Source organism: Benincasa hispida, chromosome 12 (genome assembly GCF_009727055.1).
Source record: "Benincasa hispida cultivar B227 chromosome 12, ASM972705v1, whole genome shotgun sequence".
Taxonomy (NCBI): Eukaryota; Viridiplantae; Streptophyta; class Magnoliopsida; order Cucurbitales; family Cucurbitaceae; genus Benincasa; species Benincasa hispida.
In genome coordinates this window covers 19,419,529-19,491,617 of record NC_052360.1, presented here as the reverse complement: position 1 = coordinate 19,491,617, position 72,089 = coordinate 19,419,529, and the positions used below count along the sequence as shown (strand labels likewise).

Genomic DNA, 72,089 nt, shown 5'->3' with positions numbered 1-72,089 from the left:
TCTGAAGTAGGTGTTGTGTTAACCTTGGGGTGCATTCGGCAAGAACGATTTGCACCACGATCATGTTGAATTTGCTTTCAAGGCAGTGGTTTCCATGGCACAACAACTAGCTTTTGGATCTATCCATGACTAACATTTTATAGAAACTTGGCTGAACTGCTCATAAGATACTTGTTCTTAGTCGTAAGTTGATACGATAATTTTTTTCCCTTGGTTTAATTATCCCTTCTTAACCATTTGCATTTGCTTAGATTCTTAAGCGAAATTTCCCCTAGTTTAATAAGTATTTAATAATTATTTCACATTATATATATTTATTATGTAAACATTCTAATATGAGCTCGACCTCTTACTTGGAATCCTGTTAAAGTAAGCATTTCAATTTTGATTAAGTGATAAAATATGTTGGATTAAAACATTTGTTTTCTTATAACATGAGCAAAATAATATAGAGTGTAACATAGTAACACATAGGAGCAAAATAATTACATACGTGGTATAATTTTTTTTTTACACTATCTTCTTTAACTATAATTTTTACACTTAGTACAACTTTATTATATAAATTACATTTACTTTTTCGTCTGCAGTTGATGAGACAAATACCTTATAGATAATTGAAATTAGATGCAGTAAGAGTTGCGTATTGTGACTTTATAGGACATCATTATTATGATGATGCATAAATAGTTTAGCATGTATAGGGTTAGGATTTGTGATACGATGTCAATTTTGTAGGGTTAGGTCTTATATGATCGAATTTCTGGATACTAATTATTTGTAGAAACTTTGTTTTACTGTTTGATTAATGAAAATTACTAAGTTCATTCATTGGATAATAAGTTTATTAAATATATATTACTTGTTTCAATGAGATGGTCTGATGCTATCGATTTAGATATATGCTATTGAAAATTTGAAGTTGTATAATTGGTGACTTGCAAGAGATTTGTGTAGTTGTTGGTGTGAAGGAGTTATGCAGTTGTTGGTAGCTAGTTTTATAATTGTTGTATTAGGAGAAATTATACACTTTGTAATTTGTCTAATTTTGATAACAAAGTCGTGTGTGATTAAAAAGTTAAGTTTATAGTTGGTGGTTTGCAAGAGCTGTGTAAAGTAGTTGGGTTTGCAGGAGTTGGAAGAAGTTGTGTAAAGTTGTTGGTTTATAGTTGTGCAACAAACTTTACGTAAGTGATTTTGTGAATTTTGTTGTTTGTGTATAAAGTACTGATTCTATACCATGAGTTACTTCTTGAAATAAATACAAATTTCATGTTGAAAGCTTATTTGGGGTTGATTGGTTGCACATATGAGATGTTCCAATGACTTGTTTTATTTTTTTATTTTTTCAAATTGTATGGTTGACGGGCAAAAACCGTCCACAAAAGTGTATAGTTGACATTAAAAAACTGTCAATGAAAACGTATAGATAATAAGATGGTTTTCTGGACATGCAAAAAACGTCAATAAAAAGTATTTTCTTGACGTTTTTAAAAAATAGTTGATGGACAAAAAATGTCAATATTACTTTACTTTGACGTTCAAAAAGTATTAAAAAAATGATTTTTCTTGAGGTTTTTTCATATAGATAATGGACAAAAAAAAGTCAAAATATCCTTTCTTGATGGCTAAAAACATCACCAAAAACAACAAGAAAGGGTTTCTCATGATGTTTTTTGACCATCAAGAAAACGAGTTTTTTTATGGTCGGGTACTCTTGACGATTTTTGTTTATCAAAGTAGATATTTTTTGATATTTTTTGTCTATCAATAAAGACTAAATTTATAATAGTACAAACAACTCTTAAAGTGCAACTTGAACCCGACCCACGAGAGAAATTAGAGCATTGACATCTATTTATTTCTTAAAAAAAAATAGAGGGGGAAGATATTAGGTTGGGGGTTGTGATGAGGACATTGACATTATCATGTTCATTATTGGTCTCCTGCCGACGATAATGAAGAAATAGAAAGAAAATGGTATAATTTTCAAAAGAGAAAAGAAAAAGAAAAAGAAAAAGGGTATCATGTAATATTATTCCATTTGCTAATTTTTCACTTATCACTATCAACAACTATGTGTACCTACCAACCCAACATCAAAAGATAAGCTCAATTTCCAATTTATGAAATGACAATCAATCCAAGCTTTCATCAAATCTTCTTCATCCTTTTTTTTTAAAAAAAAAATTATTCGCAACTAATTTAGCATATTTTTTACTAAACAAGTATTCATCCTTTAGTCAATCATCATCAACGGTGACCGACTCGATGAACTAATAAAGTATTAATTCACGTTTCGAAGTCTTCTAATCTTACTTTACACCGTTACAAAATATAGACATATAAACAATCATTTCTGTCAATATTTCCCTTATTATAATAATTAGCAACAACAATCAAATTTATTGTTGGTGATCATCAAATCTAGTCGACACACCGCACATGCTAAGTCTGTCGTTTTTATCAATGATAAATTGTCTTATAAGAATCAATCATCATAACGTGAACTTTATGTAATTGACAATTACTTAAAATGATAATGACACAATAATTAATATTGTCACCTGTTATGTAAATTGACAGATACTACATAGCGTTAAAAAAAAAAAAGTTCCATTTTTTTTTATTTCATGATTAATTGAAATTTTCAATGTTACATCCATGAGAATAGAGAGAAAAAAAACAAATTTATTCAGTAAATATATAATGTTGATACAACAAATACAATCACAATTATAGCCATATATGTATATATGTATTTATATATATGACCATCTCATATTTTGATGTGGCTCATATTATTTTCCAAGAGCATAATCAAAGGAATGAGACTATACACGTGTCATCATCAACCACATCCTAAAAATAAAAAATAAAAAAAAAAAAAGAAAAAAACAAATTTTAATTATTTAAATACACTCATGAAAAAAAAAAATTATGCATTCTAATTAGTTAGCAGATAAGCCAGCTGAAAATGACACTCCAGTGGAGGGCAACCAAGAAGAGCCATAAATAAATTGGCCAACAGTAAATTTAGAGGCTTCCACCGTGGAAGTTATAACTCGATAACCGGACCACTTAACCCGCTGTCCCACGGCAGCGCCGGGCCCAGAATTTGAATACTCGCCATAGTAAAGAGTGTCGAGAGCAAAAGAACCTTGCCACTCCAGCCAGCCTCGTGGGTGAATATGGTCTCCCATGAAAGATACCATGTACACAACTCTAGAGTATAGCTTCCAAGGGCGGCCGAGGAAGGTGGGGAAAGAACCCTTGGAGGCTTGAAGGTCGCTGGTGGCAATTATCTTGCAAGCATGGATGGAGATTCCGGTATTTTGGTTTGGGTCCTTCCTGTCTTGGGCTGTAATGGTGTTTTTTTGTCCCGGCATTGGCTTTCGAGCATAGATGTTGCAGCTTTGGAAAACGACTACAGCGTTCCCAAAGATGAAGTCGACTGTACCATAGATGTCGCACTCTCGGAAGAATTGGCGATTCGAGTGCACGTAGAGAGTGTCTTGATAACCAATGATGTTGCATCGGTATACCACGGCGTGGTCTGCGCTCAAGCGTAATGCCACCGCTTGGTGCTTGCTTGGTCCTGCTGTGTTCTCAAATATCATGTCTCGTAGAATTATTCCTGTTCCGGACCCCGCTGCGCCACATAAGAAAAAAATTAGAACTAGTTTGAGAAGAAAATAATAAACACTATATCAAAGAATAAAAAAAATGATAAATGTAAAATAATAAAAATTATAGCAAATAGTAAATAATATAATAAATGGAGATTTAGAAATAGTATTTAATGTAACAAGAGTTGGTTACTATAATCTTAGGATAGTCATTACTCCAAACATCCATCAGAATGAAAATTTAAAAATTTAGTCTTTGAATTTCAAAGATTAACTTATAATATTTTAACTTAATTTTTCTTTGAAAATATTTTAAAGATTAAGAACTCATAGGGCAGAAATCAATTACTTCTATAAATTTATAGGTGAGGACCATAAATTATGTGATGAAAGATGGAGCACTTTTGAAATAGAATTACAATAATTTCTTAACTTATATCCTTATCTCCATGGAGTAAGCTTTTGGCTTCTTTATTTGGACAACATTAGATTCTCATATTATTATTTTTTTAAAAAAAAAAAAATTCTTACCAAGTTGTGGAAGTAAGCATGATGCAAGAACATAGAATAATACTAGTATGACTTTTCAAAGTCATCATGAATAATTGGGATATTCCATTCCTTTCTTTTTCTCTTTTTTCTTTTTTGTAATTCTCATCTTCTTTGTAAAATATTTTGAATCTTATAATAATTTATTAGAAGGGCCTACTTTACTAACTAATTATTATAGACATTACACACTATGTAATAGAGACATCATCTTTCTTATAAAGAGAACAAAAAGATTTTAAATCTTCTTATAATATGGTATGTGAAAATTTATTACATGTAATGACCAATCGATACAACTTGCGTAATTGTTACTATCTATTATATTTTTTTTTTCTAAAGATGATCAACTTTTTATATTATTGTCACAAGTACGGAAATCTTTATGATATATATTTATAATATGGCATGTGAAAATGTTACATCAAATATTCAATTTGTAAGCTTGACTTTTACTAGTAATTGTACCGATTAAATAACATAGCTTATAATTATAAAAATGAATGTGGGCGCTTTTCCTACAAAAATAATTAATGATGCGTAGAAGAAGAAAAAAGGCTAATTGCCTAACACAGCTGGAATCTACCATTTCTCATATGATTATTTGGATAAATCAAACCAATTATTTTTTATTTTTTGTAGCCCATTAAATGCTACAAAAGTAGCTTAATTTGTCACTATCTTGAAATATAATTTTCTTTAAACAAAAATTTATAGCCTCCATTTTTCTCTACAATAAAAAACATGCATCTAAATTTTTCTTCTTAAAATGTGTAATAATTATTTATTCCAAAAAATATTTAATGCTACTTTGGTCCTAAATTCAACTTAGCTATTATTCTACCACCTAAAATAAATTTTCGACTTAAGCTACTATTCTACCACCTATAATCTTCTCACCAAATATCCATTCAACAATCTTCATTAATATAAATAAAATAGTTTTAAAATTTATGGATTTTTTTTTTTAATTTAGCTGAAAATTCAATTTTTTTTAAAAAAGAATTATTATAGTATACTTTTTAAAAAACTAAAAATAGATCATATGCGATAATTTTGAAAATTCAATAAAAAAAAAAATGATGTTTAAGTGGAAAAAGAAAACAAGAATGAAAGCGTATGGCCACATTTAGTTCCAAGACCGGACGACCATAATTCTAAGTCCTAGATATCCGGTGTCAGAATTAAAAGGCTTGATATTTTATTGCACATAATTTTTTCTAAAAAAAAATCTAAATTTTGTACTTTAATTTTTAAGAAAATTAAAAATACTATTTTAGTTATTGTAAGATTTTAGTAACTGTTGCTTTAAATATTGAATTTTAAGTTTATTATATTTAATAAATTTAAAATTTAGTCCTTATTACTAGTTTATAATTGATGTTTTAAAAAAATTATTATTTATTAACATTTTCATTATAGATTTAGTCATATATTAACCTATTATATTTTATTAAAATTAAATTTGAGAAATCAGACATTTGAAAGTAGGAATATTAACCAACTTTTTATTATTAATCTTTTGACTATAATTTTTAAAAATATATTCACAATAATTATTATCATTTAATCAATTTCAATAAAAAAATATGTTTTGAAGGATTAAAACTCAAAACTTTAAATGACGTTAACCGAATTGGTATTTTAACTTTTTTTTATTTAAATATATCAAGAGAATTTTTTTTTTTTAAAGTTGTGGAATAAAATTAAAAAGGAGAAAAGAGAATGAGAGAATATACCAAAGGTGGCGGTGCGAAAAGTGGTAACTTTGTCAAAAACACTTTTGCCACCTGAAATGACGGTTATGCCCTTCCCATCTCCCACAAACATCAAGTTTGTTTTCTTCCTTCCCACCTTCAAATTCTCCTCTTCGTACCTACAAAATTACATTAATATCCCTTCTTAGTCCCACGGTATTATTTTCAATTATTATCGTAACCCAAATAAATAAATGATTTGCCCTAAAAATGTCGGTCTTTAAATATATTATGATTCTCGTGATGGATAGTTGGAATGAGTAATCCTTTTCTACTAAATTGTATTTTATTGATTTGATCTCTCACTTTCTAAACTATTTTTATATTCGTTATCGGTCTACATACGAATTAATTTGAATTTATTCATGTTAGTTTTATTGTGTTTAATTTGGTTGTTAAGAGTTATTATTGTGAAAGCAACTAAATTGAAAAGGACTTAAATTAATGTGGGGACATGTAATATTTATTTGATTGTATAATTATTATCACGAAAATTATGGACTTTAGGAATTGGTAAGTAACAGCTTTGCATGATTATGACACTGAAGTCAATAAATTAAACACATATCAGGAAAAAGGTTGTTAAAAGAAACTTTTTTTTCCTCTTCTTTCCTTCCATTTAATGAGAGCTAATGTTGATTAATTATGGCCTAATCACAAGCATTTTCTTTCTCCATTTTCCCAAGAAAAAAAGGAATAAATAAACAATCATTCATGTTTTGGAAAAAACAAAGAAAAATAATAAAACATCATGATCCACTCTATAATAATCCAACTAACTTAGTCCACCTAGATTTCTATCTTCTTAAAACTAAAATTTTGAAATCTACCTATTACATTTTTTAAAAAATGCTTTAATCAAATGCTAAAATAGGTTTGTAAAGAGTAATACTCATCATCTCTTTCATATATTCCCATCATCCATCACAAAGGGAAAAAGTGATTATCACAAAGAGAAAAAGAAATATATATTTTTAAATTTTTTAATCATTTAAAAAAATAAATTTGTCACTTAATAATTTTTAATTGAGTGTAATTTGTAACTAAGTTTTCCCTTAAGTAGAAATATCGGTTTAAAAAAAAAGTATAATGTGACAACTTATAATTGGACATTTGTGTAAATTATATAAATATTGATGTATTGAGAAAAACAATTTTTGTTTATAAATATTAAAATAATTATAATCTAATTTAATTAGTGAAAATATATATACTCTCATTTTGAATTAGTAGAGAAAAGTATTGTTCTTACTTTCCGGCCTTAATGTAGATGACGATCCGGCGGCCACTCGACGACGGCGCCGCGTCAATGGCCTCAGCCACCGTCTTGAACTTCCCAGAACCATCCTTAGCCACCACAATATCCGCCTGAATCGCCGATATAGGAGCAGCCAAAAGCCGCCGATCCTTCACACTCAGCCATTGAGGAAAACCCCCATCACCACCATTCTCCGCCGCCCATGACCGCGTACCACTCTCCATCAACCGACGCCGCCTATTCTGCACTGGCAAATCCCCACCACCAAACCCAGAAAATATAGCCAAAGAATTACTGATCATCTCCGACAAATCACTCAACTTCGCCTCCACCTGATTCTTAACAGCCAAGTCAGCCACATCCGCAAATCCATCCGTACACGTGTCATGGTAAGTCAATGCCGCACTAAGCCACGTCATGACGTCGTGATTGGAAGCTTCAGTAGAAAAAAGAGAAACTGAAAAAGCGTCAACGGCGTCATTTAGAAGCTCCATACAGTCTTCATAAGCTGAATGAGCTAAAGGGTCGTTAGAGATTTGTGAGATAGGGATTTGAGAAGTGGAATAAAGAGCCTTAGTGAGATGTTGAAGAGTTAAGTTGAGAGAGATATGAACAAGGTCATGAACGTCGGCGGAGAGCGCGTCGGGGATGGAGAGAAGAGATGAGAGGCAGAGAGATGGGTAGAGAGTGTGGCTACACGCGCGGGAGATGGCTTGGGAGGGCTTGTTGTGTGGGAAATGGGGTTCGTTAGACGCGATGCGGGACCGGACTAGGACGGCGGCAGAGACGATGGAGGCAGCGATGAGGAGGACGGAGAGGAAGGAGATGATAAGGATACGAGAGCGACGGCGGTGGGAGGAGGAGGGTGGAGGTGTGGGCGGGAGATCATTGCCGGAGAGGTGGAAGGAGGATGCCGGAGTAGAGGTGGCGGAGAGGGAGGAGTGGAGCTTGTTGTAGTTGTTGTTGATCATGGTTGTTGTTGTTGTTGAAGGAGAATAATGAGATGAGTGTGCATGGGGTTGAGGAGGGAATAATGGGAGTGAATGAGTTTAAATAGGAAAAAGTCTTCCCCAAGATTCCACAATGTTTCTAATAATAACATGTGGGGTTGGTCCTTTATCTTTTCCTTCTAAATCTTTCTACTCTTATTGTGTATATCAATACCTATGTTTGGTGTTGGGGATGTCTTGCTACCATCCTTGCCTTCTATTATTTCAGTATATCTTCCTTATTTTAAAACAAAAGTAAGAGTAATTTTGAATAGTTTTAACCTCATTGGATGGTTTTCGAAACTTGTTTGTGCTCGAGTCTTATTCACGTTGAATTTCAATGCAGACCCTCAATAGTCTTGACCATTCGACCTACTTCTCCTTAATCTAATTTCAAGATACTTTATACTAACTTACATAAGAGATCTTTGTATCAATCTAAGATGTCAAGCTTATTATATTACGATGTTTAAATTATTATTAAGAGTGACTAATTCAGAGTAAAAATAATAAAGTAAGGTTGGTAGTGGGTGAGTTTAAATATGAATAAGTTTTTTTCAAGATTATTATTCCATTATATGTTTCTAATTATAATGTGGGGTTGGGCCCTTCTTTTCCTTTTAAATCTTTCTACTCATAACCCTTTCATTATTGTGTATAGCAATACGTGTGTGTTTTGTGGGGATGTCTTGCTACCTCCATGCCTCTTATTATTTCAATATATGTTCCTTATATTAAAACAATATACATCCAATTTTAATAGTTTCATTTTTATTTTTGAAATTTATTTCAAACCTACTCGTCAACATTAAAATTGCACAAAATAATTTCTTTTATATTAGAGTAAATTAAGAAAATCAACGTCGCAACTAATGTATAAAAATTAGAGACTTGTATGATATATATTATTTACAATTATATAGAAGATTTAAATCATTATTATTATGAAAAATACTTTTTTAGTTTCTAGATTTAGAGTCTATCCTAAATTTCAAAATTTTACACTTTTAGTCTTTAAGTTTTGAGTTTAATTTCAATATAACCCCTAGTTCCTCAATGTCGTACTCCTTGGGGTCATCATGCTCCTTCAGATATTTTTGTATCCTTTCGGGTATTAAAATGCTGCAATTTTACCTTTAAAATTTTAGTTTTGTTTCAATTTAATCTCTATATTTCAAGATTTACAGTTTTAACCCCAATTTTTTACTAAATACTCCCATCAATCTTTAACATTAATTTAAAATAAATATAAAGTGATAATTTTTAAAATAATTTTAATAGTGATGGAAAAATAGAAAAATTTATTTAATTATAATTCTTTTAAAGTAATTAATAGAGATTAACAGGGAAGACCAAAGATGGGTATTTAATAGAAAAATCGAGGTTAAAAGTGTAAATCTTGAAATCTAAGGATCAAATTGAAACAGAATCCACATTTCAAAGATAAAATTGTAGTATTTTTAAATTTAAGAACTAAATTGAAATCAAATTCAAAACTATCTAAAATTGTAACTTTTAAATCTTTATCGAATAGAAATTATACCGAAAATTTAGATTAAAAAATATGTTTTTTCCATTTATTTTATCTTTTTTTAGACTGTCAATAATTAAATACCGAAACATTAATCTTTTTAAAAAATGAGGGACAAAAGATAAAGAGGAAAGACATCTATCTAAGATTCAGACGATTAAAAAAAAGAAGCCAAAAGTGCAAGATTATAGGTGGATAGATGATTATTGGGAGGTTAGGTTAAAGGAAGCCCTTCATTCTATCTTAAAAGATATTGGTAGGAAACATTAATAATATTGACATGCAATGTATAAAAAGATTTTGAGTAGAAAGAGAGAGACTTAAAAGATGTGTACAAGTGGAATTGCCAAATCAATGTAGAAATTAATAAGCATGTGAATGGTTCATGATGGTAGGGAACAAAAACCAAAATGAAACCATTTCCATCACATCATTTAACATAAGCCCCCAATGTGACCTTTTGAAAAGTCTAAAACCCACAATTTTAATTTTAACATTATTCATTTTTTCATGCTTATCTCATTCATATTTTAGCTCAACAAAACTTTATTTTATATTGATCATTATGGACTCCATATTAATTCATGCCCTAATTTCCATAAAAAAAATAATGATTTCAATTCTATTTATAATGTGTGGTTCACATATATATAACTATGAATTATTAAATTATTTTGATTGTGTTCATGTTCTTATTCATGTCAATTATTATTAATAATTCTATATAATTCTATTATAATTATATAGTGATGGAAAATGGGGAACTGTTAATTTCAATTAAAAATAAAGAAAGAAAGAAAATACATGAGAACACATATCTTGTATACTTTATTTTTACCATATCAAGGTTTTCATTCCTATATATATTGAACTTTTAAGCCCATGGCCTAGGTTTAGTGAATTTTTAACAACAAAGTTTTTAAGTTAAGTTATACAAAATCCTGGATTTTGGGATGATTTCGATTATATCATCAGACATGGAACAATTTCATTTTTATTCTTAAACGAAAATTTTGTTTCAGAGAATACCTTTTAATTAACTTTGAAATTGTTCCAAAAGTATTTTTTCTTTAAAGTAAATTATCAAAATTGATATGGTAGCACTACAAGAAAATATCCCTTTTTCGGTGCTTCAAATCGCCGAAAAATGGTAAAAAATACATTGAGAGATTCACTCTCGATGACAAACTTGTTACCAGGAGTTTGGTCGGGATATGTCCATTGGGAATACAACTCCCAACGTGGAAATACATATCGTTGGGAGTTTGAACAAACTCCCAACGCCTATTGTACGACATTGGGAGTTTAGCACTTCCGACGCATGTATAGACATCGTCGAGAATGCTTCGAGCTCCCGACAGTTGGTAAGCCATCGAAAGTTTAATTTCATAAATTCAAAATCTGAATTTAAAACTCTCGATGGCTAGTATAGACACTCCCGACATTTTGGTCAAGAGATAGTCATTTTTTTAATTTTTATTTTTTAGTTTGATCTGAATAACCTATATAACATTATTAAGAAACTAAAAAAATATTCACATAAGAAATAAAACAAATAAACAAATTCGACAGTATTCTTTATTACGCAAAATAGAGAAAAATTGGCAAAATGGTTTACAAAAGAAATATATCTTCACAAATAACATAGAAGAAAGAACATGAAAACAACATCTCCAACACAACATATCCAACAACATTTCCAACATCATCTCCAAACAGCATCCTACAAGAAAATAAAGACCATAAGGTGGATCCTACAAATCCTACAAAACAAAGAAAATCCTACAAAATCCTACAAAATGAAGAAAATTCCACAATCTTACACAACAAAGAAATGAGTAACAATCTTACGAAACAAAGAAAATCAACACACTTCAAAGACTACATGTTCTCAACTTGAAACCTCCACAAACACACACATACCACAAGTTAAACTCTAAAAGAATAACTAATCTTAATCCATCCCAAACAACATTCAAAATTCATAAACTTTCACAATCAAACAAAAGCCGTTAGATGAATCTTACAATCCTACAAAATGAAGAAAATGAACACACTTCTATATATTGTCAACTTGAAACCTCCACAAACACACACAAAAATCACAAGTTGAAATCCAAAAGAAACAAAAAATTCATAAACTCGTAAACTTCCACAAACATTCAAAATTCATAAGCTTCCACACAACCCATCCCAACTCATCCCACACATCTCACACATCCCACACAACATTCAAAATTCATAAACTTCTACAAACAAACAAAAAAAAAACTCCAAGTTAAACTTCAAAACAAGTATAAGTAATCTCAACCCACCCCACACGAGACATTCAAAATTCATAAACTTCCACAAACAAACAAAAAATTCCAAGTTGAACTCCAAAAAATGTATAACCGATCTTAACCCACCCCACACAATATTCAAATTTCATAAATACCCACGAACACACAATAACTCCAGAAAACACATCAAAATCCAGTTGTTTGGTTACCATAATTGCAAGATAACGAACAATTCATTATCATAAAGCTACTAGTAAAACATAACTACTTTGCTGCCATAACTACAGGATAACAACATATTAGTCAACTAGATAATGAAGTAATCATACCTAATTCGATGACCATTCTCTCTGTGATCATATCATATCTTCAATCATTTTTTTCATTTATTTCATCAGTCTTGCATGATCCCCTCTCATTTGTTTTATAACGTCTTCAAGTTTCTTAATCCTCAATTGAAATTGTTCGAAATTGGCTTTCAATTTCTTCACCTCCCTACTTTCCATTCCTTGACTATATGACAAACTTGATGAGTTGCTATCCCTTATTGACTTAGGTTTAGGGTCCCAACCTAGGCCTTTTACATGATCGGGTTGTCTACCCAAAACTATCTCACAAATTTGATCCCCTGTTAGTGGTTGGGAACCTTCTAGAGTGGGATTGGATTATAATTCTAACATTTGATTCTGCACATATTAATTAAGTGTATAAATACGAGTGACTGAACTTACAAATGAAAAACAAAATAAAAATAAAACAAAATTGGTTACATGTGCATCCTCAACTGCCTGATTTATGAACTTGACACCTTTGAAGTGTATTTCTTTAAATAGGTCAACATGTCCTACCTCTTGACCTTGTTTTCCTACAGCTCAGATTGAATTTGTAGGAACGACTTTGATCCACCTACGTGGACAAATGGTAATTTCTCTATATTCTTCTTGTTCGTCTCCAAAATTTCCTACATTTGAATAAAAAAAAAATTAAAAAGATATACTATAATAGTAAATGAAGTAAATGATACACACCCTCAATTATTATAACCTGCAATTCTTCACTCTTGAAGCAATCACACAAAATATGCAAATCTTCTGATCTATTGTTAAGCCAGCTAGGCGGGTTAGCACGTGTTTATTGAGGGTTGCTACATTTCTTATAATGTCTGTGCAAATCTGCTTTGAATTCTTTAAATGAGTTTTTCTTTTGATGTTCAATAAAATTATTAACTGCTTGATCGGATAAATCAAGCATGAAATGAGGCTACAAATGAATTAAGGAATAATTAGCATATATGATGTTTATGACAATCTAAAAGAACAAACTTATAAACTTACCAACAATTGACTCTTAGCCAATTCTACAAATTTGTTTGGAACATCAGCGAAAGTATGACATCATACTGGTAATGCAGATCTAACGGCGACACCAATCACATTACTAAATTGGACAAAATGTTGACAAATAGGCTGCTTCTCCCCCTCTTTGATCCCATTGAAACTCACCCATGTTTTTTGACGTATTTTTCCAACTTGATGCTCTGCGAATGTTTTTGTTTCCTCCGAGTGGATGGAGTCTAAGGAATAAAAAATTTAAAACAGTTTAGGATGTATTTCCGTCAACAAAAGATGTGTACGAATAGTAACCTGAAGTGTCACCCACAAAAGATCTCGTGTTGCCTATATATATCTCTTGCTCCCGGAATTCTTCCTCTGTCTCATGTTGCCTATTAAGGGTTGACATCGTATCTATACAAATACAAAAATGACAGATATATATATATATATATATATAATCAATATTAGATTTGTGTAAACAGAGAAAGGGAATTAAGTAGATACATGATTAGTCATCATCGTCATCTAAAACAAATTATTCGTCAACACTTGAACTGTTATTGAGAGATAGTTTTTCTTCATAATCGTTTATGAAGTCATCATCGACATGCCAAATAAATGGTCGTTCCACAACTGTAGGATCAACGTCGACTCTGCATAAAGTAACCTCCTTAATGGTTTCATCCACTCGAACTCCACCGACAACTTCTAGTAATTCCAGTTGTTCATTTTCAACATCATCCACTTCTGGTACATCCCATTCGCTTATTTTGGACTACTTGAAAAACTTTCAAATTGCTACCATATTTTATGTCATTGAGGTAAAAACGCGATGTGTCGATCGATTTGTATCCTAAATCCACGTGTGTCCTATTACTTTTGTTGTTATCTATGTCAAACCATCTACACTTGAACATAAAAACATGTCTTCTATTCGCATATTGGAAATCTAATATTTCATCTACGACACTTTAGAAATTATTATCCACACTTCCGTTCTCACTAATCTCCCTGACCACCAGGACTCTATTATTTGTGTAGCTCAACGATTATCACGCTTTACAGTGTGAAATCATACCCCATTAACAATGCATCTACTGTAAGAGTGCACCTCAGACAAAGGTCACATTGCAAGTGAAAAGAAATCATCAGAGAGATCTTCTCTCTTGTGCAGTTATAGAACCTAATAATTCATTATACGTTAAAAATGACTATAAAAAATGAATCACCTCTCAACTTCCAATATTATGTATACCTTAGATCTAAACCAATCGGAAAATTTGTGTTCATGTCTTATATATAAGTCACAAGCACTTTGAGCTTCTCGAAGAATTAACCTTAAGTGTTGCCTAGAATTGATCGTTAGAAATTTATATCTAAGAATTTATCTTAGAACTTAGAAAATTATAAAATTTGAAATGTACTTGCAATAATTTATTATTGATTTGTCCTCCCCCGATAGTGTTCGTAAAGTTTATGCCCCTAATGGTCATACCTTCTGCCTAAATAATTCAAATTTACCAAATATCTCATGATCGGGATTGTTATCATCATTTCGTTCATCTCTATTGAATCTTCTTTCAATCCTACTTAGATATCGCGAACAAAAATTCCATGATTACATATGCTTCCGCTATAGACCCCTGAGGACATGCTCTATTCCGCACAAATTATTTTGATGTTCTTAAACTTCATTCAATAGGATATATCCAACTATAACTTACTGGACCCACTACTTTGGTTTCATATGATAGATGAATAACAAGGTGTACCATTACATCGAAGAAGGCAGGCAAAAATATTTTCTCCAACTTACAAAGTATGACTATGATGTTTGTTTGTAGTCGGTTCAAATCACTTATACGTATTATTTTTTTCATATAAGTCGCGAAAGAATGTACACAATTCAACAATAGCAATGGACACGTTCTTCGATAGGTATGCTCGAATACCAATAGGGAGTAGTCTATGAAGTAAAACATGGCAGTGTTATATTTTCAGCCCCGATATTTTTCCATCTTTATCATTCACACATCGTGATATATTAGACACGAATCCATCAGGAAATTTCATTATTTCAAATACTTATAAAAAGAAATCCGTATACTATTAGTTAATGTGTACAGTGCATGTGGCTTTACAAATCTATTATCGACCTATATCAAGTGTAAATCCTTTTTTATTTTCAAATCTTGTAGATCTAAATGAGCATTCGTTGTATCCTTTATTTTCCTTCAATATTTAACAATTTTTCTACCAAGTTGTGGCATATGGCTTTTTTTCAATATGCATTACATCCAATTTATGTCGTAACAATAGTCTTGACCAATATGCAAGTTTGAAAAAAAAAAAACTTTTTTTAGTCCAGTTTAGAATTCGTTTTCTTTTCTTATCTTGCTTCGATAGATGTTTGCTAAGCACAAGAAAGTTCAACATATTTATTTTTTGTAAGATCTCTTCTCCATTCATTACAATAGAAGGAGGTCTACGTTCAAAATTTCCATCATGTTGCCTACTTCGATGCCAACTATGATTCTTTAGAAGATAACGCCGATGTCCCATGAATGATATTTTCCCTGTTATCTCGAAGGACGAATTATCTTCTTTGCATATGAGACATGCTTGGTAACCTTTTATACTTTACCCAGATAAGTCACCGTATGTAGGGAAGTCATTAATAGTCCACAATAAGATCGATATAATTGAGAAAAATCAACAATAGTAAGTTCACACACCAATAGTCCATAATTCTGTCAACTCTTCAATTAACGGCTGCAAGTAAACATCAATCTCCTTTCCAAGAGATTTTGGACTAGGTATGAGCAAAGGCATGAAGAAGTTTGTTTCCTTAATGCATTTCCAAGATGGCAAATTATTACCACAGGCCACATACTATACGAAGTACTCATATTTCCAAACGAATTGAACTCATTTGAAGCTAATCCTCAATGAAAATTTTGGGGATCTAAAAGGAAAATGAGGAAATTCACAATCAAAATGTTTCCATCCCTCTGGATTAGCTGGATATCATAACATATCCTTCGTTTCAACACGTTTATCTTTATGACATCTCATGTCAGAAGCGCCTTCTTTTGATGCAAACCATCGTTTAATCTTGGTATCAATGGAAAATGACGTAATACCTTATATGGTATAATTTTTTACTCTTGCCATCATTAAATTTGTACCAAGACTCACCATAAATGGGGCATTGTTGTAAATCTGCAAATTCTTTCTAGTACAATACACAACCATATTTGCACGCATGAATAGACTCATAACCTAAGCCTAAGTCATGCAATTTTCCCTTAGTTTTATAAAAGGAAGTAGGTATAGCAGTGCCGGGTAGAAACTCTGCTTTTAACAATTTTAACAACATATCAAACTGTTACTCCAGCCGTTGAGAACTTTGATATGCATCAACTTCACTAAAAATTTCAAGCACGAAAATTACAAACAACTAGGGTATAGTTCATTATGTGCTTTGGTCATAAATCCTCGAGTAAGTTCGTGGTATCTCTTTCTTGACTATTATAGGACACTTCATTTTTAAACCCTTCTTAATTTACATCTTCATTTTCAATTGGAACTTGTAGATCGTTTATAAGATTCAACATTTTATTTTCTTGAACAACATTACCCTCTATACTATTTGCTTCAATATTATATATTGAATGGGTTGTATGACTTTCAAAACCTCCAGATAAATTAACTGGCACTCCATGATATACTCATTCATAGTGTGAGGGAGATATTCCATATGTTAATAGATGTCGCTTCACAATGTCTAATTTTTCCCACATTGAATTCATACAATTCTTGCATGGACATCTTATTCGTCTAGATTCATTAACATGAAACTTCACCACATCTAAAAACTAGGATACTCTTTCTTTATACTCTACTAATAACTTATTCATAAGTTTGATCCATTCTTTATTCATCCTTAAAAATAAACATTTTTTGACCAACTTGTAATCCAAAATAATAACCTGTATTATTTAGATAATGAATAGTACAAAGATCAAATTGTGCTAGGATTAATAGATGGTGGTTCATGAATAAAGAGAATATGGAATAAAATCTCATCACATCATCTTTTTCATTCAAGGTAAAATGTAGCCAAGGCTTACTTTCTTTGAGCAAAGCTATGTTTTATAATAATAATAATAAATAAATAAATAAAAAGTCACATATATATAAATCTAAATTGAAAATGTCATTAATTACAATACCTTTGCAAAAAAAAAAAAAAAAAAAAAACTCATTAATTAACATTGAAACAAATCTCAATAGACGTACAAATACCTTATCAACAGAGTTGTAGGACAATAACATAGCAAAAGAAATTGGGGTAAGGTCAAAAGCACAACCATCTATTCACTAAATTCAATGCCAAAAGGAGATTAATGCTAAATTAATTTACAAAGCTCTTCATGTGGAAATCAGTTTATTTATTTATTTACTTATGTTTTGTTCTTGCAAAAGAATCAATTCATTTATTACCAAAGTTTTAACACTTATGTCCATACAATCACAATGAATTATTAAAAGTTAATTGAAAATAATTTCCTAATTTTATGAAATTTATGGTACTAAATATCCATTATGATAGATATGGAACGTAACATCAAGGATATAAAGTATAATATATGCAACGAACAACTCTAAGAATCAAAGTTTAACTCACCAAAAGTAGTTTCCAACGGACGACGACTAGCTGCTTTGAAGATTGAAGGACAAATGGACGATGGACAACGAATAACGAATAGCGGGTGATGGACGAACGACTAGCTGGTTCGATTTGGGCAACGTATGACGTGCGGACGAACGACTGGGTCAATAGATGAACGGATGATTAAAGGACAAACGACAATAGGCGGATGACTGTCGGAATCTGTTGGTTCAATTTGGGGGTTTCTGTTATGTTGTGTGCTAGAATTAGAAGAAAGGAAGAAGTCGGAACTCCCAACGGGATATCATAATCGTCGAGAGTTCCTATACAACTCCCGACGAATTAAATCCGAACAGCTTAGCAAAGTCCCTGCCCAAATTTAGATCTTAGGTCTTCTTTTAACTTCAGAGCACCACCGAGAACAAATGATGGAAATATTTCGGAATGCACATGTCACCCCAGACATTTCACCCGAGAGATTGGCCAGGTTAGTGGGACAGATTTTAACTCTGCTTCAACCTCGTGAGATGTGATTGTACCAGTAGCAAAAGAGATCTTAGTCTCAAAAGGTGCCATATCATATGTGTAACGCTTCATCGGGAGTTCGGCTCGTCTAGAATGGCCTCTGTTCCCAACTCTCGACGAGCATGGTGAGACATCGAGAGTTTTGTCGAACTCCCGATGCTTGGTTTTGAGGCACTGGGAGTTCTTATAAACTGTCGACGAGGCACATACCGCATCAGGAGTTATTGAGCACTCCAAATGGCACCCTTATGTCATTAGGTGACAGTCTCTCTCCCGACAACATATTTTTCGACTGTTGTTTTAGGCATCAGGTGAGTCCTTTTTTTTTTTTTTTTTGTAGTGTAGATGATGTGTAAAAAATGAGAAGATTAAGTCATCATTGTTATAATTTATTTCACCTCGAAAGATTTGGTTAAAATCTACCTACAAAATCAATTTTTACACATCAGTAATCACACCAATTTACATACAAAATCTAGTGCAAATGACGAAGTTCCATTTGCTTTCAAAGTTTTACATATTGGTAATCTTCAAGTCAATTTTCATCTTAGCAAAAGTATCTTTGGAATACATTTTAATGTTTAAAGGTTAAAATGAAAAATTTCAAAGTCATGAGCATAATTGAAACCTACCAAAAAATTAAACTCAGTTTTTAATATATGATCCATTTAAACTCCAAACACAACTATCCCAGGAAGTATCAAAACGAACATAGCTCAACTGGCATGTGGTATGTGTTCATGACCACGAAGTCCATGGGTCAATTCTCCCACCCTAATTGTATTAAAATAATCATAATAATTCTAATAATAAATAAATTAATTAATTAAAAAAAAAACCCTACATCTGAAGCAACTAAATACTCACACAAAATTCAGCAAAATAATGGAACTATCAAATATATACGACTACGACATTAATAAGAACCTAGCCATACAATTTTTGCAAATTTGTACCAGAAAAAAATCATCTAGAAGAATACTCATAATTAGCTACAAATATTGGAGTAGAAAAAAAATAGGTAAATAACAAATTTAATCTTTATGTCCCTAGAAAATAGAGTTTAGTCCCTATAGTTCTAAAAGTTAGAATTTAGTTCTTATATATTGGATATCATAAATCGTCCCTAAGATTTGATAAAATCATGGACTATTAATGAAAGTTTTATCAAAACATATGAGACAAAATTGTGTTGGTGAAAATTTCTTATTTTTTAAATGAAAGAAAAAAAAAAGTGGAGAATCCCACATTGGTTGGGACGACAAGAAAATGCCTCCTTATTTACCCCTACCTTTTCCAATAAGTTTGGTCTCAACTAGGGATACCCAAATTTTAAAAGGGATAAGCATGTAGGCAAATCATCTATTTTTGTCTATTAACAGACGACATTACTTTGCATAATTTGCAGTTGTTTTCTTTCTCAACCTTATTTTTCCCAATATTTTTCGAGCACAGTCTAGAAGGGTGTGAGCATTTTCGATCGGTTTCCAGCGCACTTTCGATCGAGACAGATTTAATATGGACCGTTTTATTCTAGGAATGATGCTACATTCTTTCCGAATTGCTTACACAAATGGCAAAGCCATGAAACGTCGTAAAGAGAACATGATCCGCGACTCAGCCTTTCACAAGTTTTTGTTTACAGATTTTGTTCGTTGCTGCTAATTTTTGAGCTTCCGTTTTGTCACTTTTCATCGGGTAGCCGTTTCAACGAATTCTAATTAATTAGAAACAATATGGATTGAATTATAACTTTCTCTAGATTATAGTGATCAAATTTGAAATTTAACTATAAAATTTTAGGTCCCATTTGATATCTATTTAATATTTTATTTTGGTTTTTAAAAAGTTTTATTTATTTGCTCACACGTGCACTTTACTCCATTTTTTATGTTCACTATTGGCCTTCAAGGCCGTTTAATAAACTGTGTTTCAGTTCTTCGAAAATACATAATTTGCAATTCTTCTATGTTTTCTTTGTCAACCATATTTTTTTCCTACGTTTTTTTAGCATAGTCTAGAAGGGTACGAGCATTTCTGATCGATTTTCGGTGCAGTTACAATCGAGACAGATTTAATTTGAGCTGTTTTATCCTAGGGATAGCGTGACATTCTTTCCAAACTGCTTACACAAAGGGCAGAGTCGCGAAACGTCTTAAAGAGAACGTGATCTACGACTCAACCTTTCACAAGTTTTTGTTTTACAGGTTTTGTTCACTACTGCTAATTTATGTGCTTCCATTCCTGTCATTTTTGGTCGGGTAGCTGTTTCAACAAATTCTAATTAATTAGAAATAAAAAGGATTAAATTATAAATTTCTCTAGATTATAGAGATCAATTTTGAAATTTAACCATAAAAGTTTAGACTCCATTTGATATATATTTAATTTTTTATTTTAGTTTTAAAAAAGTTCTATTTGTTTGTTCAACATTTATTTACAATGACTTTTATCTTTTTCTCACAAACCATTTGAATTCGTATCCAAATTACTAAAACAAAAACTTTTTTTTTTTTTTTTTAATTTTTATCTTTTAAATTTTCAAATTTTGGTTTAAATTATAAAAACATCTATAAAATTAGTACATACTTAGAATAACAAACCAAAGAGGTGAAAGTAGTAGTTATAATTTTAACTACAAAACAAAAAGAAATTAAATATTTATCCAATCAAACATTAACAATTTCAAAATTAATTTTACCACTCATTTAAGTTTTTGGTTGGATTTGATAATTGAAATTTGTTACATATATTTAGTCAACCTCATGAAAAAGATAAAATAAAGACTTAAATCCCTAAAGTTTATTTAATATGGATCAAAGACTTATGATCATTAAATTGACAAAGAAGTGATTTAAAGTATATCTACTTTTTAGAATACCAAATTACAAATTTAAAGTTTGAAATTATCTTTCAATACTTTAATAATGAGTTATATTCAAGTTGATAAAAATAGAATTGAATTAATCATAAAAATAATTCTTTGATGGATATATCTCATCAATAATTGTTGTTAATTGGTTGGTTTGTTTTTTTTTTTTTCCTTTTAGATTCATGTTTAAATATGATTAGTTGTATCCACAAGTGCTCTTATATTCATTAGTCAATGTTGGTCAAATCATTCTAGTAAAGAAAAAGGCTAGGAAACATCCTCCCACCTTCCTATATCACCATCTAAAATAAAAGTGGATTTCCTTTTCTTTTGACTAATATGGGCTATGAGCTGTGAGTGAGAGAGAAAAGCTTATTATTGTCTCTAAATGAAGAAATTATTCAATAAAATTATCATAATTATGCTAATACTTATTTCTAATTAAGGTATATACTCATTCTCACATTTATTGTTGAGGTATTGTAAATCCTAGTGAATCACTAATAAACTCTATAATATACATACTCCTACTACTACTACTATTATATTATTATTATTATTATTATTATTATTATTATTATTATTTTGACAAACTTACCCATCAATTATTACTTATGAAATTTACTAGACTCTAGATAATGATTTTCATCTCAAAATGAATTAGGGATATCCCTTTTCATACGTTACAATATTTTAGATGATTGTTTCTTCTAGGGAAAAAAATTCATTTTTCATCCTTAAATTTTACAATAAACTTCAAATTTCATCTATTTGGCCCTAAATTTATTGGATTTTGACGAAATATTAGAACTACAGTTGAGTACATCGAAAAAATTCAAGTCATGAACTCCAAATACTATAAAAGAAGTTCATGTTTGGTTTCAAGTTGTTCCAATTATAAATAGTTTAAGCTTGGTTGTGGTAAATATAATTAAATTTCCATTATATTCTCTAGTTTGGAGTGGGAAAAAGGTTGAGTAGTATAAAAGCTTTGAGTGAATGCTCTTGGAATTGAGATTGAGGAGAGAATTAATTTACGTGATTGTAACAATTTTTTACATAGTAGATTTTTTTTTTTGTGCATCGTGGTTTTTTTTTTTTAAGTTTGGAGTTTTTCATATAAGTTCTTGTGTTTCCTATTTTTATTGTTTTCTTTTTAATTTTTTTTAGTATTTTTCACTTATTCCTACCGTAGAAGTGAAAGGTTTTTCCCACACAACTTAGATAAAAGGTTGTATTCTCTATACAAATTCTACTAAATCACCCTTTAACATTAAGTAAAAACAATATAAAAACTTGAAAGGCTGATAAATTTTGCACAAAATTAACTATTAAATAACTCTTTTATTAATAATTAAAATTATAAAATTTTGAAAATGAATTCTAATGTATTGCTTTTTTATAATTTTGTTGATGTCAAATTTTGGTCAAGAGAAAATGCACCTAACCTTCACTGACATCAATAGTAAATTTATAATTTTTGGGAAGAGAGGACCTACAAAAAAAAAAAAAAAAAAATGTTCTATGCGTAAGTCAGTAGGAGAATTGTAGAATAGAGGAGAAGTCAAAAGTTTAAGTTACCTCATATGAAATTGTAATAATGTATTTATAAGGGATTTGATCTAGGGTTTATCTTAGTCCAACAAGGATTAGAATATGAGTTTCCTAATCTTAAATGAGCTAGGTTATCTCTCAAGCCAAATGGGTCAGGACGTACATTTAACATGTCCTGTTCATCAAACTTCGAGCCTCGCCCTCGACCTCATTCTTAATCGAGGCCAAGGCCGATTGATACAACATCCTTGCTAGGCGCACTAGGGTTTCATCCCTTAAGGTTTAGTTATGCTAGATTTTTGGCTATTGCAAGAGGTTCGGCTTCGGTTGAGGCCGAGGCCGACCATGTCCAATTTGGTCCTTAGACTTGTCCCTTCAGTCTTCTCTTGTTCTCCTTTGACCAATTTACCTTGATTCTAGAGTCCACCCAAAGTTTTATTTATTGTATACCAAATATATATTTTATAATTTATTGGGACACACCTCAGAATATTTATTTCCAAAGATTTTGGAAACCAACCGTAAAATATAAATTGTAACATCTGTTAAAGTTTAAGATTAAAAAAAAAATTACAAAACTTAATATAAATTTAAGGTGCGGTTTAATTGATACAATTTAAAGTTTACTAAAAAAAGATTGACCACCTAAGTTTCAAGTTAATTAAAATGAAGTTTCTCTCCTAAATTTTTAGATAAGCTTGACATAAATTGCCATTAAAAATGGTTGTAATTGTGGAGGATTTGCAAATTGCAATTTAGCCCAAAACTCTATTTTAATTATCTTTTTCTGTAGTTAAGGAAAATAGAAGAAATGGTTAATATGAGCATAAGGGTAAAGGATCAAAATTTTCAGTACTCCAAACCTTGTCGATCTAAAAAAGGAAGGAAAGTCCAAAATTGACTAAAAGACACCTTTGGAGAGATCTTGATTCTTAACATAGGGATTTGAAAGCAACAAAATTAAAGGTTCCAAATTTCGTTTGAATCAAATCAAAGATCTTAAAAATATTTACTATGATTCAAATAACGAGAGAGCCTTTTGTTGAGTAAGTACTCAAAAGAAGTTCCAAAGCTCAGGACTAAGCTCAAGCCCAAAATGCATCTAAACGAGACATGTGGAATACATATCTCAAAAGGAAAAAGTCAGTACCTCGTGATTTGGATCGACCTATCGAGTCGATAAATATATCTCAATTGAAAAATAACCGAGCTGTGAACAGTATGACCCAATGCAACAACCTTGAGAGCCAAAAGCAATCTTGACATCGCTAGAGTTATATTAACTGCAAGCAACTATAGAGAAATAACATTATAACGAGCCTCATTCGACGGCTCTAAGGGGAGAGTAAGTAATCTCTAAATGAGAGTCTTAATTTTACTTTTTGTGTGCTTAGTTCTAAATTATGCATCAAAGTGTGATAGATTCGACACCATACAGGTGTGACGATCTTTGACGTAGGTCAGCTTACAAGAAGCAGCCCAAAGGCCAAATCTACGAAGGGCTTACAAGACAACAAAAACCGATAAGATCCAAGCACACCGATACATTTTAACTTTCAATATATACATATAAAATTAGCAATATTTTAATCTATTGAGATACGTTCAAAATAACAATATGACAAAGATTGAAACGAGGTAGAATAGAATCTAATATAATAGTTGCGTTTTTGATGTGCCTAAAGTAGGTAACGTAATGTTTAGATAAGGTTTGACGTGCTTATTGGAAGTCCCTATACAAACTTTTATTTTTTATCCTAAGCTTTTCTTTTGGACCCAACCCCTACACTGGCACAAAAAGGACACTTGCCGTAGATCATTTTTAGCCGTGGAATTAGGGTACACTCCCTTCAATTTCTTCACAAAAATGTTAAAAAGTTATTTGATGGCTTCCATCAGTATGTGGTCTATATATCACATGACGTAAGCCTGAAATATACATAAGTTTTAATTTTAACATTCATATCCAATCCAATCCACCAAAATATCAAAACTTTAATTTTTTTAAAATCTGATGGAAATATAGACAAAATTGATATATTTCTAGAATGATCTCAAATATTAATAAATAAATAGATATGTTAGCCTTTTAAAATGAGTTTAAATATTTAGTATGAATATTATACTTATATTAGATATATTTTTTTTTGTAATTCTTTTATAATAATTTATCTTTTTCTTACGTTTCATAATAAAAAAAATATCGATTCATTCACTCTATTGATGTTGGATCTATAGACATGTAAAAATGGCGATAAAAATAAAATTTAATATTTCATTATTTAGAGATAAAAAAATCTTCAAAGGAACTAATAGTACTCAATTCAATTTAAAATATGGCCAATTTGAGGTTGAGGATGGAGATAATTTTCCCTTTTTTTTTTTTTGATAAATTACAAATTTAGTCTATATTTAAATGTTTTAATGATAATCTCTAATATATTCAATTTTTAGACATACAATTGAAAATATAAAGATCTATTAGACATTTTAAAAATTAATAGGACAAATCGATACAAACTCAAATCAGGAATTTATTCAGACATATTTTTAAGTTTATGAATTAAATAGATCCAAATTTAAAAATTTATTAACTAAATCTTTAATGTACCCTCTTTCTCACTTTTTTTTAAGCAATATATAATTTTTTTATTTTATTTTCATGTTTATTTTTTTTTTCAGTTGACAAGTACATAAGAGTGGAAAAGTAAAGCTATTTGGGTACACAAAACCACACATAGTTTCAATGATTATTAAGAAGCTTTAGAATCCACTTGGTGGGTAGTAGAGCCCATGCATCATGCATCATGCCAATGCTCCTAAAGTTTTAATGATAATCTCTAATATATTTCATTTTTAAGCATGCAATTGAAAGTATAAGGATTTATTAGATATTTTTAAAATTGATAAGGTAAATCGATACAAACTCAAATCATGAATTTATTAAGACATATTTTTAAATTTATGAATTAAATAGACACAAATTTAAATATTTATTAACTAAATCTTTAATGTAACCTTTTTCTCAATCTGTTTTAAACAATATATAATTTCCATCAACAAAATTTATCTAATATAAGACGTACAATCTCGACTATGAGGTCAAAGATACGAATCCTTCCATATTTCATATTGTAAAAAAAAATATAAGTCAATAATTTTTATCCACTATTTCAATATCATACTTGCTCAATTATTTTGACACAACGTAGTATGAAAAATATAAGGGTTCAAAGTAGTCCCGCTAGAAGAAAAAAAAAATGATAAACAAAAAATAATCTAGTTTAGTATTTGACGACTCATCCACTATCCCAATTTTTTTTATTTATTCCTTTTTTTTTTGTTGATTATACTTATACATCATGTCAGATTATCACTTATTTAGTCTAACCAACATATGATGCTAATATTTAAACAATGGTATCAAATTAAAAGTTGAAATTTTGTTAAGGGTTAAAATTGACATATAATCATCTTAATTGTGTAAAAATAAAATAAAATAAAAACCAGTGTCATGTTACCATTAAATTACAATAAAATTAATCTTGAAAAGATTAGACAATTTTGTCACCATAACAGATAAAGAACTAAAGTTTTTTTTTAATTATTTCCAAAAACTTAAGATTTAAGCTGTCACTTTTAAAAACATGGGTCCTAATAAAACTATTCCTACAAACTTAAAGATGAAAAAGGTGTTTGGATATGGTTGGTTGTACCAATTTTTGGTCTTTAGTTATTTGTTCATCAGGATGATTAAATTCAACCCTTGAAGTAATTAAGTTTGGTCTTTTAAATTAATTTTGTTTCTCCAAACTAATATGGTGGTTTGATGCTTTTTACTTTTTAACAAAGATAAGAGTGGACATAAAATTCAACAAAAAGAAAGGCTATATGTATCTTATTCACTAAATCTATGTTCGAATTAACATGTCTGTTTGATATATATTTTGGGTAGAAATCAAGCGAAATAAATGTGTAGATACTGGACTCAAATGTTGATGTTACATAAATATTTTAGATCAACTTTTTGTTGCTCCTAATATCATTTGTTAAAACAATAAACCTCCTTATCTAACTCTCAACAATAATAGTTAGGATATTAAGCTTATGTTTGTATAATTTTATTCTTAATTAGTATCAACTTAACTTCAACAATAATAGTATGACATTTGAGTCCTTATTCATGTAGAAAAAAAATTCACTTTTTGATTCAATACGAATAAGATATTGTTTTTCAATGTAACACCTGAATTAGGGGTATATGCGAACGAATCAAGATCATATCCAAATGAGAAGGATTATGAGGATGAAGTATGGTTAAGGAAAATTTAAAATAATTGATAGCTACCACGTAAACTAACAAGTGCACTTTACTTTTTGGTGGCTCAATCATAGGAAAATCTTAAAGTTAGGTGTGTTTAATTTACTTTTTTCTTTTAGGAACATATGAGTGAGAATGAAACATGTTAAAAGATCTCGTGTTGGTGCACGAAGATTCCAGATTTTAGACTATCATTAAAATGATGGATATTTTAACTATGAAAAACCATTAAAATGAACAAATTTCATATATAAAACCATTCCACTTTGCTTTCTAATAATCTTTCCAACCACTCATCATTGCAATTTTATGATTGCTTTAGAGCTACATAAAAACACAACCAATTGGTTAATAATCTTCCACATATAAAAAAGGAAGGAAAAAAAAACAGTGATTTATCAAATATTTTAGGTTAGGTGATAAAATTTTTAAAATGTCCAATCATATAATCAAACCAAACAAGATAATCAACCAAAAATATTAACAACTTTTGCAATTTTTTTCAAGTTTTGCATCAAGCAACATAAGTTGACATATTCCCAAATAATAATAATAATAAGTATTATTATCATTATTATTAGTATTATGTTTTTTTATTATCACATCAACTAGTGTATGAGTTGAAAATTAATACCAAACGACGTCGTTTAAGTCAACCAAATAATGATTAAGAGCAATATACCAAGAACTTTGCAATACTAACATAATTACATGATAGAAATATTTTAACTAACTAACAATTTTGCCCAATTAGATGCATGCATGATCAAATGGTGTCTTATCATATTTTAATGACCTTTGAAAATATATTTGTTTATGATAAAGCATCTTAAATTAAATCTCATCAAAGTTGTCCTAATTAAATATGAGTGACTTTAACTTTTTATGATAAGTTGTTTTTATCATACCATTATATATTAAAAAAAATAAAATTTATATATTAGAATTAGAAATAGTTCAATCGAAAGGTTTGAATGAAGATGGAACGATGTCAAAAGCTTTTATTAGAGGGAGAAATTTTGATCTTATACCATTATTTATATATAATTTTTTAATTAAAAATTGTGGACAACCATATGAAAATATTTTAATTAAAATTATACTTTTTCTATAAATTTTTAAATACAAATCTTCCCTCCCCACCATATCCTATGTTAAGGATGCCAACTCAGCTAGCCACGTCACCACAAAAAAATCCACTCAGCAGCCCCGTCAGCAGTGCAAGACTTCATAATTTACAGTCTTACCACTTTACCATTTTAATAGGATTTACAAAAAGACGAGGATGGTTACAACAAAGGTCTAACCATTTTTTTATTGAGTTATTCTTGCATTCCCAAATTAGGGATTCCATATTGTATAAATACAACACCTATGTACATTTCAATACATAAGAAAATATAAAGGAAAGGTTGATGAGCCACTGTCGTGTACCCTCTGTACTATCGTCTACCTAGCTAAAGCTGTCGTTTACCTCTGGATGTTATCGTCTACACGACATCGTCTATCATTTGACACTATCGTCTACCTCCAAATACTATTGTCTACCTCTTGACGTTATCGTCTACACGACATCATCTATTACCTGATACTATCTTCTACCTCTTAAAGACGTTATCGTTTACCTCCTCTAAACGCTATCCTCTATCACTTGACGCTATCGTCTACCTCCGCTTATATGCTATCGTTTACTGTGTGACACTATCGTCTACTTGTTAGCGTTGTCGTCTACCTTTTGATTACTATCATTTACCTCTTGTCATATACCTCTTCAAACAATAACTTCACACTTTAACTTGGAATCAGAGCAACAATGACCAACGTCAATCAAAGAAACTTGGGAACCACCCTCGGCATAGCCAACTTCAGCGGCCCACCCCTAAACCAACTCCTCATATAGATCAACTCCTCGTAGGCTGGATATTTAACTCCATGACACCAGAAGTTGTCATTCAAGTGATGGGATGTGAATGTGCAAGGGATCTGTGGACTAGCATTCAACAACTCTTTGGTGTTCAGTCCAGGGCTGAAGAGGATTATCTGAGACATGTGTTTTAAACAACCAAAAAAGGTATTTTGAAAATGGGAGAGTACCTTCGAACTATGAAAATGAATGTTGACAATCTTGAGTAAGTTGTGCCACCAAGAGCTCTTGTTTCACAGGTTCTACTGGGACTTAATGAAGAGGACAATGCCATCGTGGCCACGATCCAAGGGAGAGCGGACATGTCATGGCTTGATATGCAATCAGAACTTCTTCTGCATGAAAGAAGATTGGAACATCAATCAAGCCAAAAGACGATAGTAGGCTTCAACCAAGTCAGTAATGCGTCAGTGAATATGACAAATACTAGACATGTCAACCAAAATAACAAGACCAATAGCAGCAACCAGTCTACTGGGGGAGGACAACGAGGTGGTGGTGGCCATGATAGAGGTCGAGGTAGGGGAAAAAATAACAAAAAACCTGTGTGTCAAGTTTTAGGAAGGTTGAACACATAGAATTTTACTATTTCAATAGGTATAACAGAGATTTTGTTCCCCATTCTCCTCAAAACAAGGGACAAGCCTTCCCCAACAACCAAACAAAAAACACTCAACCTCATCCAACAGCCCTAGCCACTGCCTATGGAAACAATCCCTTTCTGACAAGACAAGAGAACATGACTGATGCAAATTGGTATGCTGACAGTGGTACCTCCAATCATGTCACCTCAGACTTCAACAATCTTGGCAACCCGACTGAATACTCAGGTACTGAAGCAGCCACTGTAGTTAATGGTAATACTCTCGAAATTTCTCATGTTGGAACTGCATGTCTGTTTAGTGATGCCTGCAATTTGAAACTGAATGATATGTTATGTGTGCCTGCCATAACAAAAAATTTGGTCAGTATATCTAAGCTAACAAAAGACAATAACGTCTTTATTGAATTTCACACGGATTACTGTCTTGTTAAGGACAAGGGTACGGAAAAAAAGGTAATGAAGGGAGTACTTAAAGATGAACTGTATCAGTTAGAAGGTGAAGAAGTAAGCTCGAAGTTAGTAAGAAATGGAGTACCATCGCAGCTAGTGCACAAGAATAAGGATCTATCTACTCTTAGCATATCTTCGAAGCATAGGGTGTCTAAGGTCACATGACATAGAAGACTTGGCCATCCTTTGTCAAAAACACTAGAATTTATTATCAAAGGTTGTAATCTCCCTATGTTATCTAATGAAGAGCTCAAATTTTGTGATTCTTGTAGCTATGGCAAATCGCACTCTTTAGTCTTCCCTAACTCTAACTCAAGAGCATCTGCAACCTTTGAACTTATACACACTGATTTGTGGGGTCCAGCTTCTCTCCTGTCTACAGATGGGTACAAATATTATGCTATCTTTGTTGATGATCACAGCAGGTACACATGGAGCTATCCTCTGAGGTTAAAAAGTGACACTCTTGCAGCCTTTCAACACTTTCTCACTATGATACAAACTCAGTTCAATACACTGATCAAGTCCTTACAGTCGAATAATGGTGGAAAATTTGCCAAGATACACAAAGTCTGTCATCAACATGGCATTGCCTCTAGGTATACCTGTCCATATACGTCAGCACAAAATGGAAGGGCTAAGAGGAAGCATAGGCACATAGTGGAGACAAGGCTAACCCTACTAGCCCAAGCACATCTTCCTTTACATCATTGGTGGGATGCCTTCTTATACTCAACTCTACTGATTAATGGCCTTCCCACCACTGTCCTAAATGGACAGTCTCCAATGGAAGTGATGGTCAAGAAGAAGCTCAAGTTTGAGGAGCTTCGAATATTTGGGTGTGGATGTTTCCCCAGTCTGAGACCGTACAACTCACATAAGTTGAGCTATCGCACAGAGAAGTGCATCTACCTCAGCCCTGTTGTGAATCACAAAGGCTATAAATGCCTCAACCCCAATGGTAGGTTGTTCATCTCTCGGCATGTTGTGTTTGATGAAACTAATTTTCCTTGTCAGGTGTCTCTTTCAGCTTGCAAACTGGCCAAGCAAGCAGTTGTCGTCCACTCGGTTTCCTTGTTGTCCCTCAGTTAGGACACACTGCACAGTGACTCTATGCCCTCTACATTCTCACCCTCACCAATTATTAGAACAACCCACACCCAATCACCAACTGATACCTCTACAGACAGCCCAGCCTTCCCACCTTCCTCTTCTGATCGTCTACCCACAAATAATTTACCCGACAATCGTTTACCCCCATTGTCTAGCATCCAGCCCACTGATTGCCTACCCACCAGTTGCTTACCCAGCGATCATTTACCCAACGATCGTTCAACTCCCGATCGTTTACCCTCATCGTGTAATGTCCAGCCCACTAATCGTCTACCCACCAATAATTTACCCAACGATCGTTTATCCAGCGATCGTTTACCCAACACCCACTTACCCACTGATCGTTTACAACCCAATTATCTACCCTCCGATCGTTTATCTCCTGACTCCTCATCACCTGCCGTCCAACCCACCGGTCATTTACCTTCGTCGTCCACTGTTCAGTTTTCACCCGATGCTGTCTCACACCCTGTACCCATAAACACTCATCCTATGATTACTCGTAAGAAGGTCGGCATCTTCAAACCCAAAATACTGTCCTCCCAAACCCACAAAGATTGGTCCCTAACCAAACCTACACGAGTCACTGATGCGCTCAAAACCAGTAGTGGAACAGCGCGATGAATGATGAATTTCAAGCACTGATGAAAAATCAGACCTGGACTTTAGTTCCTCCGTCATCGTCGATGAACATTGTTGGAAATAAGTGGGTATTTCGAATCAAATGGAGTCCTAATGGCTCTATCCTACGCTACAAGGCCCGACTCGTAACAAAAGGCTTCCATAAAAACCCGGGCATTGATTTCTTCGAGACATTTAGTCCAGTGGTAAAGGCGTCCACCATCCAGATTGTCATTAGCTTTGCTTTATCCAAAGGGTGGCAACTGAGACAGTTAGACTTCAATAACGCCTTCCTTAATGGAGTCCTCGATGAAGAAGTTTACATGTGCCAACCGCAAGGATTTGTTCATCCTCAACTACTGAATCATGTATGTTGCTTACACAAGGCCATATATGGCCTCAAACATGCGCTAAGGGCCTAGAACAATACACTGAAGATAACACTATGTAGCTGAGGCTTTCAGAATGCTAAGTCTGATACATCTCTCTTCATATATCGAAGCACTTTTACCTTGATACTCTTACTGGTATATGTTGATGATGTAATCATCACCGGCACCAATCCGTAAGTAATCAACAAGCTTATCACAACCTTGGATTCCAAGTTCGCTCTAAAGGATCTTGGCTAACTTCATTACTTCCTTGGAGTCCAACTGCACATTGTCGCCAAAGGAGTTATACTGAATCAGGAAAAATATGTCGAGGACCTACTCCACCGCCTTGACCTTCGAGATCTCAAACCGGCACCCTCTCCGAGTGTTTTAAACAAGCAACTCTCCATCTTCGATGGCACTTCTCTTGACAATCCCTATATCTATCGGAGCACGATTGGCGCCCTACAGTACTTAACCACCACGAGACCTGATATTACATATGCGGTTAATCATCTAAGTTAGTATTTAAAGCAACCTACATACGTTCACTAGCAAGCGGTGAAGAGAGTCCTAAGATATGTGAGGGGCATTCGACACTTTGGCCTCTACATTCAACATGGGTCTGACCTGTCTGTTTTGGCCTTTTCCGATGCTGATTGGGTAGCCAACACAGACGATCGAAAATCAGTTGCTGCTTATTGCATCTTTCTTGGAGGTAATTTTGTCTCCTAGTCCTCAAAGAAACAATTTGTTGTAGCCCGATCCAGCATAGAGTCTGAATATAGAGCTCTTGCTCATGCCTCTGCAGAAATAATCTGGGTGCAGCAACTACTGTCTGAGATTGGTGTCAAACAGAAATCGGCTCCAGTCCTGTGGTGTGACAACTTCAGCATCGGTGCTCAAGCCGTCAATCCGGTGTTTCATGCACGGACCAAGCACATTGAGATCGACATTCACTTCGTTCGTGATCAAGTCCTCAGTGGTCAGCTTGATGTTCGTTATGTACCATCCTCCAACCAAATCATNATAACCTCCATCAAACTTGATCGCAACAATTTCTTTCTATGAAAAAACTTGGCGCTTCCAATCCTTCAGAGCTACAGACTTGAAGGGTACCTGACCGGACAAAAAGTTTGTCCACCAATGTTTTTGCAACATGCAGTCGGCGAGAGCATGCCGACTGGATCGACTAGAGCAGGAGCTGCTCTGCGCAATGCAAAAGGAAGCTCCGGCAGCGGTGCTTCCAGCTCATCGACAACAATTGAGGTAAATCTTCAATATGAAGCGTGGATGGCTGTAGATCAACTCCTCCTAGGCTAGCTATATAAGTCCATGACACCAGAAGTTGCCATTCAAGTGATGGGATGTGAATATGCAAGGGATCTGTGGACCAGTATTCAACAACTCTTTGGTGTTTAGTCCAGAGCTGAAGAGGATTATCTGAGACATGTGTTTCAAACAACTAGAAAAGGTAATTTGAAAATGGAAGAGTACCTTCGAACTATGAAAATGAATGCTGACAAACTTGAGCAAGCTGGTAGTCTAGTGCCACCAAGAGCTCTTGTTTCATAGGTGCTACTGGGACTTGATGAAGAGTATAATGCCATCGTGGCCACGATCCAAGGGAGAGCGGATATGTCATGGTTTGATATGCAATCGGAACTTCTCCTGTATGAAAGGAGATTAGAACATCAGTCAAGCCAAAAAAAGACAGTAGGCTTCAACCAAGTCAGTAATGCGTCAGTGAATATGAAAAATACTAGACATGTCAACCAAAATAACAAGACCAATAGCAGCAATCAGTCTATTAGGGGAGGATAACGAGGTGGTGGTGGCCATGGCAGAGGTCGAGGTAAGGGAAGAACAACAACAAACCTGTGTGTCAAGTTTGTAGGAAAGTAGGACACATAGCATTTTACTGCTTTAACAGGTATAACAAAGATTTTGTTCCCAATTCTCCTCAAAACAAGGGGCAACCCTTCCCCAACAACCAGACCAAAAACACTTAACCTCATCCAACAGCCCTAATCACTACCTATGTAAACAATCCCTTTCTGACAAGATAAGAGAACATGACTGATGCAAATTGGTATGCTGACAGTGGTGCCTCCAACATGTCACCTCAGACTTCAACAATCTTGGCAACTGGACTGAATACTCAGGTACTGAAGCAGTCACTGTAGCTAATGGTAATACTCTCGAAATTTCTCATGTTGGAACTGCATGTCTGTCTAGTGATGCCTGCAATTTGAAACTAAATTATATGTTATGTATGTATGCCATAGCAAAAAATTTGGTCAGTATATCTAAGCTAACAAAAGACAATAACGTGTTTATTGAATTTCACACGGATTACTGTCTTGTTAAGGTCAAGAGTACGGGACAAATGGTAATGAAGGGAGTACTTAAAGATGGACTGCATCAGTTAGAAGGTGTAGAAGTCTGCTCAAAATCAGTAGGAAACAGAGTACCATCGCAGCTAGTGCACAAGAATAAAGATCTATCTGCTCTTAGCATATCTTCGAAGTATAGGGTGTCTAAGGTTACATGGCATAGAAGACTTGCCCATCCTTTGTCAAAAACACTAGAATTTATTATCAAAGGCTGTAATCTCCCTATGTTATCTAATGAAGAGCTCAAATTTTGTGATTCTTGTAGCTATAGAAAATCGCACTCATTAGCCTTCCCTAACTCTAACTCAAGAGCATCTGCAACCTTTGAATTTATACACACTGATTTGTGGGGTCCAGCTTCTCTCCTGTCAACAGATGGGTACAAATATTATGCTATCTTTGTTGATGATCATAGCAAGTACACATGGATCTATCCTCTAAGATTAAAAAGTGATACTCTTGCAGCCTTTCAACACTTTCTCACAATGATACAAACTCAGTTAAATACTGATCAAGTCCCTATAGTCAGATAATGGTGGAGAATTTGTCAAGATACACAAAGTCTGCCATCAACATGGCATTGCCTCCAAGTATACCTATCCATATACGTCAGCAAAAAATGGAAGGGCTAAGAGGAAGCACAGACACATAGAGGAGACAGGGCTAACCCTACTAACCCAAGCACATCTTCCCTTACTTCATTGGTGGGATGCCTTCTAATCCTCAACTCTGCTGATTAATGGCCTTCCTAACCCTGTCCTACATGAACAGTCTCCAATGGAAGTGATGTTAAAAAAGAAGCTCAAGTTTGAGGAGCTTCGAATATTTGGGTGTGCATGTTTCCTCTGCCTGAGACCGTACAACTCACATAAGTTGAGCTATCGCACAAAGAAGTGCATCTACCTCGACTCTACTGTGAATCACAAAGGCTATAAATGCCTCAACCCCAATGGTAAGATGTTCATCTCTCGACATGTTGTGTTTGATGAAACTGATTTTCCTTGTTAGGTGTCTCCTTTAGCTTGCAGATCGCCTAAGCAAGCAGTTGCCGTCCACCCGGTTTCTTGGCTACCCCTTAATTAGGACACACTGCATAGTGACTCTATTCCCTCTACGTCCACAACCTCACCCTCACCAATTATCAGAATAACCCACACCCAATCACCAACTGATACCTCTACAGACAGCCCAGCCTTCCCACCGTTCTCTTCTGATCGTCTACCCACAAATTATTTACCCGACGATCATTTACCCCAATCGTTTAGTATCCAGCCCACTGATCGCCTACCCACCAGTTGCTTACCTAATGATCGTTCACCTCACGATCATTTACCCTTATCGTATAATGTCTAGCCCACTGATCGTTTACCAACCAATAATTTACCCAACGATCGTTTATCCACCACCTAGTTACCCAACGAACGTGTACCCACCGTCGTTTACCTACCGATCATTTACAACCCAATTATTTACCCTCCAATCGTTTATCTCCTGACTCTTCATCGCCTACCGCCGAACCCCCGATCATTTATCTTCGTCGTCCACTGCCTAGTCTTCACCCGATGCTGTCCCACACCCTGTACCCGTAAACACTCATCCCATGATTACCCGTGGGAATGCCAGCATCTTCAAACCCAAAATACTGTCCTCTCAAACCCATAAAGATTGGTCCCTAACCGAACCTACACGAGTCACTGATGCGTTCAAAACCATGCAGTGGAACAATGCGATGAATGATGAATTTCAAGCATTGATGAAAAATCAGACCTGGACTTTAGTTCCTCCATCACTGTCGATGAACATTGTTGGGAATAAGTGGGTATTCCGAATCAAACAGAGTTGTAATGGCTCCATTCTATGCTACAAGGCCCGACTCGTAACAAAAGGCTTCCATCAAAACCTGGACATTGATTTCTTCGAGACATTTAGTCCAGTGGTAAAGGTGTCCACCATCCGGATCGTCATTAGCCTTGCTGTATCCAAAGGGTGATAGTGAGACAGTTAGACTTCAATAACGCCTTCTTTAATGGGGTCCTTGATGAAGAAGTTTACATGTCCCGACCACAAGGATTTGTTCATCCTCAACTACCAAATAATGTCTGTCACTTACACAAGGCCATATATGGCCTAAAACAAGCGCCAAGGGCCTGGAACAATACACTGAAGACAACACTATGTTGCTGGGGCTTTCAGAATGCTAAGTCTGATACATCTCTCTTCATATATCGGATCATTTTTACCTTGATACTCTTACTGGTATATGTTGATGATGTAATCATCACCGGCACCGATTCGCAGGCAATCAACAAGCTTATAATAGTCTTGGACTCCAAGTTTGCTCTAAAGGATCTTGCCTAACTCCATTACTTCCTTGGAGTCCAACTGCACATTGTCGCCAATGTAGTTATACTAAATAAGGAAAAATATGTCGAGGACCTACTCCACCGCCTTGACCTTAGAAATCTCAAACTGGCACCCTGTTCGAGTGTTCTAAACAAGTAACTCTCCATCTCTGATGTCACTCCTCTTGACAATCCCTATATCTATCGGAGCACGATTGGGCCCTAAAGTACTTAACCACCACGAGACCTAACATTACATATGCGGTTAATCATCTAAGTCAGTACTTAAAGCAATCTACGGACGTTCACTGGCAAGCGGTGAAGAGAGTCCTAAGATATGAGTGGCACTCGACACTTTGGCCTCTACATTCAACATGGGTCCGACTTGTTTGTTTCGACCTTCTCCGATGTCGATTAGGCAGCCAACATAGACGATCGAAAATCAGTTGCTGCTTATTGCATCTTTCTTGGAGGTAATCTTGTCTCCTGGTCCTAAAAGAAACAATCTGTTCACTCGGTCCAACATGGAGTCTAAATATAGAGCGCTTGCTCATGCCTCTACAGAAATCATTTGGGTGCAACAACTACTATCTGAGATTGGTGTCAAACAGAAGTCAGCTCCAGTCCTGTGTGTGACAACCTCAGCTCCGGTGATCTAGTCGTCAATCCGGTGTTTCATGCGCGGACCAAGCATATTGAGATTGACATTCACTTCGTTCGTGATCAAGTCCTCAGTGGTCAGCTTGATGTTCGTTATGTCCCATCCTCCGACCAAATCGCGGACTACCTCACCAAGACCTTAACACGCTCACAATTCTTCCACCTTCGATCCAAACTTGGTGTAGTAGTTCCCTCTCGTTTGAGGGGGGATGTTAAGGATGCCAAATTAGCCAGCCACGTCACCACAGAAAAACCACTCAACAGCCCCGTTAGCAGTGCAAGACTTTATAATTTACAATCTTACCACTTTACCATTTGAATAGGATTTACCAAAAGAAGAGGATGGTTACAACAAAGGTCTAACCATTTTTTTATTGAGTTATTCTTGCATTCCCAAATTAGGGATTTCATATTGTATAAATACAACACCTATGTACATTTCAATACATAAGAAAATATAAAGGAAAGGTTGGCGTGCCATTGTCGTGTACCCTCTGCACTATCGTCTACCTAGCTAAAGCTGTCGTTTACCTCTGGACGTTATCGTCTACACAACATCGTCTATCACTTGATGCTATCGTCTACCTCCAAATACTATCGTCTACCTCTTGATGTTATCGTCTACACGACATCGTCTATCACCTGATGCTATCGTCTACCTCCTTCAGACGTTATCATTTACATCCTCTAAACGCTATCGTCTATCACTTGACGCTATTGTCTACCTTTGCTTATATGCTATCGTTTACCATGTGACACTATCGTTTACTTGTTAGCGTTGTCGTCTACCTTTTGACGACTATCGTTTCCCTCCCATCACATACCTCTTTAAACAATAACTTCACACTTTAACTTCCTAGACCATAGCCAAAATGACATTGTTGATGGTGTGGAGGCAACACTAAAACAAATAAATATATTGGTTTAGTTTCTAAAATTATATTATATTTTAGTGTCTCAAAACTTTTAAATTCAGAAATACTTGAGTGGTTATTATTCATTTATTATTAATTCTCAAGAATTCATTTTAGGGAAAAAATTAAACTCAAATATCTTATCTTACATGAAGATTTGAACTAATATCATGCTAGCCTTTTATCTTGAAAGATATATATATATATATATATATATATACTTTATATATATAGTTTATGTCCATTAAACTAATCTAATGTACGTGTTAGCTTATTATTTTAAAAAATGGCTAATAGAGATATTTTTTTAAATATTTTGTCAAATTAACACTTGTTCTATAATACTTGTCCTTGTGACAAAAAAAAAAAAAAAAAAAAAAAACTTGTCCTAGTGACATTTTTTTAAAAAAAAAATTAATCAAAGTAAATACATTGGTCTCTCCACATCTCCAAATTCTTGCTTTTGAATTTCATTTTTCACTCTCTACCTCCCTCCCTCCCTACTCTCATGAAAATATTCACTAAATTCTACATTCTCTCTCATTTAACTCTATGTATCTTTTTCATCTATCTCAATTTATTCTCTCCCCGATCTTCACATTATTTCTAGCTATCACAATATCATTAACTTTTAGAAAAATAGTATTTTGTTATGAAATTAAGAAGTGAAACAAAGTACAACTAGGACACGAAAATCGAGAAAGTATAATATAATAATAAACAAATAAAATAAAAATAACAAAATAATGGAAATATGGAAATGTAGAAATGTGGAAATATAAAATGGATTTCTCATCAAAATGTGCATATCCAAACTACCAAATGCCACTATTTATAGGCAATTTGACAAGTAGGATATGGTTTTACATGGACACCAAGCATAAATAATTAAAAGGCACATGAACAAATATGAAGAATGACACATGGCTTTTGAGACACTAAGCATTGTGCATCTATTATTATAATATTTATAATACTCCCTCTTGGATACCCATATATATATAAAATATGTCTCATTAAAGTCTTACTAGGAAAAAAACACAATGGAAAAAAATCCTAGTAAGGGAAAATAGTACAAATTTCGTATAATTTATATTCCTAAAAGTATACAGTATGTTTGTTCTCCCTCATAGAAACATCACTTGAGATCTTTGAATTGCCACATTCCAATGTTGTGCACCAATTTTTTTAAAGATTTTTGTAGGAAATGCCTATAAATAAGTCGGTCAGGTTATCCTTCGAACAAATTTGTTATACGGTCATGTTGTCATTTTCTTCGAGATCATGAGTGTAAAAAGTCTCGGTAAAATATGTTTTATTCTATCTCCTTTAATGTATCCTCTTTTGATTTGGGCTATGCATGCTATGTTGTTTTCATATAATATTCTTGGAAGAATTTTACTAGAAGATAAGCCACATGCTCTATGAATGTGCTGAGTCATTGATCTTAGCTATACATATTCTCAACTAGCTTTGTGAATTACAAGAATTTTTGCCTGATTTGAAGAAGTGGCCGTTATGGTCTGTTTCACTAATCGTCATAATATAGCAGTTGCTCCACATATAAATAGATAACCTATCTGAGATCTAGCTTTGTGTGGATCGGATAAATATCTAGAATCTGCATAGCCAACTAGATCAGAATTTAATTTATTTGAATAAAATAAACTCATATCAATTGTTCCTCGGAGACAACAGAGTATATGCTTAATTTCATTCTAGTATCTTTTTGTTGGAAAAGAACTATATCTAGCTAATAAATTTACTGAAAATGCAATATCTGGTCTTGTATTATTAGCAAGATACATAAGTGCACTAATTGCACTAAGATATGGTACTTCAGGACCAAGTAGCTCTTCATTATCATCTCAAGTTCGAAATATATTTTTCTTCACATCTAGTGAATGAACTTCCATTGGAATGTTCAATAGACGTGCTTTGTCAATATAAAATCTTTCCAATTTTTTTCCTATATAAGTTGACTGATGAACATATATCCCATCTACTAAATGTTCAATTTGCAAACCAAGACAATTTTTTTTTTTTTTTTTTTGAGATCTTTCATCTCAAATTCTTTCTTAAGATAATCTATTGTCTTTGAAAGATTTTAAGGAGTTTTAATTATATTTAAGTCAACAACAAATATAGTTATAATAGCAAATTCTGACTGTGATTACTTTATAAAAACACACGGACATATTGGATTATTTTGATATCTTTCTTTCAACAAATATGCACATAGGTGATTATACCACATTCGTTCTGATTGTTTCAATCGATATAGTGATCTTTGCAACTTTATTGAATTTTTGAGAACTTGATTTATATGTTTCAAGTATCTTAAATCCTTCTGAGATTTTCATATAAATATCATTATCAAGAGATCCATATAAGTATGTCGTGACTACATCCATAAGATGCATATCCAGACATTTACACACAGTCAAGCCAACTAAATATCTTAGGGTAATTGTATCCACCACCAGAGAATATGTCTCCTCATAATCAATGTCAGGTCTTTGTGAAAAACCTTGTGCAATTAGTCTTGCTTTATATCTTGTGACCTCATTATTTTCATTTTTTTCTTACAAATATTCATTTATATCTCACAGATTTGACACTTTCTAATATTCGGACTACCTTGATTGCTTCTTTTCACTGAAGCCAATCTTTTCTATACAAAAATTCTTTACTAGATTTTTGTTCAGGGTCCTTATTTTCATATATAATATCAGGAAAACATTATATGCAAAAGTATTGTCAATAATTACATTAGTTCAGTTCCATCTTTTCCCTATCATGACATAGTTTAGTGAAATCTCATTATTATCTTTATGCATTTCACCTTCCTCACTATTCATGTCAAATGTTTCTTTGTAGGTATTTACATCATCAACCGAGCCTTTTTTACTGTTAGTCATTTTTATTTTTCGAGGATTTGTATCTTTGGAACCATTAGTCTACCACGCTTCTGGCGTGTCCCAGACTCATTAATGACAATTTGTTGTGTTGAGATATCAATTTTCGATGGAACATTTTCATCTGATATATTTGACTTGGTTACTTTCTCTGCATCTATAAATGCATCTAATAACTAATTTGCTATATTTTGCAAATGAATTATTTTCTAAACTTCAAGTTCACATTGATTTTTATGAAGATTTAAATGAGACAAGAACAATGCATTCCATGTAATTTCTTTTTCCAACTTCTTAATTCATCCCCCCAATGTTGAATTATTTGTCCATTAAGATGACAATAAACAAATTGTGCAGTAAATACATCACCCGTCGGGTGTTCAAGATATTTAATAATTGATGTAGAATCATATCCTACATATATTCTTAACCTACTTTAAGGACCCATCTTAGTACATTGTGGTAGAGTAATTTGAATATATACTGCATACTAAAAAATTCTCAGATAGAAAATATTTGGCTCATGGCCATAAGCTAATTGTAATGGCGAGTATTTATGATAAGCTACCAGCCTAATGCGTACAAGTGATGCTACATGCAAAATAGAATGTCCCAATATAGATGTAGAAAGCTTAGCTCTCATAAGCAATGGTCTAACAATCAACTGCAAACGTTTTATAAATGATTTTGTTAAACCTTTTTGTGTATGAACATAAGCTACAGGATGTTCAACACTTATCCCAACTGACATACAATAATTATCAAAAGCTTGGGATGTAAATTCACTGACATAGCAAGATAAGTTTTAATTAATCAGTAAATTGTATACTTAACTTAATTATTTGGGCAAGTAATTTTGCAAATGCAAGATTTCGACTTGATAATAATCACACATGTGACTATCTACTGGATGTGTCTATTAATACTGTAAAATATCTTAATGGTCTACTTGATGGGTTAATAGGTCCACATATATCGCCCATGAATTCATTCTAAAAATGCAAGTGATTAAGTTCCCACTTTAGCTGATGATTTTCTAATTATTAATTTAGCTTGAGAGCAAGCATCATATGATAATTCATGAGATTGAAGAATCTTCTCACTATTCAATGGTTGTCCATTTGAATTCTCAATAATTCTTCTCATCATTATAGAGCTTGGATGACCCAATCTATCATGTCAAATGGTAAATATGTTTGGATTCATGAACTTCAGGTTCATTGTAGCATATGTTTCAATTACTTGTATATGAGTATAATACAATCCAGAAGATAAAGCAGACAACTTTTTCAATATACGTTTTTCATTTGAGATAATAGAGATAATATAAATACACTCCATATTATTCTTACTATCAGTCTCATGATAACCATTGCAACGTATATCTTCAAAACTTAGAAGATTTCTCTTTGATCAACTAGAGAACAATGCATTGTTAATCGTAAATTTTGTTCCTCTAGGAAAAATAATATTTTCTTTTTCAACCTTTCAATTAAATTTGCAGAACATGATATCGTATTGACTTTTCATTCCAGCATTGTCAATTTGGAAAAAAATATTTTTTACTTGTAACTATTGTGTGTGTAGTTACACTGTCTGCTAGACAAAGATATTCTTTGCTCATTTTTTAATCACCTAACATGTGAAAATTGTCCAAGTTTCTTCATTAAAAGAAAATAGTTACAATTAAAAAAACAACACTTGGAATATACAAAGGTCAACATTATCTAAGGAAAAAACATGAAGATAGATAAAAATAAATAAATAAATAAACACAACATTAATTCTAGATATTCTCAAAGTCAGAAGAAACACTTGAAGTTCCATCAACTGTGCCAATCTTCTCTTTAAGAGATTCAAAGAAGTCTTTCACATCCAAATTTGTCATATGGAATGGGTCAAATATATCATTATCCTACTATGCAAAATTTGCTTCTATATTTTTTTTCCTTTTTCCTTCAGAGAAGCTTGATACAGATCAATTAAGTGTTTTAATGTAAGACAATACGTGACCAATGTCTAGTCATACCACATCTGAAAAGCAAATAATTGACAATGATTAGGAGCTAGAGCATTAAAAGGGTTACTTCCAAATTAAGCTTCCAAGTATGAAGAGTTGCAACCCTTCAAGAATCAAAACCAGCAAAAGTCATAATGAATCTGGAAATTTAGATTCATTCACATATTTAATATTAGATGAATCAATTTATAACAATGTATTTACATTTATGGAGGTTCATATATGTAGTTGAAGAGTTTTAGTTGAATCTAGTCAATTAGGTGAAAGGTTGTGTCTTTTCAAGTTGTCTTTTCAATTAGTATAAATACCTATGTACTTTTGTCATTCGAAACAACACTTTGAATTTGAATGAAATTTCATTAGAGTTTATTCTCTAAGTTGTATGCTTTTTCTTTGTATTCTTGTGTTTAGAATGCATGTATTAGAACTTTCAATCTAGTTTGATCAATTAGATTGTGGAGAGCTCGAAATCTTAAAGTTAGGAACAAGTTCTCCTTTCTTCTTGATCATCGATCAATCTACCAAGCCAAATCTGTTTAGCTTTCTTGGGGTTGTTATCATTTTATTTATTGGGGGTTATTCTTATTATTGTTGTGGGGGTTCACCTAGAATAAAGGAGGAGTTCTCATACGTGATTGAGGTAGTTCCCTTTATCATTTGGTATCAAAGCTTTCGCTCTAAACATATTATATATTTTCTTGTTTTCCTTTCCATGCTATCTTCTTTCTTTCTTTAAATCATTTCATTCGTTTCCATTTTTTCTTGTGTCTCTTCATCTTCTCATTTATTTTTCTTACTTCATACACTAAGCTTGCCAAAAAAAGTTTGTGAAAAAAAAGAAAAAAAGGTGTTTTATTGTTTTCTTGTGACCTTTAATCTTCTTTTATTTCCTTCATATTTCAGTATACTTGCTGGAAAAATTAGAAAAAGAAATTGTCTTTGCATCTTTCCATAATTTTTTTTAAAAAAAACTTTGAGATTTTTTTGACTTTTCGCATTCTAGGCTACATTGGAATTTCTTGCATGGTTCTCATAAGAATAATCTAAGATTTGTTGAAGTTTGAGATACTAGAAGTCTTATGATATGTCTCATCGAAGAAAAAATTGTCATGCGACTTACGACATTGATGATAATTTTTGGAAGAATCTTAGAGAAAGTTTGGCTGAGTTGCACCATTCCATTGATTACATAGGCCAATTGAATGAAACATTGAAGTTGCAAAAGCTAGCAAGAAAGAATCATGACGCATGAGCCATTGAAAATCAAGAAGATAGTCAACTACCAGAAATTGATCAACCAATTCCAAATGGAATTCATCCACAAGTCAAAAAGCAAGATTCCAATTGTGATGACGTTGAGATGAAAGTGAGTGATCAGCAAAGTTTGGGAGATGAGTCAAAATGTGAAGTAGTTATGGAGGGAGAGAAGCTATCTGAATTATGTGTTCAGAATGAGATCATAGCAAACTTTCTTGAGGAAAGTAAGGATAATATGAAGACTAAGAAAACAAAGAAAAGTGAGATATTAGTGACCAAAGAAAAAGAAGAGAGTGTGATTAAGAGTGGAAGTGAAGAAAAATATTCATGTGAGAAAAATCAAGGGAGGAGTAGTTTTCCAACTAACGTTCTTTCCTATTATTTTCTTTGTGTTTTATATGCTACATTGAAGGCACGATGGAAGATGTTCAAGTTTGAAAATTTTCATCAAAGACGATTAGGCTTTAGTGTGCTACAAAGAAATTTCACATTTGATTTTGGAGGAGACGAGACTTTAAAACTTCTTTCCAAAGTCCGAGAAGATGATTACAAAGTTGTGTTACAAGGTCATCTAAGATTCGAGGATGAATCTTCTTGAAGAAGGGGAGAATGATAAGCAAATAATTGGCAATGATTAGGAGCTAGAGCATTAAAAGGGTTACTTCCAAATTAAGCTTCCAAATATGAAGAGTTGCAACTCTTCAAGAATCAAAGTCATCAAAAGTCATAATGAATTTGGAAATTCAGATTCATTTACATATTTAATATTAGATGAATCAATTTATAACAATGTATTTACATTTATGGAGGTTCATATATGTAGTTGAAGAGTTTTAATTGAACCTAGTCAATTAGGTGAAAGGTTGTGTCCTTTCAAGTTGTCTTTTCAATTAGTATAAATATCTATGTACTTTTGTAATTTGGAACAACACTTTGAATTTGAATGAAATTTCATTAGAGTTTATTATCTAAGCTTTATGCTTTTTCTTTGTATTCTTGTGTTTAGAATGCATGTATTAGAACTTTCAATCTAGTTTGATCAATTAGATTGTGAAGAGTTCGAAATCTTGAAGTTAGGAACAAGTTCTCCTTTCTTCTTGATCATTGATCAATCTACCAAGCCAAATCTGTTTAGCTTTCTTGGGGTTGTTATCATTTTGGTTATTGGGGTTTATTCTTATTATCATTGTGGGAGTTCACCTAGAATAAATGGGGAGTTCTCATACGTGATTGAGGTAGTTCCCTTTATCAACATCAGAAGCATTTTTGTTCATCACCTTTTGAATTCTTAGCTTGTGGAGCTTTTTCTTTATGATCATCATTTTGTGTGGTTCTCTTGAAATTTGGATGATTATAATGTCCACCAAGAAATCAAAAATTATTTCTTCCTTTACCGTGACCACAACCTCGACCACGACCACGACCTCGATCATGATTATTATTGAAATTCACAGCATTCATTTCAGGGAATGATGTTGTTCTGGTTAGTCAATAGTCATAATTTTTCATCAATAACTTGTTATTTTTTTCGAAGACATGAAACTAATTCAAAATACTATTTAAAACCTTTATCTTAATATTGCTAATGCAAAAGTATACTCAAGACATGAAATGTAGAAAATGTTCTCTAACATATTAGCATTAGTAGTTTTCTCTCCGCAACAATTTTGAACTGGTTTTAAATAATGCGAAATTTAACTTACTGATTTAAAATCTTGTAACCTCAAATGCATCCACTCATAATGAGTTTTAGGAAGAATAACTATTTTGTTATGATTATACCTCTCTTTCAAATTTTTCCACAAGATACAAGGATTTTTTCTTTTAAGATACTCAATTTTTAATCCCTCGTGAAGATGATGAAGAAGGAAAATTATAGCTTTTGCTTTGTCTTGATTGGATGTCGTATTTTCTTCTTTAATAGTCTTTCCAAGGTTCATATCATTCAGGTGGATTTCAGCATCGAGCACCCATAACAAATAACTATTGTCATTAATGTTAAAGGGCTAGAATTCTAATTTTGTAAGGTTTATCATGGTAACACCATCACAAAACATTGTATTTATGTTAGAAATTTAATATGCACTAAATATGCAAAATAATATTTAATTTATTAATTATAATAAAGAGGAAAAAATGACCTACCTTTAGTGGGGAACCGACAAAAACTCATGATGTTAACATGTTATAAAATTGTGGAGCGAAACGAGGTAAAAAAACAAAATTCGAGAAACTATAATATAATAATAAACAAATAAAATAAAAATGACAAAATTATGTAAATATGAAAATGTGGAAATTAAAATGGAAATATAAAATAGATTTCTCATCAAAATGTGCATATCCCTAAACCACAAAATGCCACTATTTATAGGCAATTTGGCAAGTATGATATAGTCTTACATGGACACCAAACATGAATAATTAGAAGGCACATGCACAATATAAAGAATGACACGTAGCTTTTAAGACACTAAGCATTGAGTATCTATATTATAATATTTATAATATATTTAATAATTATATCGTACTTGTACATATAAACACATTTCTTATAGATATATTAACCACTTGGAAATTGTTTTTCTTGTAAATTAGCGTCATACACTTGCAAAATTTAGAGACAATCTTGTGGCTAAAAGTGGATATTTTAGATTGCATACAACACTACAATTCTTATGACTTTTAACAACAAATATTTAGCAACGAAATTCAACATCGCAACAGCGATGAAATAAATCTTTCATCTCTATCTATGCAACGAAAAATTGATAGATTGCAAACTTGCGACGTATAAATCTAATTGTCGCAAGTGGTATTCGACGAATACTTAAATCGTCGCAAGTGGTATGTGACGTATTTCAAAGTTGCCGTAATGACGACGAAAAATGACTTTGATGCGTTAGCTCAATTAAATGGGCGAGATTTTTGGTACTCAATTTGAGGATTTGTGATGAAATGAGCTTTAGTCGCAAGTCTATGTTGAGACAAAAAGGGTTTTTGTTGCAATAATTTGCGATGAAAATAGAATTCATAGTTTGTGACGAAATAAGATTTAGTTGCAAGAGATTTTTTTAGAATCATTTACTTAGGGTTTAATCTTTTATCATTTACTTAGGGTTTTGTCTTTTACTCGTTTTGTTCGCCATTCATCTAAGAAGAGGAGTCGCGCACGTTTATCTGATGCTGAGGATAACATTTAGAGGGAGGATTGTCGTCGCTATTTCGAGGACCACCCGATTTTTAATTTTATTTAGACGTTCAATGGACTATGTTATTCAGAGGAGCTTCCATTGTGTCGATGATGAAATTTTTGGTGATTTACCCCAACGGTTTAAAATTTCCTTTCATTTGGACTCTATTTTGATGAAGAAGGCAAATACAAGAGGAGTAGGTTTGTGATCTCTCGATTTTGCTGCTGCCATTTGATAATTGATTTTGGGTTTTAACTTTTGTGGGGTTTGATTCTTTTTCTTGTTCAATATTTTGCAAACGATGGGGTAGAGGTAAATTTGTTGATCGTTACTGAATCACTTCGAGAATTTTAGTGTAGAATTCTTGTTCTCTCTCATTTTCTTTGTGCTTTTTTAGTTGACTTTAACGTATTAAGATATGATATTTTGCCTTGAATCAAAATTGGAGTTAAAATGTAGGGAAAGTTTGTGTTGCTTTGCAAAATGGCATTTTGTGTAGCATAGAAACAAGGGCAAAATTAAGAGGATCATTTAAAAAAAAAAAAAAAAAAATCTGTTTTGAAAACCAATAATAAAAGGAAGGAATCAATAAGACATGATCTTAAACGATAATAATTTAATGCATGATCGTGAATCAATTTGAGAAGTTATTGATTTCAATTTGATGGCTCAATTTGGAAAGTTACTAATTTCATTTGTGTAGATAAATTGTGATTTGGAAGCAATTTTTGTGATTGTGAGTGTGGATTTTTGTTTAAAATTTGATTTTAGAAAATATTTATGTGATTAAGCTGTGGTTTCTATGTTATTTAGGTGAGTGGACTTTGTTTAGGGGCTTATTATTTGATTAAAACAAAAATTTTGTTTTGAAGTTTGTCTAATGCGTGAGCAAAATTTTTTTTGGAATTTATTTTGTGATTAGAGGTTGTTCTCTTTATTAGTCGAATTGTATGATTACTTATTCAAATACTTTTGTTTCTTTTGTTCAAAGATTCTATTCAAAGGTTGATTTTCTTATCGGTTAAGCTCCTTGAAGGTATGTAGCTTTTTATACCTTTTCTTTTATCACTCTTATTTTTTAATTCAAGTTCAAACTTTGTTGATGGGAGATTTAAATGGTGATTTGGATGCTATTTATGCCTTCAAGCTCATTTAGAGATGTTTGATTAGCTTGATGAAATTTTTTATATGCCCTTTAATGTTTTTTCATAAGATATTTGAGCTTATTATGTAATTTTTTGGAGAATAGTGTAATTGAATTTTATGTATTTGAAATGTGTTTTGGAGGCTACTTTGCGTGCTCAAAGTGTGATTTGGAAATCATTATGTGATTAAAGTTTGTTTTAGACGATTTATGTAATTAAATTATGATATTTATACTAATGTGCCAATTATATTTGAAGAGATTACTTGATTTGTGTAATTCTATTGTTAGCTTGATTTTATTCTTGATTAAGCTCCTTAAAAATTTGTTGATTCTTGCGTTGTATTGAATATGTTTGATTATTCTAATTATTATGGAACGATGAAAATTATATATATTTTGCACCTATTATCGTTTATTTTAAAATGGTTGGTGTAGCGGAGAAGAAAGTTACAAAAACTACAATAACTTTCATCGTTCCATAATAATTAGAATAATCAAATGATAATTAGAATAATCAATAAGGACATTTGATTATTCTAATTATGGTAGTTTTTGTAAGTATTTCTTTTCTTCTTCTTCTTCTTCTTTTGGTTGTTGTTGTGAACAAAACGGTTGGGGGAGGGGGAGAAGAATGAGTATTTATGTTTGTTGTTGTGAGGGGGGAGGGGTAGAGGAAAAGATAAGAATATGTAGTTGCAAAATATTTGTAATTTTGTACTTATTTTTGTTTTTGTACTGAATGTGGAAAAACCATCTTTATAATTGTATTATGTGGTAACTTTTGAGTACTTTATATTTCTTATTGTTGTGAAAAATGTAGTGGGAGGTGGGGATAATTATATTTGAAAATTTTGAATTATTATATGATAATTATGTTTTTGACTAACTTCTTATTGTTAATTAAAAATGAATTGTTCATGATGAATATGGTTAAGTTTAATATTTAACAAAATATGTTTGATAATATATATATATATATATATATATATAAAACTCATGTTAAAAAATAATTTGATATGTATAATATTTATGTGTACATGATTCAACCATAATTTCTTGATAACAATATTAAATATTTCTCGAAGAATACATTCTGAAGACTAAACCAAACTTGTTAGTAGCAATATTCAAACCTCATTTGAAAAATTATTTTTATTGTAGTGGATATTAAAGATTTTATAAACATATTTCAATATAGTACGATATTTTGTTCATATTCATTTAATTTCATGATTTGTACATAGAGTTGCATTACGTGTTTGCTATTAGGGATAATGTTTTTAAAAAGCCGCCTGACAAGAATAATAGAATTTTTTAAAAATATTATTAAAATTTACGACAAAACGTAAAATATTGCAGAATTATTGCGTAAAAAAAAAAAAAAGAAAAAAAATGTCGTACAGTGTAATGAACAATAAAACGTCGCACAATGCAACATCCTAATAAACGTCGCATATTGTGACTTTTTATATTTCGTTGTAATAGGAATGCGATGTTCTAAGGATTTGTTGCATATTGCGATGTTTTTTATAAAACGTCGTAAAACCGTTCAGCTAGGGACAAATGCATGCAATGAAAAAATTTCGTTACTAAATTTTTTTTTAACAAAAAAATAGATTTAGGGACAAATTATTTTTATCATTAAAAGTCAGATTTCTTTTAGTGTAAAAGGTTTAATCTTAATGATAATTTATCTAGCCATCAGAGATATTGATTCAATAGAAAAACTAATTATTGATTTAGATTCTAAAATTGAAACATTATGTTAAAGATATTAATAGTCGATTTATATTTATTTTCTAATTACTTTATGACATACTTTAAAGTCTATATTGTCTTAATTTTTTTTTTTATTAATTAGAATCTTAGTTATAAGTGTTTTTGGATATAGTCTATTTTAGTATAACAGAGGTGGAGAATTCAAACCACATATCTTTTGATTGTTAATACATGCTGCATGTGAGTTGAATTATGCTCAATCTAAAAAGATATTAACGTGATTAATAAATAGATAAATCACATTCTTTCAATGATATGATAAAAGATAAATTAAATTTTTATTTTACAGCTTCAGATAATTACAGTCATCATAATTTAATGGAATGATTCCATCTTAAGTTACATATATAAAGACTAAATTACCAACCAATTAGTTACATTAATGATTGTGGGACATAAAAAATAAGTCTCTCAAATTTGGCTGTAAACATTACAACTTTCCAAGGCAGTTGGCTACAATCAATCAGCACATATATTGACATGGCCATTCACCAAATGACACCATTATGTTTCTACCCTTTAAACCAACTTCTAGTTTGTGTGTGTGTGTTTTTTTTTTTTTTTTTTTTTTTTTTTTAAATAATATTTTTCAAAATTTATGTTTGAAATTTTTTATTTAAAAAAAAATAACATGAAAGAGACTTTTGAAAATTTTTCTTAAAAAAAAATCTTCAAATTAAAGTGACGATTTTTTATTACCTTAAATACTTTAGTTATTTTTAATTGAAATATGTTTTAATAAATAAATAAAAACAACGGCTAACAAGATAAATAGTGGATTTTTTCAAACCTAAGAACCAACTTTGGTAAAATGAATTAAATAATAATAAATTCAAAATTATAAAAGTCTAAAGTCCCCCAAGCATGCAAATGAAATGTAAAAAAAAAAAAAAAAAAAAAAAAAAAAAAAAAACCTCATTAAGAAAAATTATTACTTACACTTTAATTAAAACAAAAAAAAAAATTTACAACCTACTTTTTGAATGAATTGAGAAACGTGAAACCCTATATTCATATTTTCCAAAAATAAAACCAAATTTTGCATCAGTCACTTCTAACCTTGAACGACATGAGCAATAACAATATTGGGTGACAACAATCACGATTGGCAATGATGGCATTCTAAAGTAAAGACAAACGGAGGATGTTGACGAAAGCGGTCAAGCCTGCAAAGGTTGGTTACAATGAGCAACGTCAATTGATAAAATATGAGAGGGAGAGGGAGGAGAGGGATCGCATGCGACTAAACCACAATGGTTGGTAGTCGACAGTATGCAATAGTTGACAGCAAGCGGCTATCCTCGGTGGGCAGCAGCTAGCGACGACTGGTTATAGGTCAGAGTTTATAGGTCTTATATGAAGACAGAAAAGATGGAGTTTGTGTTTAAGGTAGTTCGCACGAAGGAGAAGATAGAGGGAAGGAGCGTACAACACTTTTAGGCTAAAATAAAATTTTTGCCCTTTTTCAACTCCTATACTCACATACACATTAATTCTTAACCTATATTTGACTTTGACTTCTTACCCTTTATGAGTTCAAATCTTTCAATGAATTTCTTGAATCAAATCAAATAAAATGAAGAGACATTTTTAAATATAAAAAATATTAAAAAATATTTACACTTCATAGCAAAAATTTCTAAAAGTGCTTAATCTTTTGCTATGAAGTGTAAATATTTTTGGGACTTTTCTATTTATAAGAATTTTCCTAAAATGAAAGACAAGTCAAATTTAGAAAAAAAAATATAGTTTGAGATTTAACAATTCAAATCAACATTTGAAGATTGAAGATTTTTTTAATACAAATTTAAAGATTTTTTAAATTAATAACTAAATACTAAAGTTCATGTTTAAAACAAAATTATAATAAATATATTGATAAAGCCAAATTCAAAAATAAGAAGAATAGGTGAGAAATGCGAGGGATATATCCTTAATCTTGTTTAAAACGGAATTTTATTGAAGTTAATGATAAAAACATAAATCGTTTATTAGAAAATTATAATCTTTGATAAAAACAATCTTACAATCATATGGTTTAGTTAGGATTAATTGAAAAGAGATTTATGAAAAATAATATAATATGAGATTTCAAAATTTATATCAAAATTAGAAGATAGAGAGTTCTTTATACATGTATTTGGAGGATTTTCAAACTAAAAACTGAAATTAATTCTAAAAAATCTACATGTAAAGAAGAAATTCATCCATAGTGAATATCTGAAAGAAAATTGAAATAACTAGAATTGTGTACTTGATGAATCAATTATAGTATAATTAACGAAATTCTTGGATTAATTACATTGCAATTAAAGAAGCTGTCAAGTGAATTTTTAATAGTAAACAAGTATATAGCTTTCTTTTCACATCGTACTACAAGAATATTTGTCTGACGAAACTTTTATGAGTGCTTTTTAAAGTGTTGGACAAAGATTATCGTCGAGATAAAAATAGCTATGCCAACGGTGTTATAAAAAGCATCGAGATAGAATGGCATTTCCGATGCAATTTTCTTAGGTGTCGAGAAAAAATTAGGTGGAATTTTTGGAGCTATCCTGATGCTATAAGGTTACATTTATCGGCTCCATCTTTTGAATTGTCGGGATAGCATATATACCCTCACCAAAATTGGTCATCTGACTATTTTTAAAAAACTATTGGGAGAAGCTAAATTTCTCGACACCCTAAATGGCATTGTATTGGGTGAAAATTTTATTTTATTTTTTTAAAAAAAAAAACAAAAGAGAACCAACCTTTGGTTAAGAATCCTACATTAATAAATTTTGAAAGAGGAGTCTCCTTTTTGTACTCCAACCTTGGGCTTAGGTTTGGGCCCAAAGGGGTACCCATATTTTGGAGGGAGTGGGGAGATAGACCAATGTGGGTTCGGTAGACGTCGTGCATCAATACAAATATTATCTTTTTCATTATTTTTTTATTTATTAAAAAGGAAAAAAAATTCTCTAGTCGTTGGTCTGCCGCACGTATCGGTCTTTCGCCCGCGCCGGTCGCCTTGCGCACATTCTGTGGTTGGGAGAGTTTCCCTCCCTAGCAGCTTCACGCTGACAGTTGGGTTCCCAACCTTATAAAAGGCGCATTTGTTCAGTGTTTGAGAAAAGATCATTTTTTTTATTCTCTCAATCCCACTCTCAATCTCTCCCTCTTCTCTGTCTTTTCCTTTCGGCTTCCGAGCAATCTAGACTGAAAGATATGCATTCTAGTCGGTAATGGTGCATTTCTGATCGAGTTTTTCTTTTTGGGTTGTTTTATCCTAAGGACGACGTGGCAGCATTCTTGACCTATTTGCACACTTGAGCAGAGCTGCGAAACGTCTTAAAGAGAGCGAGCTCTGCGACTCAGCCTATAACGAGCTTTTGTTTTGCAGGTTCCATTCTTTGCCCGACCACCGATTCCTGGCCGTTTGTTGCTTTCCTATTCATCATCTGCGGGTGTTGACGTTTCCAACAACTTTAAGATGTTTTTCTGCCAATTCGCTAATGGCTCTCACTAGCAACAACCACATTATGAAATCTGATCTCAACTGTCCATTCTGGTTTGAATGAGCGAACTTTAAACGGTAGAAGTAAAAGATGTTGTTCTTTCTTACCGTCAAGAAAGTTGCTGACGAATGTACCAGAGATAAGCCAATCGTTCCATTAGAAGAACCAATTAACAATAGATAAAAGAAGCTACTGATTGGGAGAAGAAAGATTTTATGTGTAAGAACTTTATATTAAATGGTTTGACTGATGATCTATATGACTACTACAACCCAATGACGATAGCAAAGAAGGTTTGAGACTCCCTGCAAAAGAAGTACAACATCGAGGAGGCCATGTTGAAGAAATATGCTGTCAGTTGTTATGTCAAGTTCCAGATGACGGATGACAAATATGCGGAGGCCCAGTCCCATGAACTACAGAAGATAGCCCATGAGATAATAACTGAAGGTATTCCTCTAGACGAATAATTCCAAGTTGTTGTTATTATTGATAAACTACCCCTTTTGTGGAAGGATTTTAAGAACACGTTGAGGCATAAGACCAAGGACTTTTTCTTGGAGAGTCTCATCACCTGGCTAAGGATTGAGAAGGAAGCCCGGAAATAGGACCAAAGGGAGGAGGTGAATGCCATACCTAGGAGATCCGTCTCTATCATGGTAAAACCTGACAAAAAGTCAATAGGAACAAAGAGGAAACATCAAAACTGTGGTTCTAACAACTAGAATCAATAGAAAAAGCAAAAACCCCCTTCAGGAGAAATGATACAGTTCCTTTGCTTTAATTGTAATAAACCTAGACATATGGCTAAGAATTGTAGGAATAGGCATTGTCCTACTGGTCAAGCGAACCTGATAGAAGAACCGTTAGTTGCCATGATCATAGATTTAAATGTGATCGGTGGTTCTGAAGGGTGGTGGTCACTGGCGCTACCGCCATGTCTGTCACAACCTTAGTCTATTTAAAACATATACTGAAACTAAGGATAAGAATATTCTATTAGGAGATCACCATTCTACGAAAGTTGCTGGAACTGACGAGTTTAGAGCTGAAGTTTACCTTTGGGAAGACCCTCACGTTGAAGGACATCATGCACACTCCGAAGATAAGAAAGAACTTAGTCTCGGGCTATCTCCTCAACAAAGCTGGATTTACTCAAACCATAGGGGCAAATTTATATACCTTTACAAAAAACAATGTATTCGTAGGGAAATGGTATGTAACTAAGGGAATATTCAAATTGAATTTAGACCTTAATAAAATGAAATCTTTTGTGTATATGTTGTGTTCTAAGAATGTTTAGCATCCTAGACTCTATCATGTTAATAAGAATTTAATTAGTAACATGATTAGGCTAGAAATGATATCTAAGTTATCCACGAATGAATTTGATAAATGCGAGTATTGTAGTCAGGTTAAAATTACTAAAACTCTGCATAAATCTATACTTGGGACTTCTGAGCCTCTAGATTTAATTCATTCTGATTTATGTGAGTTAGATGGAATCTTGACTAGGAACAGTAAAAGATATTTTATTACTTTTATTGATGACTATTCTGATTTTATTTTTGTATATTTGATGAAAAACAAAAGTGATGCATTTGATACCTTCAAATTATTTGTTTCTGAAGTAGAAAATCAGTTTAATAGAAAGATTAAAAGACTTTGTAGTGATAGGGGAACTGAGTATGACTCGGACGACTTTAATGAGTTCTTTAACTCGCATGGAATAATACATGAAAAGACTGCAACTTACTCTCCTGAAATGAACGGAAAAGTCATCCTTACCGTATCTTATTACCGAAGCTAGTAGTTACTATTTTACTTAGTTTAGGAGCCGCATCTTATTGGTGGGGTGAAATCATCCTTACCGTATGTTATGTCCTAAATATAATCCCAAAATCTAAAAACACAACTTCACCCTACGAAATCCTCAAGAATAAAAAACCAAACTTGTCATATTTTAGAACATGGAGTTGTCTAGTCTATGTAAGGGTTACAGACCCTAAAAGAAGAAAGCTATCTAGTAGAGCCTATAAGTGCGTCTTTATAGGTTATGCCACAAATAGTAAAGCCTATAGGTTCTATGATCTAGTAAACTAAGTTATTATTGAGTCAAACGATGCCGACTTCTTTGATGATAGATTTCCTTTTAAATCGAGAAATAATGGAGGCTTGGGATCCAGTAGTCTAACCCCAGTTAGAAATCCTACCTCTACAGAGGAAATTGGCCCAGAATCTAGAAGAAGCAAAAGAAATAGAACCACCAAGGATTTCGGGGTTGATTTCTAGACCTATAATATAGAAGAAGATCCCAAAGATCTAAAAGCTGTCTTATCCTCTATAGATGCCAACTTATGGCAAAAAGCCATAAATGATGAGATGGACTCTCTTGAGTCAAATAGGATTTGGCATTTAGTTGATCTACCCCCAGGTTGTAAGGCAATATGATGCAAATGGATCTTAAGGAAGAAACTTAGACCTGATGGAATAGTTTACATGTTTAAAGTCAAGTTAGTAGCAAAGGGCTTTAGACAAAGAGAAGATATAGACTTCTTTGACACATTCTCCCCTATCACTAGAATTACCTCAAATTCATGTCCTGTTCTCTCTCGCTGTCCTTTATAACCTCGTAGTACATCAGATGGATGTAAAGACCGCCTTCCTAAACAATAAACTTGAAGAAGAGATTTACATGGAACAACTTGAGGGTTCTGTAGTCTATGGTCAAGAAAATAAGGTTTGTAAACTAGAAAAATCTCTCTATGGTCTAAAACAAGCTCTTAAGTTTGATAACCTAATCCTATCTAAAGGTTTCAAGGTTAATGAAAGTGACAAATGTTGGGATTGGTGGCCTAATTCTCTCGGAGTCTCGTAGTTTGTAAACATTGTACACATTGTTATGAATAAAATAATAGTTATTTTATTTTGCATTTTCTCATATCCAATAAAAAAAAACTCCATGGTTATTGTATGTAAACTTAAGCATGTATATGAGATATACAAGTGGATCATGCCTTAAGTGATAACCTGAAAAGATCTATAGTATAAGGATTAAGGAGGGATACCTTATCCTAGTGACACTACGGATATGACCCGTTTTATAGAGGTTTACAAGTGTTGTAAACTACTACAAATGGTTGATCCTAACCATTCATGTGGAGACATGCGAGCAGGGGTGTCCTATATAAAGAGTTTGTATAAGACCGGACCACGAGATGAATAGTCTCTTTATATAACGTCGTTGATATTTGAGACTTACATCTCACCTAAATGACCATAGGTGAAATGACCTTAATCCTGAGTGTTTTGGGAACTCCTACCTTTGAGGGCGGTCCTTTGATTAGTATGGGTGAGAGTGGCCAGATTGCCAACTCAACAAGCCTACCTTTTTAGGGATTTTTCTAATTTGGGAGTTGGAAACTAAGTTACACAAGATAAAATTCACTCCTTCCCCGAAGCAGGGGTAAGTAGATAAATTGCTCCCTTAAAGGCTAATTCCGGGTTTTGAACATAGTGGCTGCAACCTCTCTTTGCAAGAGAGGACTCAGTCATAGTAGGACTATGACTTATGTTCATTAGAGGAATCAGTGGTACTTAAGGAGTTAGATGTTAACTACAAGGGTAAAACGGTAAATTGGCCAAGCTGTACTTACGAGGGATCTGTGAAGAGTTATCGCACTATTGATTGATTGATATGGACACAAAATATATCTGTAGTGAGGAGAATGCAACTGTCGGTCTTTAGTGGAGTTCTCGACAGTTAACGGATGGTGGATCCTGTGACTAAAGAGTTTAGACAGTTATTCACGTACTGTTGGAGCTTAAAGCTACAGGTCCATAAGGTCCCCTTGGTAGATCAATGGATTCAAGTTGAGAATCAGTTCTTGGGGTTGATTTGAAATGTTCAAATTGACAAGAGAAAATTTAATTATATATGATATAATTGGCGTGATGTATGAGATACATCAAGTGGAGGATTAATGTAAATATGATTTACATTAAGTACCATAAAATAGAAAAGAACTATGGTTTGTATGTTTCATGAGATGAGATATTAAAACTATAGGTTATAAATATAATATGGTAAGTTGGTTATCATATTTATTTATAGTAATATTAATTATTTGATAATTATCTCTTTTTCTCTAATAACCAATTGAGTAGGAGGTTATTGGTGGTTTTATGGTAACCGTGAGATAAAAGGAAAAATATTTTCCTAAAATTAGAGTTACTTGATTCTAAAGAAACTCACGGACAAGGCTATCAAGTGAAATTGTTTCATTAAGTGGTCGCTCATAGAGAGACTAAACGATCGTGGACATTATTTATATGATAGTTCATCAGCTAGTCGTAGCTAAAAGATCGCGTGGCATTTTCTATATGATAGGTTGCCATCTTCTACACGATTGAGTACATCGTCTATACGATAGACTGTGTCATCTCCCATTTGCTCAATCATCTACACGATTGTTGTTCCTCCAGTCTTTTCCTCGAACCAAGATCATACAAAGCCCACAACTCCTAGATTCTCACACCGAGAATACCAAGGTAACCATTGTGATGGTGTCTTCACTCAACTCGATTGATTTCGAGGTTCTGAAGGTCGTTCATTGGGTTCATGATCGTTGTGTTCGTGTTGTGCTGTGAAACTTGAATTTCCATTTTTCCTACTTAAGTAGGGGATAAAAGGAATTAACTAAGTGTAAGTAAAATCATATGTTAAAGAGAAGGAAATTCCAAGTGTGTAAATAGATTTGTTAAGTAGCTTTTGAGATAAGTCTTAACTAGTGAAAATTTGGTTAAGTATGAATCCAAAAAAAACTATGCGTTGAAGGCTAGAAAATGGATAAGTATTTGACAATGCATTGGCCTTGTGCTAAGCATTGGTGTTGTGCCATGTGTTGGCCATTAGAATTTGAGAGGTTATTTGGGCGTTGAAAGAGGCTAACGTGTGGCCAAGAGGAAAGGCTATGCGTGGATAAGCATGCGGCAGCCAATGTCTTGAGAGGTTAGCAAAGCATGCGGCAGCCTCAAGCTACGTGGACATGGACACTGGGCGTTGAAGGTGTATGCGTTGGACAATCGTGTAGTAATGATCAGGCGTTGGACGATCGTGTAGTAAATGAGCAACATTACACGATAGGGTATGCGATTGAGCGGTGGTACACAATGAGGTAAGTGATCGTTTGGGCAGGTGCTGGACGATCGTATAGTAAATATGTGGAGCTAAGCGATGCGGTAAGCGATTGTGCGGCGCGGTGCGGCGCTAGACGATGCAGAGAGTAGCACTATGCGATGGGCGATAGCGCTATGCGATGGGGCATTGACACTGCACGATCGACATCAGCGCTAGATTATAGTCGCAGTACGTTAGACAATAGTCGTGCTGCACTAGACGATGGGCGTCAGCGCTACATGATGGGCATCAGCAAGATCTACACGATGAGCAAGAGCTGTGCGGTAGACTGTGTGCTATGTGATGGTGCTATGCAGCAGCTTTACTAGATGATAAGCTAGGAAATGAGACAAGCCATGGTGGACGCATGGTGAAATGTCTTCGCGTTGCTAAGGCTGGCGGTACATAAGGCTAGTGAGGTTAGTTTACATTGGTCTTGAGCAAGAGACTAAGGATGTTGGTAAGTAACAAGGACATGCTAGCGTTAGTCATAGGGGATGCATTAGCAAGAGGCTAGGCAATGGTAAGATATACCATGAGGCATTGAGTTGAGACCTAGCTTGACTCAAGGGTTGTTATGCGTGGGTGATGTGCTATGTACCAAGGACATTCGAGGGCATGTGGGCGCATAGGACAAGGAAAATAGCATACGTTGGAAGAGTGTTGGTCATAATCCTAGTTGAGCGCATAGGGAAAAGGTAAGCCATGCGAAAAAGAAGGATATACAGCCAAGGATGAGCCTTGAGAGCATCTAGCATATGTGACCAAGTTGCGTCAATTGGATGCACAAAGTAAGGTTGCATGGCACAACTGAGATTAGTAGATCGCATATGGGGCTAGGTGGTAGGTGGCAATGGCTTGAAGAGTGTTATTTTGAGGTTAAAAAGACACCTTAAGGGCACAAAGATGGGATTAATGCATGTGCCAATGGGTGGTGCCCGGACATAGGTTTATTGCGCCAATTGGAGTGCCAAGTGAGGTTGGATGGACGCATTTGAGGTTGGATGGATGCATTTGAGGTTGGATGGACACATTTAAGGTCGGATGGTAGGCCATGCAGAGGAGCGATCCGGCCGAGAAGGCTTGCGAACATTATTGTGTGGCAATGCGCCAATGGTGATTGCCAAAACCAATTCCGGACATGTGGCTTGGAGAAATCTAAGCAAGTGAGGTGGATGCACAGTTAGACATGGGTTTTGAGCATTATGGTGTTGGCTATATATGGAGACCACCTGTATTTGATGGTTTTTAATAGTGTGGGAAAAAGACACTTGGTGGCCCAGTAGGAGATGTCGGCCTTGGAGATATTTTGGACGTCTATAAATACAGCCAAGGAGTTCTCTTCAGATCATACCTTGAATTCTCTTCAAAGGACATTAAAAAGAGTGTATGAGGACCGATTGTGAGAAGACTATGCGTTGATGAAGGAATACATGCATTGGTAGCAAGACCATGCGTTGGTCAAGAGGTTCCAAGAGGAGGAGATGCTATCAGATAGTGAAGTCTGGAAGTAGCATCAACTTGGTACGAGAATATCTCCTAGAATACTCGTGCGTTTAGAGTGATTCTAAAGCCCTGAAAGCTGAGAGAGTCTAGTTTTCATGGTAGAGTTGCAAGAGAAGAATCTCCAAGGAATCAGGCTAGAGAGTGAGGAAAAGACAGAAGGGTCAAGCTATCGGGTAAGCTTAGGCCAATCTAGATGATCTGAGGATTCCAGCCTAATCACGGGGAGTTCTAAGCTAAAATTTTAGGGTAAGCTTCTTGAGACAATTTGGAACATGTCTACAAAAGGAAGTATCTTAAAATAAGGTACGGAACTATGAGCAATCTAAGCTAATAATTGAATCTGGAATTTAGGGTTCAAAAGGAAAACCAAGGAAACCTAAGGAACTTCGGAGAGGAAAGTTCCTAAACCCAACCGAGGTGAGTGGTTATTCTATTATTTTTATGATTGATTTCTATGTATATATGTGAATATATATAGGTTATGTTTGAAATATTGTCATGATCGGGAAATGTGTTTTGCCTGGATTTGATTGTTGTTGTATTATTGCCATAATGCGTGTGTCATTGTGTTGGAACGGGATTTGTACTTGGGATACTGTTAGTATGCCTTGTGGACGCTTGGTTGGGAATGTCAAGGTACCTAACTGGAATTCTCAACGTACTCAAGCATGAATAACAGGAACTAATAATATACTCAGTGGACTATAGGATTGTGTCTAAATTTGGTCATCGTAGGTTATTCGCAGAGAATACCTGGGGAAGATACATGATCATGCTAGAGTTATCCAGCTTACAGGTTGTGGTGGTTATATTTTATTATGTGATTTTTGTTGATTTATGAAATTGTATTCCCAAAAATGAATTTCTGAAACCAAACCTATGTTTGTATACAACCGCCACTCACTGAGCTTTGTAGCTCATGATTTCCATGTTTTTTTTTTATTCCCCCCTAGGTAGCGAAGGTTGAGGAGTTCCATGATGCTGCTAAGGTCAAGATCTGCCACAAGTCATAGTTACACTTCTGGAGGGTTTTAAGAGTGGTTGTTGTAAACATTGTAGTTAAGTCTTGGAGTTGTATAAACATTACATGGTTGTAATAAAATGGGCCTACTTAATCAGTTGTTGTTATCTCCTTGACTTAAAGTATACTAAGTATAGTAAAGAGGTTCAATTGGGCAGTAGGTATCACAAAAGAGTGGTATCTACGGTCTCTCATACCTCTCCTCGGGCTCAGGAGTGCGGGCTCGGGGTAGGGTGTGACATGTGCACCAGTCGTGTTGTTCGAGGGTTGTGTATTGCTATCTTGGATGCTTAGAGATTGATCGAGGGAGTCGTGAAGAATGTTTCTTCAAAGGTATGCATATTCTATCTCTTAACACTCTCTTAAAGCATGTTGTAATTTCTAGTTGTTGCATGATCTGTTAGTTTCCGTTCTTGTACTATAATTATGTATGTTTAATTTTGAATGGAATTTGGAACGATCCTTCCGCTGCTCATGAAAATCCTTATGTCTAATTTCCTTCAACAAATACATCTACCATTAGGTTGAAAATAATCTTTGCACTATCCAGTGTCTATATGTAGATGATTTGTTAATCTTTGGGTTGAACTTGCACGTCATAAATGATGTGAAATCTATATTGAGTGCAAACTTCGACACGAAAGATTTAGGAGAAGCTAGTGTAATCTTAAGCATAAAAGCGACTAGGTCTGAAAAGGGAATTTCTTTGGATCAATCTCACTATGTAGAAAAGATTCTAAAGAAATATAATTACTTTGAATGTAAACCAGCATGCATTCTTTTGACCCTAGTGTTATATTGTTCAAGAACACTGGTGACAGTGTTAATCAATCTGAGTATGCGAGCATCATAGGCAGTCTTAGATACGCTGCTGACTGTACTAAGCCTGACATAGCTTATGTTGTAGGATTTCTTTGCAGGTTTACAAGTAGACCTAGTAAAAAGCATTGGAATGATATAGAAAGGTTATGAGGTACTTGAAGAAAATCCAAAACCTAGGATTACATTATAAAAAATTTCTCTCTGTTTTGGAAGGGTTCAGCGATGCTGACTAGAACTCCCTTTTGGATGATTCAAAGACTACAAGTAGCCATATCTTTAATATAGCAGGCGAAGCTGTAATTCGTATAGGGCCATTGAACCGACCCAACCAGCAACTATGGAAGTCAAAGAAACAGACTATTTTAGCCCAATCTACGATGGAGACAGAAATGATAGCACTAACGAGAACTAGTGAAGAAGTGGGCTGGCTTAGAAGTCTGTTATTAGAGATTCCCTTATGGGAAAAGCCGATACCAGACATATTGATCCATTGTGATAGTACTGCAACAATCACAAAAGTTCATAACTGTTATTACAATGAAAAGAGACGGCAAATACGTCGTAAGCATAGTACCATTAGAGATTTTCTCACTACTGGTGTAATTAAAGTGGATCATATACGGACTTATGAAAATTTGGAAAATTCTTTGACGAAAGGACTGGCCAGAGAGAAGGTTTTCAGAACCTCTGATAGGATGGGACTCATGCCTATAGAAAGATGAATCATTGTAAGGAAAACCCAACCCGTAAATTGGAGATTCCAAGAAATAGGTTCAATGGGTAATAACTGATCATAAGTGATATATATTGAATCATGTTAAAACAAGCACACCATTTCTATGACTTAGAGTCTGAGCATGATATCCTGAAGCGTAAGAGAGGTTGAACTCACTTCTTAATGAGATTTATACTTGATGACAAGTGGGGTACCTAACTATAGGAGTACTCTTGACAGGCTCACCTATGTGAATGTGGAAGTTGGGGTCACTTCCTATGGAGTTTTTTAGGCAAACTCTATAGAGCGTTCACAAACCAGGATATACATGCCAGGCCTTAAAGCACAGACTTTCGAACTACACCCTAATGACACTATATGTGAGATGTTGTTAGAGATAGAGTTCAAAACTAATGGTTAATCTAGTATATTCTGAATCATCTATACTACGTAAAAGTTCAAGTTGTAAGATATCTTTGCTTATGCACAGTGTTGTATAGATTGAAACTGCTCGATGAAAAAATTGTTTTTTCTTATGTTTAAATTTACCAGTGGAGGATTGTTGGGTGAAAATTTAATTTTGTTTTTAAAAAGAAAAAAAAATAAAAGGGAACCAACCTTTGGTTGAGAATCCCACATTGATAAATTTTGAACGGGGAGTCTCCTTTTTGTACTCCAACCTTGGGCTATGGGTTTGGTTCCAAAGGAGTACCCATATTTTGGAAGGAGTGAAGAGATAGACCAATGTGGGTTCGGTGGACGTCCCACACGCGCGCCATCATCGTCTGGTCGGATGGGCATGGCAAGGCATGTGTGATTATTTTTTCAATAAAAATATCATTTTTTTTTGCCTCACACACGTTCTGTTGTGCGGCAGCTTCGTGCTGCCAATTGGGTTCCCACCTTATAAAAGGCACATTTGTTTAGTGTTTGAGAGTAGATCATTTTCTTTATTCTCTCAATCCCGCTCTCAATCGCTCCCTCTCCTCTGTCTTTTTCTTTCGTTTTTCGAGCAGTCCAATCTGAAAGGTGTGTGACGGTCGATAACGGTGCATTTTCGATCGAGTTTTCCTTTTTGGGTTGTTTTATCCTAGAGACGACGTGACAGTATTCTTGACCTGCTTGCACACTTGGGAAGAGCCACGAAACGTCTTAAAAAGAGCGAGTTCCGCAACTCAACCTATAACGAGCTTTTGTTTTGCAGATTCCGTTCTTTGCTCGACCGCTAATTCTTGACTATTTGCTGTTGTCCTGTTCATCATCTGAGGGTGTTGTTGTTTCCAACACGTTGAGAGAGGGTTTTTTAAAACCCTAATTCTCCCCCAATTTCTTTCACTCTCCCGCCCACCCCCGCTTCCATTGCCCCCTTTTCTTTCACTTTCCTNGGAGAGGAGCATCTTTTTTAGAAGCACTTTCAGATGATCATGCCTATGCCCAAAAATCCAAGGGAGTTTTTCTGTTCTTCCTTTCCCTTTTTTTCTTTTTAGCTCACCTCACCCCCCACCCTTCTCTTCCTTTCCCCCTTAACCCTTCCCTCAGCCGCCACTCATCTACGAACGAAGGTCGGCCGCGGACCACTAGTTGCCGCTCATCTGCTACTCACCCCAGCCATCAACCCAATGCCACCCACCATTTGACCCTGCAGCCGCCGACTATCGCCACCTAACCTCCACCGGACATCCTTCCCTTCCATTTTATTTCCAAACCGTGAAGGTTTTTTTTTGGTCTTCTTTTTAAAGGATTTGAATCTTTATCTCTTGTTGTTTTCTAAGTTTTATTTTAGAGACTTCAGTTTCGTTGTTTATTTTAGAAATTTGGATAAGATTAAGTGTTATTATTGTGAAATTGAAGTGATTTATTTACTAATTTGAAGTTATTTGTTTACTAATTTTAGGGATTTGTTTGTAGGTGGGGAGTAAGTGAAATACTAAACTGAAATTGGTTTAAGGTCTAATGTTCTTAAGTTGAAGTTTTAGATTAGTTATATTAGTTTAAGTTTTAAATCAGTTTAAGTTTTACATTCAGTTTAGGTTTTAAATAAAATACTATATCCTAGCTTGAATTTATGCAGTTGTGATCTCTATAGCCAAGTGGAGGTTCTTAATGCTATGTACTTAGAAACTTGAACCGTGGTTGGATCTTCTACCCTTTTCTATGCTTTGATGGTTTTCTATTATGCTATTGGTCTCATCACGGTCTTCAATATCCAAAAATAAATATTGTGCCAACAATGTTAGCATGGATATTTGATGAAAGTAAGTTCTTCCTAGATTTGATTTTAGCTTATAAGGATCTTATGTTTATTCGCTTGGTCTAATCATGTTACATGTGCAACTTTGATAATCAAACCTTATGTTCTTATTCTTGGAACAATGTTTAATATATGATATAGGGTAGTATACACTAGGCTATATGGTGTAATTAGATGGTCATCTTTTCATAATTATTCTTCTTTTTATTATTATGTTTACCGTTTTTTCTTTCTCCCTTTGCATAGACATTTGAATAGAACTATCTATGATAGATTTGGATTTTCTTCGATTGAAACTAATTATGTCACTATACCCATATTTTTAATGTAGAACTTCCTCAAAAATAGCAAAAGTCTACCGAGATTCAGTGGCAAAATTTAAGTTTAATTTTGGGTTTGAAATTGGTTCGAGTTGAATTTCAAGATTTAAGTTTGAATTTAAAAAGTGTCTTGAGAGATGTGGATGAAGATGAGTGTTTATATTTTATTTCAAGTTATTAATATTATTAAGTTTAAGTTTTGTATTGTGTTTGAGATTTGTAAGTAGATAAATGCATAGTTATATTTAAGTTTTATATTAGTGTTGTTATTGTTATAGGGGTAAATGTATAATGCATATAGTTAATTATTTAATAGCACTGATACTATTTAAATTTATATTTTGTAAGTTCCTCGAGGTTTATGTTCAAGTAAAGAAGTAGATAAGAATCAAGATATGTTTTGTGGATATTTTGTAGTTTTAGATTTATGTTTTGTGGATATTAAGTACTTGTAGATTTATGTTTTGTGGATGTTATACAATTGTAATTAACTTTGTGAAACTAAATTGTATGTTCGGTAGAAAAACTAATTAAATGTAAAAGTGGTTGATTTTTGTTTATTTACTTCAATTTGTAAGATTCAAAGTATGTTTCAATTGATCTTTTAGAAAAATCAGCAGGTTTGATTTTCAGTAAATTAGAAAAATTTTATATAAAAAAGAGTTAAGGTGATGCTCTAAATCTCGTAGGATCCTATAGTTTGTAAACCTTGTATGAACAAACATTTCAGTGATTAATAATATTTGATAATTTATTCACTCTTACTATGAAATATTCAATATCTTAGTTGCATTAACCACAAACCAATAAACTAGCATCTATGGTTATCTTGTAAATTATACATATATGTGGAGACATACAAGTAGATCATGTTTAAGTAATAACCTAAATGGTCGGTAGTATATGGAGTGAAGGAACTCTAAATCTAGAGAACCAGTGAGCGAAAGCAGATCGTTCCAAACTCCATTGTGAAAGAATATAAACATTTACAATCAAATGGAAACAGTTATGCATTATACGATATATTACAGCATGTTTCTTAATTAAAAATAAGGGATCGAGTACAATACCTATAAAGAACCCTTTCTTCTAGTATTTCCTCGATCAAACACCAATGCGTCCAACAGCACGAACGCAATGAGCAATTCAACAAACAGCATAAACTGGAAAAAACTCGACCACAACCGAGTAAAACTCGATCCTCAACCCTCGAATAGAACTGGACACCACCACTCGATTGCCTTGGTATTCTCGGTATGAGAACCCAGGAGTTGTGGGCTCTGTATGGATTTCGATAGAGGGATAAAGGAACTAGACGATCGAGTATGCGAAGAAGTAAGAAGCCTATCGTATAGACTTCAGTACTCGATCATTTAGTAAGCGAGTAACTATCGTATGGTAAACTTGATGACTATCGTTTACTCTCTCGAATATGAAAACGATCACTTAATTCATGTGTCGTGTGTTTTGATAATGAAAAACTATTTTTTACTTTATCCATCAGTTGCCATAAACCATGTATAACCAATCACTAAGTCGGTTATTGGAGAAAACGAAAATCAATTATCTCATAATTAATTAATTATTTATAAATAAATAAAATAACTAACTTATTATGTTATATTTATGACCTATAATTTTAATATTACATCATATGTAACATATAAACCATAGTTCTTTTTCTTCTTTGTGGTATTTAATATAAATAATATTTATATTAATTCCTCCAATCAAATAATGCATCAAATACATCAAGTCAATTATATCACATATAATTGAATTAATCTAATTATATCATATATAATTAAATTCCCTCTTGTTAATTTGAACATTTCAAACTATCCCAAAAATTGATTCTCAACTTGAATCCATTGAGCTACCAAGGGAACCTTATGAACTTGTAGCTTGAAGCTCCCACGATACGTGAATAACTGACTAAACTCTTTAATCACGATATCCACCATCCATTAACTATCAATCATTCCACTAAAGACCGACAACTGCACGCTTCGCACTATAGATATACTTCTTGTCCATCGAATATAGTCAATCAACAGTACGATGACCTTTCACAAATCACTCGTAAGTGCAGTGGGCCAAATTTTCTGTTTTGCCCTTGTAGTTACATCTAACTCTTTAAGTACCACTGATCCCTCTAATGAACAATGTATCATAGTCACACTATGACCAAACCCTTATCAGGCCAAGAAGGTGTGGTGCCACATTATTCAAGCCTCAGAATCAGCCCTTAAGGGAACAATTTATCTACTTACCGCAGCTTCAGGGAAGGAGTGAATTCCATCTTGTGTAGCTAAGTTCCTAGCTCTTGAATCAGACAAATCCCCAAAGTAGTAGGTTTGAGTCGGCGACCTGGTCATTCACACCCATACAAATCAAAGGACTACCTTCATAGGCAAGAGTTCACAACTCACTCAAGATTAAGATCATGTTACCTGTGGTCATCCTAGTGAAATGAAAGTCTCTATCATGAACGATGTTATATAACGAGACTAAACATTTCGTGGTCTGGTCTTATAAAAACTCTTTTGTATAGAGTATCCCCACTGGCATGTTTAATACACGAATGATCAGAACCAGACCATTTGTAGCACTTTAAAACATTTGTAACACCTACAAAGTGGGCCATACTCGTAGCACCAGGATAAGGTTTCTCTCCTTTATCCATATACTACAGACCATTTAGGTTATCACTTAAAGCATGATCCACTTGTATGTCTCCACATACATGCTTAACTTACAAAGATAACCAGGGTTCTTAGTTTATTGGTTTGTGGTTAATGCAACTAAAATATCTCATATTTCATAGACTGAAGTGAATAAAATATCTCAAATTAAAACCATAAAGCGTTTGTTCATACATGTGTCTACAAACTACAGGACCCTAAGAGTTTTGACATCCATTTATCATATCTTATAGTCATAATATGAGGCATTGGATAGGAGGATGTGGATAGACTTTGGCATGGCAACAAGTGAGAAAGTCTCATCATAGTCAACTCCCTCTACCTGGGTATAACCCTTTGCCACAAACCTAGCCTTGAAGGTTTGCACCTTCCTATCAGCACCCAATTTCTTCTTGTAGATCCATTTACAAACTATAGGTTTAATCCCATCAGGTTGATCTACAAGATCCCAAACTGAGTTGAAGTACATAGACTCCATCTTGAGATCCATGGCTTTGATCCATTCATCTCTGTCAACATCCTCAATTGCCTTCTTGTAAGACAACGTATCCTCAATCTCGCCATCAACTACCATAGCTAGGATTTCAGTTAAACCCATATAGCGAACAGGTGGGTTCGCGACCCTCCCACTACGTTGAGGTTTCCTCAACTCTTGGGGTGGATTTGACCTACCAGATGAACTTCCATCAACAACTCTTATTGAGGTAATAGGCTCTTCAATAACTCTTGTTGAAGTTTCAGTAGTTTCTTTGGAAAGCTCACTCAACACGATTTTACTTCTTGGACTGTACTCCCTTATATAATCCTCCTCAGGAAAAGTAACATTTGTCGATATAAACACATTGTTTTCATTAGGATCATAAAAGTAATCCCCTCGTATCCCTTTGAGGTAGTCTCCAAATAGGCACGGGCTCAAACGTGGTTCCAGTTTCTTAGGATTAGCCTCAAGCACATGTGTTGGGAAACCTCAGATGCAGAAGTGATGCAAACTAGCTTTATGCCCATTCCACAACTCCAAAGGTGTTCTGGCAACACTCTTGGAGGGAACACAGTTGAGGATGTAAGCTACAGTCTCTACTGCAAAACCCCAAAACGAGTCCGATTGGGAAGCATAACTCATCATCGACCGAATCATGCCCAATAGGGTTCTATTTCTCCTCTATGATACAACATTCTGCTGAGGTGTACCAGGTGCTAAGAGTTGGTAAACGATCCCATGTTTTATCATATAGTTCTGGATCTCAGAATCCAAAAACTATCCACCTCGATCAGATCAAAGTGTCTTAGTCCTTTTACTTAATGCATTTTCAACTTCAACCTTGAACTTTTTGAACTTTTCAAAGGATTCTGACTTATGTTGCATTAAATAAACATGCCCATACCTCGAATAATCATCAGTAAAAGTGATGAAGTACTCATAGCTTCCCCTGGTTTGCACATTCATCTGACCACAAAGGTTTTAATGCACTAACTCTAGAGGCTCTTTGGCCTTATAACCTTTTCCAGTAAAAGGTCTTTTAGTCATTTTGCCTTTAAGGCATGACTTGCACACAGGTAAAGAATTTTCTTCTAACTTGTTTAGAAGTCCATTCTTCACCAACCTTTCAATCCTATTGAGAATGATGTGCCCCAAACGAAGGTGCCAAAGTTGGGCATTTTCTTTAGGAAAAACTTTAAGTCATTTTTTTTTTAATTACGTCAGTTTTAAACATCTCTATGTTATGTAAGGAATTTGTTGCTAACGGCCTTAACACATACAAATTATTTTTTAGTTTAATTGAACATATTTCAACACCATCTTTTAGAATAAACACTTTATTAACCGAAAAGTTCAAGGTGTATTTACATTCTAGCAATGAATTTACAGAAATTAAGTTCCTCATCGGAAACTACATACACATTATTTAAAATGATAATCTATTTTGTAAAGTTAACCAGAGGCCTCCCACTGCCACAGCTGAGACGACGTGCGTAGTGCCAACTCGCATCGTCATCTCTCCAGCCTCAAGCTGCCACCAGGATCTAATCCTCTGAAATGAAGAACAATCATGGTTAGTGGCCTCAGAGTCTATAATCCAAGCAGAATCATCATTCTCCACTAAACAAGTTTCCAAAACCAGTAAATCATACTTACCTTGTTTGGCTTTCTTCTTCTCCTTCAAATAATGTGGTAGTTTCAATTCCATTGCTCGTCCTAGTTACAGTGGAAACATGTTCCCTTGTCAAGCGATGTTGGTCGCCTACCCTGCGGAGCAGCAGGTTGTGGGTTAGCAGGCACTTTCCCCTTCCCCTTACTACCCTTCTTCTTCTTCCACTTGCTAAAAGGTACAAACTTAGTTCTTAAGGTCGAACCTCGGTGGAACTTCTTGGATGATGAAGCAACATTTGCATCACCAACCCCTTCTCCTTACTTTTCAACAAGGATTGGAAAGTCTACAACTCGTTGAGTAGAGTTGTAAGGTTGTAATCAACCTTGTTCAGAAAAGCGTTGCTTACGAAATGAAGGAAGCGTTCTGGTAACGACTCCATAATTATGCTAACTTGGCTGGCTTCATCGATGCTAGACCGGTTCATCTCCACTACGTTGAAGTGGACCATTATGTTCAGAACATGTTCACAAACAGATGTACCCTCCTTCATTTTGGAGTTGAAGATGAACTTAAAAGCGTCATGTCTGAGCTACGCGGACGGTTGTCCGAACATTCCCCTTAATGGAATTCATGATTCGGACATGATCATGGCTCGATGCTTCTGGCCAAAACATCAGTAAGCTTGCAAGATGTTCGTCGGCCTTTTCGTTGCCCATGTCCATTTCTCATACGCCTTCATGACATTTAGGGTCGTTGGGAGTAGAAATAGTGAGATATTCCTTCATAAGGACGAACCTAAGGTCATCGATGAAAATATCGTGATTATATCGTTTTTCAATAGCATAGTTTTCGCCAATCAGTTTGGTGTCGTTTGGCTAATAAAGCTAAAGAGAATTTCATAATAAAGGCTGAATAAAAGAACAATTTAATGTAGTTACTTGCATTATCACTTATAACACCAATAAGATTTTGCAAAATATTTCCTATGAAGTAT

At 33.6% G+C, this 72,089-nt stretch overlaps 2 protein-coding genes across 2 annotated transcripts; one reads left to right on the top strand and one right to left on the bottom strand.

Moving 5' to 3' along the window:
- Positions 1 to 2,673: 2,673 nt before the first annotated feature.
- LOC120067346 (probable pectinesterase/pectinesterase inhibitor 61) lies at positions 2,674 to 8,241 on the bottom strand. Its single transcript, XM_039018913.1, has 3 exons — positions 7,188 to 8,241; positions 5,918 to 6,054; positions 2,674 to 3,652 (listed from the first exon to the last, which is right to left on the bottom strand). Exons 1-3 carry the CDS (start codon positions 8,162 to 8,164, stop codon positions 2,952 to 2,954), a joined length of 1,815 nt encoding a protein of 604 aa, XP_038874841.1. The 5' UTR covers positions 8,165 to 8,241; the 3' UTR covers positions 2,674 to 2,951.
- A 23,126-nt stretch (positions 8,242 to 31,367) lies between these two features.
- Positions 31,368 to 31,991, top strand: LOC120067437 (cell wall protein SED1-like). The gene has a single exon (XM_039018998.1). It carries the CDS (start codon positions 31,368 to 31,370, stop codon positions 31,989 to 31,991), a length of 624 nt encoding a protein of 207 aa, XP_038874926.1.
- Positions 31,992 to 72,089: the final 40,098 nt, after the last annotated feature.

What these genes read in the sequence shown, in the direction of transcription:
- LOC120067346 (XM_039018913.1), bottom strand. Translation starts at nt 8,164, where the DNA reads ATGATCAACAACAACTACAACAAGCTCCACTCCTCCCTCTCCGCCACC. An exon ending in ATCTACATTAAGGCCGGAAA is followed by an intron (nt 6,055 to 7,187) that starts GTAAGAACAATA and finishes GTAATTTTGTAG; the next exon opens with GTACGAAGAGGAGAATTTGA. An exon ending in TTTTCGCACCGCCACCTTTG is followed by an intron (nt 3,653 to 5,917) that starts GTATATTCTCTC and finishes TATGTGGCGCAG; the next exon opens with CGGGGTCCGGAACAGGAATA.
- LOC120067437 (XM_039018998.1), top strand. Translation starts at nt 31,368, where the DNA reads ATGCCCTCTACATTCTCACCCTCACCAATTATTAGAACAACCCACACC.